This window comes from Amblyomma americanum, chromosome 5 (assembly GCF_052857255.1).
Source record: "Amblyomma americanum isolate KBUSLIRL-KWMA chromosome 5, ASM5285725v1, whole genome shotgun sequence".
Taxonomy (NCBI): Eukaryota; Metazoa; Arthropoda; class Arachnida; order Ixodida; family Ixodidae; genus Amblyomma; species Amblyomma americanum.
This window is the reverse complement of record NC_135501.1, coordinates 85,746,368-85,818,456: the sequence shown is the minus strand read 5'-3', so window position 1 is coordinate 85,818,456 and position 72,089 is coordinate 85,746,368. Positions and strand designations below refer to the sequence as shown.

The 72,089-nt window shown below is 49.3% G+C and overlaps 1 protein-coding gene across 1 annotated transcript; it reads left to right on the top strand.

Annotated features, from left to right (window-relative positions):
- Window positions 1-31,936: 31,936 nt before the first annotated feature.
- Window positions 31,937-58,289, top strand: LOC144134028 (BTB/POZ domain-containing protein 6-like). Its single transcript, XM_077667036.1, has 4 exons — window positions 31,937-32,016; window positions 36,402-36,710; window positions 57,432-57,670; window positions 58,252-58,289. Exons 1-4 carry the CDS (start codon window positions 31,937-31,939, stop codon window positions 58,287-58,289), a joined length of 666 nt encoding a protein of 221 aa, XP_077523162.1.
- The last annotated feature ends 13,800 nt before the right edge of the window (window positions 58,290-72,089 follow it).

Genomic DNA, 72,089 nt, shown 5'->3' with positions numbered 1-72,089 from the left:
ATTAAAATAAATAAATAAAATATACCGGCCGCGACCGTGCAGGCCAAGACAACAAACAACAACGCGCATCCGCGGCGGAACCTTTATATTTCCCATTCCTGGCAAAATAAAATCAGTTGTAAGTGCAGCTTTTGTCCGTGTCGTATGTGTTTCTCCCCTTTTTTGTGCTCGTAATTTTTTACGCTGCAGTTATGTGGAAACACTTAAACCCGACGCCCGTAAGCCGGGTCGGGGAACGAAAGAAATAAGAGAAAAAAAGAATTATAGGAGTCAGGTGCTGCTCCGAACATAGTTCGGAATAGCAGCACCAACTATAGCAACAATCCTCACAACAGCGCGCATGATCGGGCCTCACCCAGCCATCGTCTTCATAGAGGAATTTTGCGCCAAGTCGTGACCAGGCAGACCGGCCACCACCTGACTAGTTATTGGACAGTCGGTTAAATAGTGTCGTACGTCACCTGAACGCGCCCCGCATGGGCATTCAGGCGACGACGCAATGCCGAAACGATGTAAATAGTGAGGAAACCGGCCATGCCCAGTTACGAGCGTAACTATGGGGCGTCGTGGCGGAAAGCTAGAAGGTATGTCAAGAACATCGGGCACCCAGGAAAAATTTCTGATGCCCTCGTTATTTTCGAGCCACCAGGAGGCCCATCTGGCACAGACGACGCCTCAAAAAGCGGTCCTAACGGCCACCCTGGAACGCAGGACGACCCTCACACGAGGAGACAAGCTTGCGCAGGAGGCGACAATGTCTGCGATTTCGTTTCCGAGCACTCCCGCGTGTCCCGGGACATGGAAGTTTTATCGGTCTGTTCTGGGCAAGCGCTGAGAGATCACATTTTATGTTAACAATGTGGATGTCTCGCATGGAGTATACTGCCAACGCAGTGAGAAGTGAAACCAAATCTGTGTAAAAATAAACCGGGTGCGTCCCCGGTAGGGACCGCGCAAAGCGGACCACCTCCGCGAACGCAAAAAGTTCCGCAGCGTAAGGGCTCGACGCGCCCTCCACCCGAAACCGACCGACCGCTCGAAGCCGACCGCGAGGACCGAACGCGACAAACGCCGCTCCCGCAGAAAAGGAGGTGTATGCACCGTCAGTATAAACGTGGTGCACCGGCAGCAACGCCGTCGCCGCCGCCGCCTCCACGCTCAATCGACAGTGCTTTAAAGCTACAACCTTCGATGGATGCCGCGAGGAGTTGTCGAAGGGCTGCTCTATCTCGACAGCACGGAAGGACCTCGTCCCGAAAGCGGTGTCTTACCGAAGGGGAAAGAGGTCAAACTCCGCGTTGAGTCTGTCGAGGTCTATCGCCAAAGGCGGTGCATGCAGGAGTATCTGCAACGCCTTCGTGATCGTCGTGGAATAGGCCCCCGCCAAACCAGAAGCGGGGACCTCTGCACAGACACGAGGCGAGAGCAGAGACCCGAGTGGGGACACTCAGTCCACCAAACGGGCGACGCGTACGACAGTGTTGGCAACATGGCCTGGCTGTAAAGCAACCTTACACGGGCCGGTGCCGGCCTGCCGCTCATGCGCAGGAAAGTCGCCAGGCGGGGACAGCGTCTCGGCGCGCTCCTTTAGCCTCTCCGCGTGGGGAATGAACGAGATGAGGCGGTCAAAGACTACGCCGAGCTCCTTGACGACAGGCCTGAAGGACAGGCGGGTGCCACCAAGGTGAACTGCGGTCACGGTGTGGCCCATCCCCCTCCTGGGAGGACAGGTGAGCACACCCACCGTCTTATCACGCGAGATGTTAATTCTCGCCTCACTCGCCCACGCGGCGACTCGGCCGAGCGCGTCATCCGCCAACAGCTCAAGCTCCTTTCGGCTGGCTCAAGGCACCAGAACGACCACGTCGTCCGCGTACGCCTGGAGCGACAGGCCCTGCGGCCTGGGCACCGTCAAAAGGCCCCGCACCACTACGTTCCACAGAAGGAGAGAAAGCGGGGATCCCTGCGGGCTGCCCAAGGTGGGACGCGCGACCGCGTCTCCCGCGAAGAAGCGGAAAACCACCTCTCGGTCGGATAGACATGACCGGAGCAACGCGCAGAGGTTCTTCGGGCGCCCCCAGTCGAAGAGAGAACTCAGGACCAGAGGGTGCCACACGCTGTCAAATGCCCCCTGGAAATCTATGGACATGAGCAGCACGTGCAGGCCAGCGTCTCGCATCTGTCGCAATTTTGAGACGAGAGCGTGGAGGGCCTCAACAACCCCCTCGGCTCCTGGTGAAACCAAATTGTGCCTCGTGATGCAGACCACGACGGCTGAGAAATGATATAGACGATCAAAAAGCAGCCTCTTCAAAACCTTCCACACGGCAGAATTGATCACAATTGGCCGGTAGGACGCGGGAACCTGGGGCGGCCGTCCGGGTTTCAACAAAAATATGATTTTTCCCTGGCGCCAGTGGCGAGGGAAGTATCCAAGGCGGAGCGCCGCGTTAATTACGTACATGAAAGAATTTGGCTGCGCCGCCCAAAGTGCACGTAGCATAAGGGGGGGGGGGGGGGGTTATCCAGTCGAGGCCCGAGACCGTTCCCGGTTTGGCTCCGGAGACAGCCAACTCGACCTCGCCAAATGTGAAGGGAACGTCCTCCGGACCACCCAAAAAAGGACGGGCCGCCGCGGCCCGCATGACCACGTGCGCAGGCTCATAAAGTCTTCGACGTCGCCGGGAACGAGTTGTCGCAGCAGGGTGCCGGCGGTCTCAATACTGAATTTGTTAGAGCTCCGTCCGGCCTCAGTACCGGAGGGAGCAAGGGAGGTCCGCGCAAGCGGCCGAACGTCCGTTTAAACGGGTTACCAAAAAGGTTTTGTAGCGTCGCCTCCCGGGCAAGCTCGCGCACAGCCGCCTCCCTCGCAGCGGCGGCGCGGCTCCGAAAGCGCGCGAGCGCCGTGTTGAAGTCGGCTCTATAAAATGCTCTGAGAGAGTGGTAGTGCGCGCGTTGGTAACGCCTGCGCAGCGCGCACACCCACTTGCGCTCCAGGGCCAAGTCGTCCGTCCACCTGGACGACCTTCCCCTCCCCGGGGAGGACACCTGGAGGGCGGAGGAGTGACGACGACGCTAGCGATTGAAAATTTTGTGAAATTTAGAAACAATCATTTCCAGAGCGTTACCCGATTGGAGATTGGCACCGACAACCGCCGGGAAGAATGATGAATTTTGAATGGCCGCAATAACGCAAGCAAGACCGCGGTTTGTAAAATTTTTACGCGGGGCACGTCGCCCGCCCCAAACCGAACCTCGATATGCCGATGCTCCGACAGAGTTTCTGTCTCGGCCACGGACCAGGTGAAACCCGGGAGTGCGACGCTGGAAATTTCAGCATAAGCGGTGGAACAGGTTGGTGAGGAAGCCGGGTCATTCAAGACCAAGAGGTCCGCCTCCGCGGCGAAACGGAGAAGCTCGCTGCCACGGCGGTCGCAAGGCTGCGGCCCCCAGACCTCATGTTTGGCATTGAAATCACCGGCAACCACCGCCGGAGTATCGGCCGCCAACGCGAGGGCAGCCGAAACCTCCGCCAAGACGGGAGCCATGGGTGAATGGGGCGGTGCGTAAGCGCTCACAAGTAAGAAAGAGACACCGCGGTGCGCGCACCGAACGGCGACGACTGTCGAGGAGACATAAGCCGGGAAGACGTCCACTCGGAGCCGCCGAACGATAATCACACACCGCGGGCCCGACGGCGCCGCAAACACCGCCCACTCTTGCGGTAGAGATGGTATTGTGTTTTCTCGGACGTACGGATCAGAAAGAAGGGCAAAGTCAAAATCTCCGCCCTCCATTCTGTCCACTAAAACACCCGTCGCGCGCCTGCAGTAGTCCAAATTTATTTGAATGATAGAAAAAGGAAAATTAAAAGCCATGAAAAAAATGCGCTGATGAGAAGTGAATAAAAGAAAAATGAAATAGGACGAGAAAAATACTGCACGCGCGCAGACGATAGTAGGAGGACGGAGCGCTCACCGCCAAGCTGGATAAACGTCACCAAAAAAAAAAGAAAAGAAAGAACAGGGGGCAAAAAAAGTAAATCAAAAGATATGCAAAGCATAGAAAAACGTGCGGGCGGGCAGACTGCGCGCGGAAAATAAAAAAATGAGTCGAAGGCACGAAACATAAAAGAGAAGAATGAAAAATAGTTACAGGAGACAGTAAGCTTCTATAAAGGTAATCCTTACTGAAAGAAAATAAAAGGTCAAGACAGAAAAGAAGTGCGCCTTCGCTGAGAAAAATGAAAAGAAAACGAAGAGCGAAGAAAGCGGCACTGCTCCTGCACCAGGCCAAAACACGGCGCCAAACGCTGCGGACAAAGGAATAAAAGACGCCCAGCCGCGCACCCGCTCGTCGCTGCTGGCCTCGCCTTAGGATGCGCCATAGTCTGTTCTTGCGCGCCGCCTTGCAACCTTCTTGCGCATCACGGGACAGGACGACGCACCCGAAGGATGCGGAGGCCCCTCGCGTCCCGCCCTCCGGCTCTCAGCGCAGGCAACCGTCGCGTCGCCGGCGCGAACCGCGTACGTCTCCGCGAGGTGATTGCCGGTGCACTTGGGGCAGACCGCCCTGTCCGCTTGGGCGGACTGGCGACACGCCCTCCTCGAGTGCCCATAGGTGGCACAAAATGTGCATATGGGCACGTGCGTGTCCTCGGCCACGAAGGCCGAAGACCAACCAATGGCCACCCTCTCCCTGGCAATGAGACGCCGGAAAGCGCCCGGGCGAGGGAAAGAATGTGTTTTAGCGCCGTCGCGCTGCGCGAAAGTGTATGGCGGGTGGTTGTACGGGGGTCAAGATCTAATCCCGTGTTCGTCGCGTTCAGCTGCGGAAATACGTCGTCGTTAGCAATAACAGGACCTACGCCATAAATATTGATGTGCGGACGACGCCGCTCCGCCACCCTGGCGTTCATGACGGCCCGCGTGGTCTTATTAGTTCTTATCGCAGTGCATAAGTTGTCTAATTTTGTCCGGTCCTTCGCAATGACCGTCGCCCCGCAGTGGTCTGTCGAAGGACCACGGACCCTATACCCGAGTCCTCCGGAACAATATTGTTTTTAAGTGTCGAAATAATGTCCCTAGGAGACACATTAGGCGCGGGAACTGACGTTAAAAAGGTGAAATGATCGGGTGGAACTTGCCGGGGCGCAGCAGTCGAATCGGTAGATGTCTCGGCGGGAGCACGCGGCGTCGAGCCCCGGAGCACCTCCGCAAAAGTGGGAGGCCTGGAGCCTCCAGTTGGCACGGGTCCGGTAACGGGGGGGGGGGGGGGGGTCGCCGCCCCGAGCCGCGCCTCCGCGACAGAGGCCCGGGCCCTGGCCTCCGACGACTCCCGGCGCTGCGTGGACCACATGGCCCTGAGCACCTGGCATCAGATGCCAGGGCACGGTACTCCGCGCAGCACATCACGATTTCCCCAAACATTTGGGAAATATTGTTGCGTGCCTGCACAGAGATCTTATTCTCGTCGGAGTTCAGGTAGGCGGTGAGGCGCTACTAAATCTTTGTTATTCTTCCAAAATCCGGCATTGCCGTACAGCCAGGACCAGCCTGGCTCCGGCGTCCGCAGCATCATCGGGAAGACCGGTCAGGTCAGGGCCAGGCCCGGCGCCGTCCGGGCCCAAGACACTAGCAGAGGACCGGAAGTCCTGGTCATATGAGGAAGGCAAGGCAGCCTCCCCGGCAGGGGAGGCCGCCTCGCTTGAAGTCACAGTGACGGCGCGGCCGGCGGGCTGGGGCTCCGGGACAGAGGCCAAGAGGTCGCCCCCGGCCTCCGAGAACGGTGATCGGCCCGGGTCGGACCGGGTCTCAGTGGCACCCGAGTCCGCGGTCGCTCCCGGTGACAAATTATGAAGCGCCATCACCGGACGGTTCGCCCCAGTGGGCGACGCAGAGGAGGATGCGCTCGGGGCGCTCATGGCCGCAGCGAACGTGGACGCAGCGGCAGACCACCACCGCGACACGGCGACGGCGGTCCCAGGCCTCCCGAGGGCCAAGCCTCAGTGCGAGGAGCGCAATCCGGGCGCCGCAAGTAAAAAAGGCGAAAAAATCACTTTGAAACTCCGGGGACAAAGAGTCCGCGGCGCCAGGAGGAGGAGGAGAATCATTTATTCAGAGCATAAAAACTGGGTGGGTTCAGTACGAGAACCCATTGGCCGCCGTCATAGTCCGGTCCCTCTCAACCAACGATTTCTGGTCGAGGGGGCTGTGGCTATGAAGGGTTGCCTCCCAGCGCTCATAAGTCGGATCGGGATTGCTGTCTAAGCCTGCGTTTTCTTGACATTCTCAAACGGCGTGAGAGTGTGCCAACTTCTCCACAGAAGGGCCGGGACGAATCGTAGGTGTCAGTGTACCATTTACTCATTAGGTAAGGATTAGGCAGAGTATTAGTTTATAGTCGCCTCATTATGTGCTCTTCATATTTACTTAGGGTTTTGTGAGGAAGAGGATATTTCCCTCTTGTGATCCTATAGTACTCCGTAATTTCTACGTAGCTTAGTAAGGGTGAGGGGTTGTCAACTGTGTCAGAGAGAGGCTGCGTGCCAGATGCTCGGAAGAGGAGAGCTCGAGCAGCTGTGTTGGCCACCTCATTGCCCGTCGTTGAGAGGTGGCCTGGCGTCCAGAAGATCTCGACGTTGGAAGGATTAGACCTTTCCAAAATTTCCCAACACAGCGCGCCAACGCGGCCTCTGAGGTAATTGCGTACCGCTGCTTGTGAGTCGGACATAACCGTTGCCTCGCTGTTCTCTGATATCGCTAGTGCGATAGCTGCTTCTTCAGCCGATGTGGCATCCACCGCTTGGGTAAGGCTGCTTGCAATGATATCATCCCGGGGTGAAACTGCAGCAATTGCCTCGACTCCGTTGATGGGTCCAGCCGCATCGACGTAGATCGTGTCCTTGTTTCTATCCCAGCGCTTAGAGAGGTGTCTAGCTCTGGCTAGTCTCCGTCCTCTGTTGTATTCCTTATCCATGCGTTTTGGTATGGGGTGAGTCGTGAAGTGTGATCTCATCTGCATGGGCATGTCAATCTTGTGAGCGACTTCCCGGGGTGGACTGATTCTCAGCTTCTGTAATATTTTCCTTCCAGGCTTATATGTTCAGAGCCTTACGATTTGATTTACACGGTGGGCCTCTATTAGTTCGTCGATGGTGTTATGAATCCCCAGCTGCAGTAAGTGCTTTGTGGATGTGCATAAAGGGAGTCCCAGCGCCGTCTTAACTGCCTTTGGAATAATAACATCTAGTTGGTATTTCTCCTGTTTGCTAAGCCGTAAGTACAGGTTGGTGTATGTTAGTTTAGAGAGAATGAAAGCCTCAACTAATCTTAGGGCCTCCTTCTCTCTTAGCCCACTTCTTTTCTTGATTACCCGGCGTAGCAATCTAGAGACTTGCTCGGAATAGGCTTGGAGCTGTCTCATTGTAGTGGTGTTAGTGTTGCCGATGGGTATGATGGCTCCCAGGATCTTGATTTCTTTCTTGATCGGAATGCTCATACCTTGGACCGTAATGGCGACAGATGGAGGGGACGGCAAAAGCCCCGTATTCTGCTTCTTGCCACGGTCGATCAGGAGGAACTCTGATTTCTCGGGAGAGCACGTTAACCCACGCCTCGCCGCATTCTGGCACAGGACATTCGCTGCTTCCTGAAGCCGGCCTTGTATTTCCCCTTCATTACCGCTGCAACACCAGATCGTAATGTCGTCGGCGTGTATAGCGTGCTCAATGCCTTGGATGCGGTCTAGCTTCTCTGGTAGCCCACGCATAGCCAGGATGAAGAGAAGTGGAGACAAGACCGCTCCTTGCGGTGTGCCCTTGGAACCTAGATTGAGCGGAGAGGAGGTCCGATCACCAATACATATTGACGCTTTTCTATTGCAGAGAAAGTCTCTCACGTAATTATAAGTGCGTCACCACAGTTGGTGCTGTTAAGCTCATCCAGTATCCCCTGGTGGTTGACATTGTCAAATGCCCCTTTTAAATCGAGATCAAGGATGGCCTTTACCTGACACCTGCCGGGGTTGTCCAGAATATTCTCTATGATACGGAGGAGAATATCCTGTGTAGACCGCTTTTCTCTAAACCCGTACAGCGTGTCAGGGGGATACCAGTCTTCCTCAGGAGTCGCTTCAGTCGGGCGTTCACGACTCTCTCGAACAGTTTACCCAGACACGTTGTTAGGGAGATCCGTAAATGATCAATATCGCATGGCTCTTTAGGCTTGGGAATAAATCGCGCTAAAGCCACTCTGCAAGAGTCGGAGATCTGGCCCTTGTTCCAGCACTGCGTGTTGAAGTATTTCACTAATTTTCTTAAGGAGATGTCATTCATATTAAAGAGCATCTTGGTGTTTATCTGGTCTGGTCTAGGAGCGGTGTTCTTACGCATGACGTCAAGCTCCGTCCTCAGTTCCTCAACCGTTACGTCTTGGTTCATCTCTTTATTGGGTGCACCGGTGCACGCAGGGAGAGGGTACGATGATCCCAGATCGAGGAATTTCCGTGCAAGTTCTGCAATGAGGGCTTCGTTGTCCCTTTTATAGCTGTGCAAGGCTTTACATAGCGTGTCTGTTTGCTCTTTCCGGTTTGAGTTCGCCTCGATAAGGGATCTGAGGAGTCCCCATGCTTTAGCCATGCCTATTCTACCGTTGAACTCATCGCACAGCTTGAGCCAGTTTTGGCTAGCGAGGTTATGTGCGTAGTCATCCGCTTCTTTGGTGAGTTCTGCAATCTTGGTCTTCAGCTTGCGTTTTAACTTTTGCCTTTTCCACCTCCTTGTCAGAGATTTCCTGGCTTCCCACAGATGTAACAGGTACGGGTCAACTGCCGGAGTTTCCTCCATTGTGTTCGCTGTCGTAGAGTGCCTGGCGACAGTTTTCATCTGCAGCGCTGTCCATGCCTCAATATCTGTGATATCTTTATCCAGAAGACGTGCGATTTCCTCTCTCCACTTGTCCCAGTTCACAATCTTAGCCTTGCCAAATGGTCTACGACATTTAACTCCCTGAACAGTGCAGGAGACGATGAAGTGATCACTACCCAGGGACGCGCCAGTGTTAGACCAGGTGGCCTGCAGGCAGTTTTTCACAAGCGTGAGATCTGGACAGGTGTCTCTGCTGGCCCTATTACCCGTTCTGGTGGGTTGCAGGGGATCCGTTAAGATTGTGAGCCTTTCTCTGTTGGCGATCTCGCGATCTGCGGCGCCAAAAAGGCGGGCACAGCGGCCGCCGGTCACCGGAGGCCCGTGAACAGGCAGAGTCCAGCGGGCAGCTGCAAAAGAGCCCCCGACCGCAAACGCGACCGGAGGACCGCGGAGCACGCCGGAACACCGCAGGCAAGACCCCGAACAGGGACCGCGGGCATAAAGCGCGCTTCAAAAGACCCCGGAGGGCCCCGAGGCAGCGGCGCAGCTCTCCATTCCTTTTGGCTTCTACTAAGTGGGCTGTTATTGAAAATCTCTATGGAAGCGACCACTTTCCTATTATTTGAAGATATACAGAAAATATCAACCCGATGGTAAATCATCCTATGAAGTTTAAACAACAGATTGCTGGTTAGTATATGTTCCAGGCACTATCAGCATTGCCCTGTTCATCAATTGCAGACCTAGGTATAGATTAATCTCAACCCTAACCACACTGCATATAATAGACACGGCACTTGAAATCCATTCCACCGACGTCAGGTAAAATAGAAAGCAAACGAAGACCATGGTGGAATGCGCAGTGCAAAAATCCTCGCCAGGACCAAAATAATGCATGGTCAAATTCCGCCGTTATCCGAAGACTGATAACTTCGTAATCTCTAAACGTTCTAAAGCAAGTGGCAGGCGTACCCGATGTATATTCCACCGGGAACGTTGGCAATCATTTCTCTCCCCTTTAAATTCTTAAACAGATACGCATAAAGTTTACTGTAGACTAAATGCACATAAAAGGCATAGCACACGTACATTCTATTCCTTTTGATAGCACTGCTGGTGATGTATTGGAGCATCAAGCAGACGCACTAGGCAAACGCTCTGAATACACTTTTAGCTCGATGCATTACAAAGATTCCTTGTTGCGATCCACGCTAGCTGAGGAGCGGAAACCAATTGTAAAAAATGCCAACTATGGGAAGATAAAATAGCCCATTTACTTTACAAAAGTTCAAGGTTGCCTTAAGCACTTGTGGCAACTCAGCAGCAGCAGGCCCTGTCGAGGTCACATATGGAATGCTCATGCACCTTCATGAAGAAACCCTTTAAACTGTCCTGTGCCTGTTTAATAAGATATGAACTGCCAGACATCTTTCAAAAGCCTAGGGAGAAGCGATCATAGTCCCGGTATTAAAGCAAGGCCAAGAAGCCACACTTGCGGCCAGCTATCGGTCAATTTTCCTTACCAGCGGTTTATGTAAGCTCTCTGAAAAGTGGTCAATCGTCGCCTTATGCGTATCCTTGAATTCAATGAGATTCTTGACCACCACTAAGCAGGATTCACGGCTAACCGGTCAACCACTGACCAGTTCGTTGCCTTCGAATCTTACGTAAGGGGCTGTTTTGTGCATAAAGAGCACTGTTTATCTGTTTTTTCATCTATAAAATGAATACGATGGTATCATCCCAGACCTGCTCGTCTTTGGTATCTCGGGGAATATGCTGGCCGCCATTCAACGTAATCTGTCTGAACGAACTTTCAAGGTCCATATGTGTAGCCCGTTATTCAAGCAGTTTCTACAAGAGAATGGTGTCCCTCATGGCGGCGTTCTTAGCTGCACGCTTTTCATAGTGAAAATGAATACATTAAAGAGCGTCCTACCTAGATCCATATCCTACTCTGTTTACGCTAACGATCTGCAGATGAGCGACAAGTCATGTAGTTTGTCCATCTGTGAGCGGCAAATTCAGTTAGGAGTAAACAAAGTTTCAAAGTTGGCAGACGAAAATGGATTTAAAGTCAACACAAGAAAAGACACTCACTGTACTCTTCACAAAACAACGTGGTGTTAGGCCTAAGCTCGATATCACACTTAAGGGGCGGAATATTGCTGTCCGAAAGGAGCACAAATTTCTTGGCGTCGCGGTCGACGAAAACCTCACATTCGTTACGCATATTAAGCATTTTAGACCTAAATGTCTGAAATCAATGAATTTTTTAAAGGTCCTGTCACGACAGTCTTGGAGTACAGATCGAGACTGCCTGCTGAGTCTTCTAAATATCGTAGTTCTATCCCGTATAGACTATGGCTCAGTAGTGTACGTGTCAGCTCCAAAAAGCACCTTAAACATTCTCGACGGTGTGTACCATGTGGGTCTGCAGCGGGCTACTGGTGCTTTCCGCACAAGCCCAATTGCCAGTTTGTACGTTGAGGAGGACCGATGGTCGCTTGAACGACGGCGGAAGTACACACGTATAGCATACCTACGAAGCTATTATCTCATGCTGACCAGCCATGCGACACGCTTCTGCGAAACCCAACCAGTGCACTCTTCTTTTCAAACCGACTCTCTGAAACCCCACCTCTACCCTTTAGAGTCGCCACAGTTGTGCAAGACAAGAACATACTGGTCTCCAACATTCTGGTAACTTCTTCTAAAGACATAATTGCTACCCGGGAAGTGTATTCCATATATTGCGGCACATCTTTTCGTGGGGTTGGCAAGAATGGGTCACCATCTGGCATAAAAGAGCATTTCCTGTCCCTACAACCAAAGTATCAGACCACGAGTTTTACACTGATGCCACCAAGACTTTCTTAGTTTCCTGTGCATTTCACAGTTGTCAATTTTCTGAAACAAAAACAATGAATAAACACACATGCATGTTTACTGCAGAATGTCAAGGTATTCTGTTGGTAGTTAGATTCATCCTGGAAAAGAAAGTCCCAAACTCTGTTATTTACTCAGAATCCTTAAGTGTGGTTATGGCTCTCTCTTCTGGGGAAACCGGTAAAAATCCTGTAATGAATTCCCTATTGAAATTCCATATGTCTGCACGGACATTGAAGCTTAAATTTACACTATGCTGGGTACCGGGTCACTGTGGAATAGATGGAAATGAAGCTGATAGGCTTGCAGGATCAGGTGCCAAACTAGGTAAGATGGATATAAACCTACTTTCATACCAGGACCTCGGGATAATATTAGGACTGCAATTCGCAAAGAGTGGCAGCAGGATTGAGATTAACAAACAGACAACAGACTGCGCACAATAACATCATGGATTTGGAGGTGCGCCACAGAAAGAGAAAAGCGATTCAAAGAAGTTTCTCACTGTAGACTGAGTACAGGCCATACATACATCACACACATGTTTAACAGGATACTTAGGCACCACAATGCGCGAGATGCGGAGCCCACATCTCAGTTGTCTACGCATTAATCATATGCCCTGCTAATGGATACACAGACAACCCTTCCCTGAACTTTACACTTTTGATATACCATAGCACCCCTCCTTACTTTTAAGTAATAATTGCCTATTTTCAATAGAGTATTTGATTTTTGACTTATGTAGGTTTTTTTCGAGAAATTTCATATTTAAAGTAACCTCAGCATCTCCTCATTGTTGAGGAGAGTGCTGAGCTTTCCCGTACCTGCCAGAGGCCTCGCTCTTCTTGCTCAAGCAAGGACTGTTGTTAAGGTTACCTGTTGTCGTCTTTTATATATAACGCCTCTTAAAACAGGTTTTAGGCACTGTACATAACTTTAAGTCATTCCATCAGCTATTTATGCACCCTCTCCACATTCTGTAATTCTGACGCAGTGTTAAAAAAATTAAATGACATCCTCAATAAAAACAAACAAATGGCAGTGATCGACAACCTTGTTATTGATGACACAGAATTGATTGGCATAGATTTAGCTAATAAATTCAACGATTTTTTTGTTGAAGTTGGAAACAGTACATACTGCTCTGAAGGAGCCTGAAATATTTCGAGTGTACAATATATCTTATTTTTTAGCCCCGCTTCTGTATCAGAGGTAACAAGGCTCTTTCAGGCCCTTAAAAACAGCAGGGCTCACGATTCAGATGGTTTAGAAATTAAACCAATCAAGCAAGTAACAGATGAACTAGCACCTGTTTTAACACACATTTACAACATTTCACTCTCAAGTAGAGAATTTCCTCTTCAAATGCAGGTTGCTAGGGTAATATTAATGCACAAAAGTGGAGATAAAAACGAACTGACAAATTACCACCCCTTGTCTATACTGCCTATACTCTCAAAAGGATTGGAAAAAGTAATCAATTCACGCATTATCGCTTTCGCAGAAAAGTACAACTTGATAACCGAACATCACTTTGGATTTAGGAAGTTTCGCTCGACAGAAGACGCTCTCTTAGTTCGTAAGAAAACGGAGTTAGAAAACTTTGAAAATAAATTAACGACACTAGGAATATATATCGATTTCAGAAAGGCGTTTGATTCTGTTAATCATCTCATACTAGCTAACAAGCTAGAACGATATGGGTTTCCGGGAATTTCTCATCGCCTCATTAAATCCTATCTTCATGGGCGTCACCAGTTCATAGAATTAAACCACCTTAAGTCGAATGTAAAACCAGTGAGATCCGGAGTTCCGCAAGGGAGTATTCTGGGACCTATCCTGTTTCTTTTTTATATAAATGATATTGTAAGAATCCCCGGAAAATATAAATGCATAATATATGCAGATGATTGCACAGTGCTGGTTTCAGGCAAGAACCTTTCGGAAATAAAAGATCTAGCAGATACTTTCTGTTATAGGCTTCAGGAATGGTGCCGTATAAATAGATTGATTCTGAACGAATCTAAAACAATATGCATTAGGTTCCGCATACCAGGAACCCCCATTATACCACCTGATAATATTCACTTAGGTCCCTACTTCATAAAGTCCGTAAAACATGTAAAAACACTAGGAGTAATCTTTTCTGAAAATATGACTTGAAACGAACACATTAAAAGGATATCATTGAAACTATGCAGGGTCGTAGGTATGTTGAACCGATGTCGCCAAATACTTCCGAGTAACATTAAGAAACTTTTATACAATGCTCTATTTAACTCACAAATATACTATTGCGCCTTAGTGTGGGCAAACACCTGCGGAACTAACATTACCAAACTTTTATTACTTCAGAAGAAAGGAATCCGTGCAGTAGAAAACAAATCTAGGCTTGAACATACACAACCACTTTTCCGAAAACACAAGGTTATGACAGCAAATATTATTTACCCACACAAACTCCTATGTGCTTACAGAAAAGCAGTGCAAGGGAGATCGGAAACAGATTTAAATTTAGCACACCTTAACAAAAATCGAAAAACCTACACTTTTCGGTACCAGCCACCATGGTTTGTTCCCTTTCGCGTACTGGCTACGGCACCGAAAGAATTAGACATTCATTACCATCCATTTTAAATCATTTCGACTTCCAGAGCGTGGATGTCATTTAAATCCCGCGTAGACACATCGCCAACCACTTTGTCGGGTGAACCATGTTGATGTTTTTCATGTCCGTTTTCCACTTCTGTTTGCCTTTCAGTGTTATTTTGATCACTTCTGTGTTGTGCACATGTATAAAAATGAATCCTTTATTTTCATTTCGTTTTGCAAGTGCAGTTGTACTGCAAGAGAGGCCTTTGAAAAAAAAACAAAAAATAACAATGGTGTTTCAGATGTGCACTGTATGCCTCGCCATTGCTCCTGATGTAAAGGTGGCTGGAGCGTCGTCAAGCTGCCGATAGAGCAGCTTTTTCTCCAGCCACCTATTTTCGCTCCTCTGTAATTCAGCGGCGAAAATAAACATGACTATTATTATTATTATTATTATTAATATTATTATTATTATTATTATTATGCACATACTCCCTAAACCCTATACACCTGGTGTTGATTTTATCATCTGCACGTATTTTAGCCTCAGTCAACCAAAAACCTCGTGCATGGCTCTCTTTGGCCTAAGACGGTCTTGCACCCATAAAAGCCTAGCACCATCATCAGTAGTTTATTAGTGTACAAAGCTCTCCCTTGTCTTTTCTTCCTATTGCTTCCCTCTATACTTCTCCTCGCTATCCTTTCCCTTTCACCTTCGTTGGCTGCTACTCGGGTGCTTGCAGATTTCTGCAAATGTACATTTTTGGCGAAGTTAAGATGTCGTGAATGTTTGTTCCGTCGGTACACGACCCGCGGTGGTTCAGTAAAAGCAAACTTTCTTCGTTCACTTAGAGTGAGTATGTTACAGTGTCTTGTAGAATGTGCGAGACATTTGGAACAGCACAGAGTCCCTTAGGATTAGATTTGGGTGGCTAGATTTGTAGGTAGATTTGGAGCTCCTGAAAACCTCTACACACGTTCAGTCTGCGCGCTCTGTGCATTGCATCATCAATTAGTTTTTTTGCGGTATTTTTGTCGCAATAGCGGTATTTTTGTCGCAATTAGAGCTGCAGTAACGGCCTAAAGCGGTGCTCTTGGCTGTATTGAATGGCCCTCTGCTGTGGCTTATGTGGATGCTCTCAATAAGCAAATACTGCTTAGAATGGTTGGGATTCCAATATAGCTTGATAACGTGCCGATTTTGCGAAACCACGACTTTGACGTCAATGAAACTCACTTTGGAGAGTGAGTAGTGGTGCGGAAATTTCATCGACGGGTGAGCACTATTAAAGCGTCTAATAAAATTTTTAGGCGCTGTTTCACCCTGTGGCCAAATTAAGAAAATATCGTCAATGCAGCGTTTATAATAAAGTGATTGTTATCACATTCTCCAATGAAGTCCTCCCTAAGATTATCATCATCATCAGCCTGACTGCTTCCTCTGCCGGGCAAAGGCCTCGCCACTTACACTCCAATAAACCCTCTCCTCTGCCAGCTGCATCTACCCTATGCCTGCGTACTTCTTAATCTCATCTGCCCACCTTTCTGTTGCCCACTGCTACGATTACGTTCCCTTGGAATCCACTCCGTTACCCTTAATGACCGGCGGCTATCTGCCTTTGCATTACGTGCCCTGCACAAGGCCATTTCTTCCTCTTGAGGTGGTGCAGTGCGGGCGTGCTTCGCTTGGGCTCCGCAGATTTTGACTTCCCTGAACCTTGTCGACCCACAAGGCCCTCCGATTTTGGCAGGAGCTTAGAGGAATCACAAGCTGGCCTGCTGGTACACCGAATTTAAGATGGTGGGACCAATTTTTGGTTTTTACTGGCCTTGGAAGATTCCAAGTGGCCCAGCGGGCGCTAGGCTTAACGAGGCTTAGCTCGACTACGAGCGCTCGCGGGCACCGCGGCTCGCCCCGAGGCGACGATGCAGCCGGCTACGGGTCCCCACCCCACGAATTACCCTTGTTCTGAGCTGACAACAAACCGACAAGCCCAGAATTTATGGGAAGCCCAGGAAATGAACGAAGACTACCTCGACACCATCAACTTGGTGAACCTGGCAGACGGGGAAATCGATGATGCCGCCATAGGAGAACAGCAACAAGACGCCCCAAAGCAAGACGAAGCAAATTGGGAATCGGCCCTGTCCGAACGCCAAAAGAAACGTCAACGGAAGAACGAACGGAACACTCCCGAGAATTTTCCACCGAGCGCTCAAAGTGACTTCGGCGGAAAAGCCCGGCCAATGCCCCGCCGGCAGCTGGCGCGACAGCTGCCGCTCCTTCGAACAACGACGGGAAGGGATGGCCACGGCGGCATAAGCCAAGGCTTCCACGACTCGCCAAAGATGATTTAAAGATCAATCTGCGACCGAAAGGACTTGCAGTCAAGTCACTCCAGACTCATCAAGTAGCCCTCACCGTAGCGGTAGCAAGTAACCGCCAATGTAAAGAAGATCTGATCAGGCTTCGCACCGTTTCCAACATCAAAATAGTGAGCACGGTAAGCGAGATGGCCGCCCAACACGTGAGACGCATTTCCAATCTAACTTTTGGGGAAAGCTCATAAGAAGTAAATGCTTCCGCGGCAACCCCGGAAGACACTCACCGCGGTGTGATACAGGTAGTGGACCCCGGGACATCGACGGAAGAATTGAAAGGCAACCTACGAGCGCGCACTCAGGGCGTTAAAATCCACAGCGCTCGAATTCTAGGACAATTCAAGTCGGCCGTCACCACCTTCGACGATCCCATAGTCCCGTAGCAAGTCATCTATTACGGAGGCGAGATATGGCGCTACCCGTATCGCCTCACGCGGCAGGTATGCTACATCTGCTGTCAACAAGGCCATCGGTCAGACGTGTGCCCGAATCCGGAAGCCAAGGTATGCAAGCAATGCGACATGCAACACCCGGCAGGGGATCACCAATGCACACCCCAAAGCTTGATCTGCGGCGGCAGCCACGTCACCGGATCCAAGCAGTGCAAGGACAAACTGAAGACCAGAGAACTGCGCAACAACCACGGCGGCAGCGGAGGTGGCAGCCAGGACAGCTGACGACGCAGCCGGGATGACCGCGGAAAGAATCGCCGGTGGTTCAGCTCAGAAGGGGAGACCTCGCGGAGCCGTTCGAGATCCCGGACGTAACGGAGCCAGTCGAGGAGCCATTCACGGTCCTTTTCGCCCCTGGTACCCCTGGTTGGCCAGCAGCAACAGGATCAAAAGCAAAAGAAACCCGCAAGTAAGACCGGAGTCAAGGTGAGCTGGGGAGCAGGAAATCCTTGGTTTGCTCCGCACGTGGGTGGGGAAGCATAACAGAACCCAAATACAAACAATAACGCGCCCAAGGAGCAGGAGGACGCGAACAAAGTTATCACAGCCCTAAGGCAGGAACTAGGACTCGCCCGCGTCATACAGAGCGAGCTATAATGCCAAGTAGCCGAGCTCACGAAGGCAGTTAGGGAACAGAGACCAAACAGCCCTCCGCAGCTGCAACCCGAGCAAATCCAACCGCCCCCCTCGCCACAAGCAGGCAAAGAGGATTTCAGCAACTTCAAAGCGGAAATGCAGCAGATGATGCAACAGGTGCAACTACAAATTACATAACACGGAGCTCAATCCGGAAGCAAAAATTCACTGCGAATATTAGAGAGAAGGCTTATCACCGTCCCAAGCTGGCGGCCCTCGCCAACACAACAACAACCAACGCGGAAGCTTAAACATGGCCAACAAATCCTTAATTAAGCAAACAAGAAACCCTAGAAATTTGGCAATGGAACTGCAGAGTCTATAGGAGGAAGCAAGGCCTACTTGAAGAATACATTCACACACAGCAAACGCCACCCGACATTATAGCGCTTCAGGAAACGGGCATCACACCAACCCTAAGAGGATACACGTGCTAGGGAACCCAAGAAAAAAGAATTATGGCAATATTATTCAACCAGGCGATCATAGCCATAAGCCACGACAGAGTAAATGAAGCGGAACTAGAGCATGTGATCATAGAAACTATTCCAAATATATAGAGAAAAAAGGGCAGAATTTTCATCGTTAATACCTACAGCCCGCCGAAACAGAGGAAATAAAAAAATCCAAGAGCTTTTTCAAGGTGCCAGAAAACTGGCAAAAGGCAACAGACTAGTCGTCTTAGGCGATTTTAATTCCCAGGATAAAAGCTGGGGATACAAGAATTGCGATGTTAAAGAAAAGACATAAGTGGAAGCGGCAGAAACTTCAGGCTACAATTTACTCACAGACCCAGACTCCGACCAGAAAAGGGAACAGTGTATGTACCGACACCTGCCTGTACCTCACCTTCATGAAGGGTCCGGGACAGGCGCAATGGGAAAACCTGATGGAAAATCTGGGGAGAGACCACTACATAATCGAAACCCAAGTAGCCTCCGACCGACTCATGCGGAACAGTAGGCACGGCTAAAATCACAGACTGGAATGCCTTTAGAGAAGCATGCGACGAACACCTCATCAAAGGAGTGATTCAGTTGATTGAAGAATGGGGAAACATACTCAAGCAAAGGCAAAATGAGCACACCAAATCGATCAAGGGAACAACACAGACACCCGAAGTAGACGCCAGGCTCCTTGGGCTATGGGAAGCCAGTCGGGGTCTAATGAAGAGGTGGAAGGAAGAGAAACACAACGGAGAGCTCAAACTTAAAATAGCAGATGTTACAACGAAAGCAGAGGAGTACGCAGTACAGTTGGCGAAAACGAACTGGCAGCATTTCAGCGACTCCCTCAACGGAACTCTGAACACAGATAGGAAATGGCATATCCTGAAAGCGCTCATCGATCCGACCAAAACCAAAGCACAAAACAACAAAGTAGTATACCGATTAATCCAAAAGTTCGAAGGAACCGATGAATAACTCCTGGACAAAGTGCGCATCAAGTGCATCGGGGACACCCGAGGACCTATGCAGGGGATTATCGGGGGAAAGAAAATCCAAACCTAGGTGGACCCTTCACAAAAGAAAAAGTCTATGGAGCAATTCGAAGCACAACTAGGAATACGGCAGCGGGTGTGAACAAAATCAACAACGCACACATCCGCAACCTCAGTGAATTAACCGATTTCCTCAACAAGCACTAGGCAGCGGAGACCTTTCCCGAGGATTGGAAGCATGTAGAGGTGGTTATGATTCCAAAACCGGGTAAAAAGCTACAAATCTAAAACCTAAGACCCATCTCCCTCACATCTTGCCTCGGCAAGCTGTACGAGAGAGTGGTAACATTAAGGCTACAACAATACATTGAGGTTCACGAACTCTATCCCCACAGAATGTTCGGATTCAGGGCGAAACTGTCGACCCATGACGTACTTCCAAAAATTAAAAAAGGAGTTCGAAGTAACGCGCCTAGGGACGAAGAGCGTAGTAATGGCACTGGATATCAAAGGAGCTTTTTACAACGTAAGCCACGAAGCCATCCTGACAGGCCTGGACGTCCTGAACTGTGGCAGGATTGTCTTCAGCAACGTCAAAGCTTTCCTCTCAGGTAGAACAGCGACGATAAGGCTTGGAGAACTCCGTTCAGAGAAGTTCCACACCCCTACCAAGGGAACACCCCTGGGCTCGGTCATCTCACCAACGCTTTTAACGTTGCAATGATCAGCCTTGGAAAACAACTTAAGTCGAAGGAATACACCATGCCATGTAAGCCGACGACATCACCATGTGGACAAATACGGGCTCACAAAAAGAAAAGAAAAGGAAAATTACAGGAGGCCGCGACATCTGTAGAAATTTACATAAAAGCGAGAGAGCATGCTCCACCGAAAAATCAGAAGTGCTCAGTCTGGAGAAGGACACAAAACAGCAGAGTCCAGAAGAGCGACGAGCTTAAGCTCAATGTCTACCTAGAGGGAAAACCCATACCAGAGAAATCACTCATAAGAATCTCTGGAATGTGGATACAATCAAACCAAGGGTGTACACATGCCCTTGCTCTACTCAAAGCTTCCACCCTGCAAGTTGCCCGCATGATCACGCGCGTCCCCCATAAACGCTCCGGCATGCTAGAAGAAGGCAGGCTAAAGCTGGTCAGGAGCCTGGCGATCAGTCGTGTCGCCTACAGTCTCCCATACTACAACCCGATCAAAAGCGAAATCCTACAGATTGATGCGATTATTCGCAAAGCACACAATCAGCACTCCATTTACCACAACGCACATTCAGAGAGAAGCTTTTAGCACCACGACTTCATAACAACTTTGAAGAACACAGAGAGGCACAACACGTCACCCGGTTGCAGAGACTACAACAGACTCCGTCTGGCAGGGAGGTTCTGCAGAAGGTGGAATGAAGCTAACAAATATAAGAAATACAGCGAACCGCGACTGTCCCAGACGGCATACGGGGCACAATTAGAGCGACCCCCATCCCTAAAAACATGGACCCCAACCTCCTTGAAGAACGCAGAAAGGCGGTAGCCAAATACATCCAAAACTCACTAGCCCCCTGCGCAACAACGTTGCATGTGGACGCAGCCACATACTCCCGAAGTACGGGACCAAACAACCCCAACGCGGTAGCGGCTGTGATAAACTCGGATATACGGGAAATCATCAGCGTGTCGCTACGGGACTGCACGGTAGTCGAGGCTGAAGAGTGGCCGTAGCTCTAGAGGCAGCGGAGGGCTACCGGACTAAGCAATCCTTAACATTACTAGCCGACTCTCAAACGGCATGCCGAAACTTTATGTTAGGCAGAATAGGTCACAGAGTGCTTCGCATACTCTGCTCTGGGGACTGACCGAAACAAAGCACAGAAGAAGAACCAACAAAACATTCGATAGTATGGACGCAGGGACACGCGGGAGTGGAAGGCAACCAAGCGATCGACAGGGTAGCTCGAGGGTACACTTTTTACCGAGCTCCCCCCTACAAGCGACCTCTAGAAAGCCGAACCTCTTCCTAGAGATTACTGCGCAATCTTAAACCACTACAAGGGCTGATGGAAACGGTACCCCCACCACATAAATCTCTCTCCAGGGAAGACGCCATCGCCTGGAGACTGCGACAGACGAGCTCATACCTGAATCTCAATACACTCAAGAAAAATACAACCCACACTATATACAGACAAATACCCATGGCGCCATGTAACACCCACGCTCTATCACATAACGTGGACCTGGCAGAAAATAGAGGTCGCAGCGGAAATACCAAACCCGAGTCCGGAGCAGTGGGAAGGAATGCTCTCCAGCGACCGGCAGGATGCCCAACTTGGGCTTATTCGGCGAGCACAGCTAGCTGCGGCATCCAGCGGAGCCCTGGACTAGGGGCAGACGACCATTGCTAAGAAGATGGAAGACACCATCTGACTCCGCTTAATTCCTCACCTACTCTCTAGAGCTCAATAAACGGTTTCCTTCCTTCCTTCCTTTTGATTTCGACTCCGGTGTCTTTAATCCGCGTTTGTTCTGTCACCCACTCTGTCCGCTTCCGGTCTTTTCACGTTACACCTATTATTTTTCTTTCCGTGGCCCGCCGCGTTGTCCATAACTTAAGCTGAACCCTTAAACTGCGCTTCCACGTTTCTGCCCCGAAGGTGAGTGCCGGTAAGATAAAACTGTTGTATCCTTTTCTTCTCTTGAGAGAAATTGGTAAACTGCCATTCATTATATGATAAAACCTGCTATATACGCCCCACCCAGCTCTTATGCTTCTAGCATTTTCCCTCTCGTGATCCGAATCAGCTGTCACTACCTGCCCTAAGTAGACGAAATCCTCTACCACTTCCACTCATCGCTGCCAATTTTGAATTGCTATTCAATTGCTAGACTGTTGATGACATTTTGGTTTTCTGCATGTTAATTTTTTGACCCACCCTTCTGCTTTGGCTGTATAACTCATTAATCATCAATTGCAGTTCACCTTCTGAGTGACTCAGGAAGAGAATGCCATCAGCGAATTGCAGAATATTTAGGTATTCTCCATTAACTCTTATTCCCAACTGTTCCCAATTCGGGCATCGGAATACCTCATGCAAACAGGTGGCGAATAGCATTGCGACATCGTCTCTTTGCCTGATGCCTTCTCTTATTGGATTTTTATTTCTGATATAATGGAGTACTATGGTAGTTGCTGTATATATATTCCAGTATTTTTTGACATAAACTTCTTCTACACCCTCATTATGCAATGACTGTATGACTGCTGAGGTTTTCACTTTTTCGAATACTATCTCGTAATTCATGAAGGCTATATATAGAGGTTGGTGTTTGGCGGTAACATAGCCATGCCAATATTTGCCTAATTAGGCACTATTCTTCTTCCCAAGATGTGCCGCTAGTTTGGATGAAATGGGCATCGTCGAATTCGAAATTGTTGCGTGATGTTTTTTCCCCGCGTGGAACAAGGAGAACGCAAGCAAACAACCAGCCACGCCGAATCCAGAGACGACTCTGTTTATTTCAGTTTGCGTGCTCCGCAACAGCTCCGCTAGCCAAGATAGAGGGCGGGGTCGCCATTTTGTAGGTAACCATGTGAGAAACACAATGGCCAATCACATTTCTCCCCGCCCGCACAGGGTGGCACCATTCACAATCAGCAAGTAGCGATTCTTGGGACACCCAGCAAACTCAAAGTGAATTGGAATTCGCGATCACGGCTTCTCTGGAAACAGCCATGACATCATTGCTGCCGGCCGCGCAGACCTCTGATGCTCCTGACAGACACAGCATCGGCGCACCGTTATAGTTATGTCTTCTGTCTTCATCCAAGGTCGATCGCCACATATGGCTTCGAGCCACTGCTTTCAGTTTGGAAATACCAGGGCGGCCTTCATGAAGTAGGTGTGGAACTTAGGGTTGCAAGGTACTGGGGATAATCACTCGTGAGCCCAGCAGGACGCAGTTTTCTTGTATGCTTATTTGCTTAGTGCGATTGGCATATGGTTCCAGCCTAGGGTCACGCAGCTCTGTTAAAGTCCACAGTGCCTCCATAACTTTTGCTAGCACATTGTCTTTGGAGGTAGGTTCAGCCACTACAGACGGCACAAAGACCTTGGGGTAAGCAGCTTCAAGCATGAATACTTCCGCGGCTACTCGATGGAGTGCGCAGAGACAGGAAGCGGCAGCCGGCTCTAACAGTCAGCTTTTGCGATGCTAGGTCCGGGTCTGTACATAAGCTTGTAGCTATAGGCGCCCAGCATCAATGCCCAACGCAGCAGTCGCGGAGAGCACGTTTCCGGCATAGGTTTGTCAGCAGCGAGCAGGCCCAGCAAAGTTTTGTGGTCGGTCACTGCCTCGAACTCTCGTCCCACGCGTACTGGCGAAACTTGGCCTCGCCAAACACTACCGCCAGTTCTTTGCCCAAATACCTATAGTTCCGCTCATCTAGCGCGAGTCTTTTTGAGGCGAAAGCGATCGGACGTGTACTCTAGGTGAGCCAGCACCGCGCCCACTCCATACGGTGCTGCATCGCAAATCAGCGCCAAGGGCTTCACCGGGTTATAGTGTGCCAAAACAGCAGAAGACAGCAGCAACTTCTTGCTCTACCAAAATGCACGTTCTTGGTCAGCACGCGGCATGTCTTCCGTGGATTAGGATGGAAACCAGCCGACGGGACAACGTGGCCCAGGTATTCCATCTGCGGATCCATGAAGCTACAATTGTCGAGCTTCAGCTTCAGCCCGGCTTCCTTCAAGCGATGCAGTATTCGGGTGAAGATCTCTAAGTGAACCTTATCAGAGCGCCCGGCCACTAAGACGGCTTCAAAGTACAAGGCCACGCGCCGCAATCCTTGCAATAAATCGTCCGTGTCCCTCAGAAAAATTGACGGTGCTGACGTAACGCCAAAAGAGATGCGAGTGTATTGGTGCAACCCTCTTGGCGTGTTGATAGTCAGCAGCTTCAATGTTGCTTCGTCCAGATTCACTTGCATGTGGATGTCTGAATTCGAGCTTGGTGAAATAATCACTTCCACTCAGTCTGGCCAAGAGATCCTCTACACGCGGTATCGGGTACTTTTCGGGCACAGTCACAGAGTTTACTGCGACCTCAAAGTCACGACAGATTCGAATCTACCCGTTGCGCTTGAGAATAGGCCCTACGGGTTCAGCCCACTCTGATTTTTTACTAGTTGTAGACAGAGGTGGGCAATCCCCTTCACATTTACTTTTCCTGTCTCACCCTCACTTTTGAATCCGTGGCCTTTCCTCACCCTCGCCCTCATTTTGTAATGTTATACGGCCCTCCCTCGTCCTCACCCTCACTTCTAAAACTTGCAGGCCCTCCCTCGCCCTCAACCTCACATCCTCCGCCCTCCCTCGCCCTCACCTTCACTAACCGTAATTTCAAAATTCGAGTTGTATTTTCTAGTCTGCAGTTTCTGGCAATATCACTGAGTAATAAACATACAAGACAAGCCCTCAAGGCTCTGTTGAACGAGAGGCTATAGATGCTTATACTGTTATGTGTGTGCGGGTACGTTTGTGTGAGCTGCTTGAGCTAATACGTGAGACACAACTTAAACAGTTACAAGTTGGGCCCTAAAATATCTCTCTCGATTTACTTCTGGCACGCACTGCATGCATACATGTACCCTGCACATATAACAATTCATTGTTACCTATATTTATTTTGCTTATAGTGCAATCCCCACTGCCGATTTCCGCAGGGTGAGATGCAGATATGTAACACAATGAAAAATTGAACAACGTAGCTTCACAATTTTTGAAAATAATGATACACAACCAATTAAAAAAAGTACTTGAAAGAAATGTCAACATAGATCATTTCGAAACGTGGTCTTTGGTTAAGAGATTCTCTTCAATTACTGTTCATGAAAAGAATAATTAAAACGGTTATTACGCGTGGTAAATCGCATTACTGTGCGGCTATGTAATTGCTTAGGGGCGCAACCAGATGAAAAAAAACTTATTCTCGCGGGCCACTAATAAATTGAAACACGAATTTGGGCCGTGACACACGGTTTCTTTGCGTTAATGAAGGCAAGCAGAAGCGCCTCCAACTCAGTTGTCTTGTTTATGACACTTCTGCAACTAACATTTAGTATTTTCTGGGTCTGAATTGTCTCCAAATTAGTCCGGAGTCAGTTTGATTTCCTTTTAAGCCTAAAGCGAGCAGCTCTTGTTTCATCCCAGCCATACAGTACGCTGTTACCGCTTAGCTCATCATAGATTAGCTTTAAACGTTGGCGCCCTCTTTCCCATCTTCAGAGCATTTCCACCGCTGTTTCTGTATTTTACAAACTCGTTTAAATCCTCAGGTAATGATTTTGAGCTTTTTTATGTTTGGATTTTGAGCTGATTTCGCTGTTTTTGACTAATTGGCATGACCGTAATATTGAAATTTTTTCATAGAAGTCGAGGAGTTTCATAACTACTGGTAACGCCTTATATATTTCTTTTTTACCCAAACTGTGGCATCATTCGACACCACTTACTGTTAAACCTCGTTCCAGAAAAAACACCATCAATCAATTCGTTTCCCACTTCCTCGCTAGTCTCCTCGCTAAGCTCTTTTATTCCGTAAATGATCAGGTTATTTCTCCTGCCTCAGTTTTTTAAATCGCCCATCTGGTTCCTAGCTGCACTAAGCTGCTCCTGAAGTTTCGATATTGCTGATTTCATGCCTTTTACCTTCGTGGCTAAGAAAATTAGGCCCGACAACATTTTCTCAGTGCCATCAATTCGCTGAGTTAAACCGGACAGTTTATTCTCTCTTATGTTTTGAGATGCCTGCAGGCCTCCTATTGTTGAATTGATCTTGCTCTCGCCTTCTAGCAATTCCGACAAAGTTTGTTTTTTAGTCGGGCCAGGATTAGTTTTAACACCGGCACAAGACAAAATATCTTTTGGCAATGGGATAACGCAAGGAAGGAAACGCTGAACAAAAAGTGGGCAGGGCAGCAGTACTAGACAGCGAGCGTAAGTACTCCTGTCGCAATGTGCAGGTTTGGGCTTAGTAACCTGGATGGCAAAGCAAAAGGATTGCTTAGCACGCTGCCTCGTTTGCGCTGCTGCCAGCCCTCTATGCTAAAATGGACGGCTAAAATCAGTCAGGGCGTTGTGTATGTGTACAAAAACTAATGTAGGCCAAGAGAAGTTAGAAAACACTTTACCACGTTTACCACGATAAATAAAACAAGTGATACGCAAAGAATAGACGAGGAAATTATGTAGGTGGCTTAATTACCATTACCCGATGACATTGCGATTGCACTGGGTCTTCTCAATTTCACTGCTTCTAACTTAATCTATTTTGTGCGGTTTGCTCCATGCTCGTCTAATTACGCTTCCACGCGTACGGATGAAAGAATGATGAAAACCTCGCTTTCAAACTACAGCGTGAGACTGGCACTTTCAACAACTCTCGTGAACGCGGCTACGTGACGAAGACGATGACATTGCAAGCACAGCACGAGAGCTTGGCAGTTAGTACAGGCAGGATGTTAGGACTTCTCTCAACTGATTGTTCAAATTAGGCAAATGTATGGACCGATTGACCTAAAACTGGAGTGGCAATCCTTCTTGGTGATGCGCTCTGCCTATACCTCGCGTCTACTGCTCTGTTGCAGTCTTTTTGTGATTTTTTCGTGGCGTATCCTAAAAGCTTTGTAAATAATTTAGTTGTAAATAGAATATATTTCAATCCTATAAATGTAAATCTTAAATAAAATTTGTGGCGACGACCTAGTAGTCTGAAGTAGCAGCCAACAAAACTGATTTTTTTAGTGCCGCCACGAGTTCGGATTCCGCTCCCGCAGTTTTAAATTTTTTATATTTCTTTAGTGTCTTCCTCCGGTGCGGTGCCGGCTTTCCGCTGCAGTGAGGCCCTTATGCGGTCTCTTAAAATAGAACATTATTGAGGCCACTTGAAAATTAAAAGGCTCGCTAAAATGCATCATTTGGGCTGAATAATAGTAATCACTAATGAACGATTCACCTGCTTGGCAATTTAGTGCTCTATTGCTTCCAATCCGCCGAAAAGTGGTTGTCTGTCTGTCCGAATCCTGCTTCTACCACCTGGGCCACCTTGGTCACGTGATGTTTGGACGTCATCACAAGGTGCGCATCGGATTGTGAGCAAACTGCCCTCCGTGACAGTTCAATTTAATGATTAGTCGCGAGAGATTCGCAAGGAAGAAAATGTGACATAAGCCCCACCACTGGCAGCACCTGCCGTCGCAGGGCAGTGGAGCGTAGCTTAACGGCTGCACCTCTGCGCCTGGAGCGGAACCAAGACTCGCAGGTATCTGTGAATGGAAAGAATGGCCAATTGTACCATAGTAAGAGTCTAATATGATGCAATAACACGCAAACTTACATCATACGACATATCAACCAAAGTAAGCAAGTTGAGGCCAAGCAACAGCATAATAAGCCAAGATGAACCATGCGAAAAAGGACTAATAGTGCTAGCGCACGATAATTCATGGTTACCCTCAAGCGAAACCGCCCGTGATTTTTTTTTGCTTGCCCGCCAACGCCTCACTCAAACGGCGAGTGTCAATTACGTACCATGTTTGTGCGAAATTTGGTTCATAAAATCAGGCACGCGATTACGCTGTCACAGGTCTTAGCAGGGACAGCAATAAACCAAGAGATGCTGATGTTATTTGGAGAGCAGTACAACTTTTTCTTTTTTAGCACATCGTACAATGTAAGGCGGAGTGAGCGGCGATTCTGACCAAGGTGGTTAAGGTGCTGCTTTATTTTTATGGTACGACTACAGTGGTCGTCCTTGCCCAACACACTGCGGCACCGTTTTATTATACCGCAGTTCCAGAGAAAATATAATATATAGAAAGTTTATAATTCAGAATAGAAACCATGCCATTCCTTCTTTTTAAGTCATGAGCCGAGAGAGTGGACCAACTCCACAAACCAGTTACAAACGTTTTCTTTTTCCATTTTTTCCAAGTTATTTTCAGTCTGAATAGACGACGTGTAAAATTGCAGGAACGCTAACTTATCGGAAGGTTTATTCAAAACAAAATCTCTTGTTCACAGACCGCGTCTTCAAGTTCTGCTCTGCTGACTGAAGGGGTTAACGCGAGGGCAGATGTGTCAGTCGCCCTCCACTGTATCCTTCTTCGAGAAGGTTAGCGGGCTGCCCCATAATCTGCGTGAACCTGTAGCCCCAAAGGTCTCCACCAGCTTTCTAGTTAGAGTGAAAAGTACGTTGTCCAAAAGGCTACAAGGATGGCTACTTGAAAGGTTACTTGACGAGTACCTGTCTCGACCCGCTCCATGGGTGAGCACTCCTGCTCTATTGCGTAGTTTCAACATCCTGCCGTTCAACAGATAAAGGCACATCTCCCGCTCACTATTTTGAACAGTAATGCGAGACTGCCGTCTGCGAACAAGGGTTTTCGGTCGGAAATTTGTAAAGGGCGCTCGATTATTTTATTTTTAAATAACTCCTAACACGCTTAAACAAAAATAAAGGGAAAAAGGCAGTGCATGTGGCAACTGCCTTCACCCCGTTTCAAAGGGGCACCCCTACCTTTCATCCATCTATCCATTTATTATCACTTCCACCTGTCCTCCACAGCCTCCACATCCGCCTGCCACACTGCCTCAGTTCTTTCCTCCACCCTTCATCACCCTTTGGCATACATACATACACATGGCTGTAGCAAAGATGTCAAACGCACCATATCTAGGTAAAGTTAGGGGTCACTCCGCCCACATAATCGTCAGGGCCTTGCCTTACTCAAGGCTCGAAGACCGGCATTTTCTTTCCGATTAGCTACAACTCTTCCCGGAAGCTGTACGTATAACGCATGTCCTTTCTTGAATCAACTAAAGCAATGAATTTATCGGAAACTCCACGTGCAAGGAATGTTTGCGCGCGTTCTTGCGTTTTGTGTTGTGTGCTGTGCGTGTGTGTGGGCTTGGAGTTTTGTGCTATGCCCGAGGTATGGCTACCGGACACCATTCTGGACTGTGACTAATCAAGCGCCAAGCGAGTAGGTGCCATTATTGTATTCGTTTTCTTTTTTTAAGGAGGGAGAGAGACGAGGGGTTAACAGGGGGGCATTGTAGCAGCCTTTTTCCAACCCCCATACATACTCATCATCATCACCATTTATTTTTTCTTAAAGGCTTCAATGAGGCATTACATAAGGAGAGGAGGGGGAATAAGTTGTAATAACATGTCAGAAAGGTAGAACACAAATACAAATGCAAGAACAAACAAGCACAGTAAACACACCGAAATTAACAAGGCAATAAATAGGTAAATAAAGAGGTGTTTACATGAACTGAGGAGAGAAATAAGCAATCAATAAGTTTTTAAATCTTACTGAATTGGTTTCATTGACAATACCGTCAGGGAGTACGTTGCACTCAGATATAAGAGTTGGCAAAAAGGAATTATTGAAAGCGTTTGTGCCACCATGAATACGCTGAACACTATTGCAATTAAACAAACGTCGGGAGGATCACAAGGGGGCACAATAAGGCTCTCACGTAATTAAGGAAATTATAATAAAGTTTGTGAAATAGACAACGTGTTGTTATCTTACGCCGTGATGACAGGGGTGTTAGGCCAGTGGAAGATTTGATATTCGTAGCGCTCAGCCGAGAATCATATTTGGATGTTATGAAACGAGCAGCAATAATCATGTAGCACTCTGAAGAAGACTAGTCGCCAGTCGATACGTTCTGGGCAGCGCAGGCTGCTTACCGTTTCAGACGGCAGTACAGTTAATCGTTAGAGGCTGCTGAGGAAGAGACCCCTGGATCACAACTGAAGTCCCACCGATGGCAGCACCTACCATAGAAGGGCAATGTCGCATCATTTGTTCGCTGCCTCACTGCGCCAGGAATGCTAGGAAGACACCCAGGGATCTAAGAATGTTTACAATGACCAATTTCGCATATATGTAGAATAACCCATGATTGCTCTCCGAACAACTGCCATCCGTGAACACTGGATCTGAACTTCGGAACAGAAGGTAAAACCAACTGCTAGCTCGCATAATTCGCATTTAGCATAACTACGGAAATCGATGATCATTTGTATTCTTTTTCTTATCAGCGTTTCTATTTCAAGGATCCCGGGGACATAGCTGCACGGAAAAACCGGCCTGCATCCCGGCATTTCGTAAGCACGACTATTTTTGTGTTGCTCAGCGCCCTTTGAAAAAAAAACCAACTGGTGCCGTCGCTTGCAGAACAACCCACATTATGCCTAAAACGTCCTTGTGAGTCCGCTTCATTGCGCCTTATGCATAACTCTGTGGAATTCTGTGGTGTGATTGTGAATGCCACAAACTTCTGCACAAGGTAGTTTAGAATTTTAAGGATTTGCATGGCTGAAGCGCAATTGTCAAAAAGGCAATCTCGCAAATCTTCTATGCGACTTAATGGCGTGAAGACGTTGAATTTTCCTGGGAATGGCACGTTCACTTTATTTTTGGCACATAAGAAATAAATGCAGGCCCTTTAGAGACTCTTCACTTCTTTTCCCCGCACTCTGAGCTAGCAAGTCGGAATAAATTTTTACTACTTTTATTAGGACCCTATTATACATCATAGAAGTTCAGATTTTGGTTTAGCCTTCACGTGTTTATGATTATGACCTTTTGCTAGCTCTAATGCGTATTGTATATTTTGCATTTATTGTGAATTTTTTTTATTATACAATTTCTGTGATGATGAATGCTCATTGTTCGCTGTTCAATTTGCATTTAGTGCCAGCAATTACGTACGCACTGCTCTGTGTTTCGCGTCACAGCTGTATTGTACAGTTCATTATGTCATCAATTTTAGCGTAATAACCTCTTTTGCGGCTAAAGAAGTTTCTGGCCTCCCTGAGGCCGCATTTTCTTCTTGCAGAGTCCACGTATATAAAAGAGAATAGAAAACAAAAAATGCGATGCGCGTCCAAAAGCAGTAGACATCTTTCTGACGTAACGAGGACGTTGCAACAACTAACGTAAGGATGGTTGTGACGACGGTTGTGACAATGCAAACGTAATGTTGTACGCAGAGTTGAGCACGAAACGCAAAGCTTTGTAGTAGAATAGCGCGCAAATTAAACGACAGTGAAAAATTTGTGCAAAATATGTTTGTATATTTGAACTTACAATTAGGGTTCTTCAGAAAAGGAGGAACGTCGAAAACACTTCATTGCTTCCCCTAATCGAGCAGCATAAACTGAACTCTCGTTCGGATAAAGCGGGGTGACTGTGCTGGAGATTTATTTTCTTGCTCTCAGTTTATGAGCCTTCTATGTCAGGGCAATGCAGAGACTGCACCTCGTAGAACCCCAAGTGCATTATTTAGTAATCTTCTGTCGGGCGACATTGCGCGCGCTTGTGTTTGCACCTTCCTCGCACCATCACTACATTGTTCTAGCTTTACACGAAATTAATATTTATTTCTTCCCGGCCTCCCACTGTGCTCTGCGTGCGTACTTTCCTGGCATCTGGTCGTAGATCAAGCTGGAAGCATCTCTCGAAAGCCGTCGCTTGACTGACGTAGAGTTCAAGATTCGCACGGTTATGTCCCCCAATACTGGCTAGCGCACGTTCCGCGCCCACAAGCTCCTCTTCGCCTTGTGGAGCGAGATTTTCGACGCCATGATCTCCGGGGACCTTGCTGAGCAGGGCGTCGTTGATGTAACGGACATCGACCCAGACGGCTTTTCTCTCCTGCTCAGGTACCAGAAAACTGTCAGCCTCGTTCGCCACTCTCTCACCGCTCTCTCTCTCTCTCTGCAGCAGCTGAAATAGCGTAGACGAGCATCATGTTTTATGTAAAGGTGGCGCTGCGAGCGGCAGCGAAGCGAGTTGCAGGCACAAAGCAGGACGCCTACACGACTGTGTGACTGTGCCACACGACACGGCCTTCGACACCAACGCACCTGTGCGCATATTTGAAGTTTCGCGTCTGTTGTGGTTACAAACGTTTCTTTTTATGCCTTGAGAATATTTTTTTTATCTTCTAAGCCTGTTGGCGAGGCGGAAATGCCAATCGAGGAACTGCTTCGGCTTCCTTCTCCGCTCCAAGTTTCCAGCAAATAAAATCGTGGCTGTGGCGGGCGACTGTTTCGTCGAATGATTAAATGAAACCAGTCGACAGCTTCCGTTCTGGCCATGCGTTCTGGCATTAACTTTGTGAGATACTCGCCCTCCCTTATGTTCTGTGAAAACTGGGAGCACTTAAAGGTATAATAAATGATGATAAATGATGAAACCGAGCAAGCACGAGGCTTAGCGATAAAGTGATCGTCTACAGAGCTCAACTTTCGGGTCGATATAACAAACGTAGCCGACTGCTACTAATACAAAGCCATGAACGATGCGAATCAGCATCGCCAACAGGTTCAAATAACGAACGTTCGCTTCGGAGAACGTAGAAAACTGCTGATGCAGCTGCGTTGAATGAGGCAAGTGAGGTCCGTCTGCTCTTTGGAACTTTTTCTATCGAGTGCGTAGCTAACCTGCGTTAATTCTGCCTGCACACGTTTGTGACGGGAGTCCAGACCTCCGTCCACTGGCAATGTACGGAGATCCGCTAAAAGGCTCGCTTTTTACTCTCTCGATTGTTGGCGCGCGGCACAAGCACATGCGTAGACCGTTTTGCTCTAGCTTCTAGAGAAAATTGTGCTCAACATGCTGAGCTGAATAATTGAGGACAATCTGTTTTTTATTTATCTGAAAATATGCATCCAAGTGTTTCCTCATGTGCAGTAAGCATTCTTCTTGATTAAAATTTCTTTTGGTGCGGTATTTCTGCTGCGTCCGCCAGCCTCTGAAAGAGCTGAAATTATGTAGTCGAAATAATCTGGGCAATAACACTAGTCAACTTTATCCTAGATCCTAGAGGCATTTAATCGTTTTCTGGGACCGATGTTGGAAGAAGACGCTTGTTAGCTCGCAAAAGTGAAAAGAGATTGAAACTACGTGCCGTACTACTTCCAGAGTTTGGAGCTGCTTCGGCAACGTTGGGGCTGGCAACTCCACCGCTGTGTTCGCTGAAGGTGACTCGCATCAGTACTTTTATCTTTATTTTTCCTGCGCGAAGAGGTCTTCGGTACGTAGTGATAATAAGTGGGACCAGAAAACGTACCCGGAATGTCGTGTCTAAACTTTTCATGCTCACAGCATAACAGAGGGCGCACGAGGTGTAGGCGTTCACTCTTGAACCGTTCGACGCGCTACTGAAAAGCAATCAAGCGGATTAGGATTAGGAGGGGACATTCAAGTCCCGCCTGAAGGGTGTGACACGATAATTTTAGTGGTATAACACCCATGTATGCAGAATTGGTCATTCTAGACTTCATAAATTCCTGGGAGTCTTCATAGCCCTGTGGTTAAGCGATGGCCCTGCCATGCAAGGTGCCGCCATCTGTGGGGCTTCGGCGACTCAGGCTCCTCTACCTGGGCAACTTACTGCGACCAATGATTAATTTAACTGCCACCTGCCACGGTGCACAGTTTTGTCACAATCCGTGGGCAGGTTCTGATGACGCCACAAGGTGATGTGTTCTAGGCTGCTTCTCGGGAGACTTTTCGCTCCCAACGTCGTCGACGACGCTGTATTTTAAATGCAGCGTGAGCTTCAACGCTGTGGCATTAGAGGCCGCGAAGGAGCTGATTAGATTTTAATTCTGAAATGCAGTTGCTAGCCTCGAACTAGATCTGTTTGTTAAGGGGCACACTTCTCTCGTCTACGGTTGTCGTCCATCGCTTTCACACATCAGTGACTGCATGAGACTTGTGAAATCGTATGCCGCTTACTCTCCTGTGGCACACCAACCGGTACCACAACTTGCAAGCATGTCGCCAATTATGCTCAAAAACATGAAAACGTGGCATACCCAAGGCGGACGGCACCGCCTTTTGCCTGCAGTACGGAAGTCATTTGTGACGCCAGCGCTGCCGCATCTTCGTGATGTCATGCTCTGAAGGGATGGGGGCTGCCTGTGGACGTCCGTGCTACAGCGTCAGTCGCAGATAGCGAGAACACTTGAGCACGTGGCTGAAGATCGCGGGGAGAGGAGGACCTGGGCCATGATATGGGACGCGCCGCTCGCTGCCACTTTCGTGTCCGTTCTATAAATTTCTCATTCTCCAGCGGGCACGCCGAAAACGTCCAGCGTTACCTATGTGGTACTTAAAAGTGCCAGTTGGCACCCAGCTGGGCGCCTAAGTCACCAAAAGCAGATACCCTCGCAATGGCCAGGTTATTCAGATATGCAAAAGAACTGAGCCGCGTTCTTCTCGCGTGTGAATGGTATCATACCTTCACTAGACTTCTTCACAAAATAATAGTAATTTTTAGAGCGCCATGAATCGTCTGATCAAGGTGATTCCAACTGGTACCCTTAACGCAGCCCTTTTTATTCGGCGAAAGACTAAAGTCTCGCAACGTAAACTGATTCGGAACTGCCACCACCAGTCACCATTAAGTCGTTCTTCGCTGAAGGACAGCTCCAGAACGGTGTTCAGTTTGCCCTTGCAAAATTCTGAACGCTAGATCCTCGTCGCCTTTATCTTCACCCGTAGGCCTCCTCTTGTCTCCTACAATTAAGGGGGCTGGGCGCTTTGCAATATGGTGAAGCTTCTTTCCATTGCGACAGGTGAAGGGCTCTTCAATTCCTATGCGTAAAGGTGTCTCAGTAAAACACAGGGTTGCAACAGCAGTTACTCATGATGCGGTGTGCTTTTCTTCCGTTGTCTTCCACGTAATTGGAAGTCATAATTGGAACAGCCTGAAACTTTAATTAGACTTTGTATCTGAAAGAAGCGTGAACTTCCAGACTGTGCTTTTAACGTTGATAAAGAGACCTAAAAAATTAAGAGAGCTTAATTTCATTATAAGCCTACAGTGCGTTTGTATTATAGGCCTTTAAGCATAATAAAAATAATATTAATTTGTTTTTGGGGAAAGGAAATGGCGCAGTATAAGTCTCATATAATGCTGGACACCTGAACCGCACCGCAAGGGAAGGGATAAAGGAGGGACTGAAAGAAGCAAGGAAGAATTAGAGGTGCCGTAGTGGAGGGCTCCGGAATAATTTTGACCACCCGGGAATCTTTAACGTGCACTGACATCGCACAGCGCACGGGTGCCTTAGCGTTTTGCCTCCATAAAACCCCAGCCGCCGCGGCCGGGTTCGAACCCGGGAACTCCGGGTCAGTAGCCGAGAGCCCTAACCACTGTGCCACCACGGCGGGTATCCTTTGAGCATCGCGTGGCTATTTTTGTAGCTGCGAATTTTCTGTGCGGACCTTGCCTATTTGTCGGAATGCTACCGCTTCTTGTTTTGTCATCTTCTTAGTTGGTTTCCTCTTAGTCATTATTTCATTTTTTTAAATCTTTCAGTCATTCAATGGTGACTTCCAATCGCAGATTTGGAGCACTTCTGGAGCAACGTTTCCTGCCCTTTTCGGAGCAACTGTATTCCAAACGCAAATCTGAGGCACGGATCGAGTCTTCCAATCGTAGACAGGGAGCGGTTGCCGAGCCGAGATTGCTCCGCGGAGCAGTCGGGACTGCTCCGCCGAAATCGGCGGATCCGACCAGACGTTTGCGTGACGTTCTTATTCAGCGGCGATAGCGGCGCCCTACCTGCTCTGGCCTGCATGCTCTGACCAAAGCAAGTCTACTGCAATCGCAATTTCAGGTCGACCGCTCTGCGCCGGATTCAGGGGCTCTACACAGAGCTTGCAGGCCGCTCCGGGCCTGCGATTGGAATTCGCCATTAGTCATTTTGATTTTTTGTTGTGTCATTCTTACATATTATTATTCATTATCCGCTTTACAAATTCCTTTCAAACTTCCATTAGGCAGCCGCCTTCCGTCCTCTTCCCTAACATTGGAGAGGGAAATTACTATCTTCACTCTGCCGCCTGCCATGACTGGGATATGGATATTCTGTGTACACATTCTTGCATACGCCTACAGCGGAGAGTGCCCACATCTCAGCTTTTAACGCGGACGCATTATAAAGTGAACAGGAAAAAATCTGATGGCGCCTGCCACCGCCCCTATTCAGAGTAAACGCTCTTATCATCCATCCATTCATACATGATGCAGGTACCTGTACTCTGGTTGTACTCGCATGAACAGTGTGCTCGATGCACTGCACACAAGAGCGGCGGCCAGAAAGTGGCTCATAATGTATCTGGTGGAAGGGTGCACAGACTACATCCAAGAACATCTGAGTCCCGCAAATCTGTGCTCGTGCCTCGACTACTACGCCGTGACCGGCGAGCTAAACATGGATAAATTTGTTCCAAACATAATGCAATTCTGGCCGGTTTTGACACCCACACAAGTGCTGTGGTTGAAAGACTTCGAGCAGGCAGAGCCGTACGCCATCGACTACATACTGGAGAACGTCAGGTATGTCTTGGTGCCGGTATTGCTAGCCTGCAAAGAATCTTCGTTGCTCCTTGGCGCGTAATGAGTGTGATATGCTCACTCATTTCATAGTATTCCTTAAACCCTTATGAAGGAAAAACGCTTACACGCCCGTGTGCTTGTATGATGTCAGTGCACGTTAAAGATCCCCAGGTAGTCGAAATTATTCCGGAGTGCTCCACTACGGCACCTCTTTCTTCTTTCACTCCCTCCTTTATTCCTTCCTTTACGGCGCGGTTCAGGTGTCCAGCGATATATGAGACAGATATTGCGCCATTTTCTTTCACCGAAAACCAATTATTAATATTATTATTATTATTATCCCTTAAAGGTAGCTTCCCTGAGAAACTCGCGAGAAATTCTTGCCGTATCTTGGACCCAATATTTTGTGCATATACCTTTCTTAGGCGGTGTCTCTTGTGAAATTGTGCTTTTTAGGCGCTCTTTATGTGCATTTAAAAATGTTATAAAGGCCAAAATCAGTAGTAGTTGTAGTAGTAGTAAAGACTTTTATTCGACCATAATTTATAGGCCGAGCATGTCGGCCGCCTGGGCGACCAGAAGCCGCTGTTCTTCTTCCCCTCAGCGCCAAGCCAGTCGAGCCAGGTGGTGATGGATAGAAAGGGTGGGGGAAGGAACCCGACTGCTGAGCAGCCAGGCAATAGAAGAGGCAATGGGCCAGGTCCGCATAGATGCAGGGGCAGTTGGGACAGGAAGGGTCCGATCGATAGCGATAGAGGAAGAGGCGGGACGGGGTGATAACTGCATTCATCTGAATGTGCCGAAGAAGGCGAGACTCCGGCACAGTGAGTGATGGATGAGGAGGAGGGTAAAGGCGTTTGTCGAGGCGGAGCTCAAGGTAGACCTCTTTTATGGTGCGGCGAAGGGTGAACCTCCCACCGTCCTCCGAGGGCTTGGGCCAGGGGATCAACGGTGCCCGGAAAAGTGTATCGCGGGCGAGCTGATGGGCCAGCTCATTGCCGTTAATCCCTGAATGCCCAGGGACCCAGCGGAGGAAAACGATGGAAGGCTGCAGTGCGGAGACCGCTCGTTCGACCTCCTGTTGGAGAGAAGGGGTCAGGGTGCGTTTCTGTATGTGGTGTATAGCGGCTTGTGAGTCTGAATAGACTGTGTACTCTTGGAGAGAGGGAAGGAGGGCAAATGACTGGAGGGCATGCGCAATGGCGAGGACCTCGAGAGACAATGCGTCTGGAGGGTGTAGATACGGCCCGCTGGTGTGAATTTCAGGAGCAGGGAGGTGTGGATGGTACAAGACGTAGCCGCAGGAACCTCGAGGAGCCACGAAGGAGGCATCCGTGTAAGCTACACCCTGGGTATCAAAGAGAGGGGAATGGTGCTCTGCGGCCGCATGACGACGTCCGGCGTGCAGGACGGGGGACATGTTGGTCGGGAGGGGAAGGATACGAAGATTGGGAGCGGGGATGGGAATAGGAGAGGTAAACGGGGAGATTGGAATGGGCGAGATACCCGCTTGAGTCAATAACCACGGACCCTGAAGGGTAAGGGAAAGCCGGGCAAGTTGCGAGTCACGATGGAGACTGAGAAGAGAACGAAGAGGATGGAAGAGGCCTTTGGCAAAGAGCTTAGTGGTAGAGGTAGTGATAGGGAGGTTGAGAGCTGCCTTGTAGAGGCCCACAAGGGCAGTCTCGAGAGCGTTAAGTTGAGTCTGATTGAAGGAAGCGTAGGGTGCAAAGTACAAGACTTTGTTGAGGGCCAGCGCGTGCGCAACGCGGCACGCGTGAGCCTCGTGGAGACCTGAGCGTCGAGTGACCACGCGCCGCAGGAGGTGAGTTACAGAGTGGCAGGTGGTGACAGCGCGGTGGAGGGCTTGCACATTCTTAGCCGCATGCAAAGGGAAGCCAAGAACTTTGCACTGTGTGACGACAGGAATGGGAGAGCCAGAAAGGTCGAGAGAGACGAAGTAGTTGTGTGAGCGCTGGTAGGAGGAATGGTTGAGAAGGAGAAGCTCGGATTTCTCAGGAGCAGGAGAGAGACCAGCGGTGGTGAGAAAGGAGTCGATGAGATCTAGGCCACGTTGCAGGGTGTCCTGCACGTGACCGGGAGAGCCAGATGAACACCAGAGAGTGAAATCATCGGCGTAAAATATATGATGCAGGTCGGGAATTTCAGCTAGCTGGGAGGCGAGAGGGGCCATAGCGAGTTGAAAAGGGTAGGAGAGAGAACAGGACCTTGAGGAGTGCCACGGGTGAGGTCGTGTGGGTTAGACAAGTGGGTATCTACTCGAAAGCGAGCCAGACGTTTAGAGAGGAATGAGCGCATATAGGAGTACATGCGGGAGCCACAATCCAAAGAGGCAAGTTGAGAAAGGATGTGATCGTGGCAAACACCGTCAAAGGCCTTGCGAACATCGACAGTCACAAGTGCGTAAATTTGAGTGGGTGTAGGGGACAGGAACGTTTGCTGGAGAATCAGAAACATGTCCTGTGCACAGACGCGGCGTCGGAAGCCAATGAGAGAATGGGGGAAGAACTCCCGTGCCTCAAGAAAATCAGAGAGGCGAGTCAGAGCCATTCGCTCAAGGGTCTTACCAACGCACGACGTCAGGGAGATTGGGCGGAGGTTAGAGAGAGAGGGAGGTTTGCCCGGCTTTGGAATCATAGAAATAAGGGAGGATGTCCAGGAGCTCGGGAAGCAGCCGCTCTCCCAGGCCTCATTGTAGGTTTGAAGGAGGAATTCTTTGGCGCAGTCAGGAAGGTTACGAAGTGTGGTGTATGTAATGGCATCCTCACCGGGAGCCGAGCGTGTAGAATTAGCAGCCAGAGCAGATTCGAGCTCCCGGAGAGTGAAGCATTGGTCCAGATCGGGGTTAGGTCCACCTGAGTACACCGGGTAGGAGGGTGCCAGAGGGGGCGGGAGGTAGAGAGAGGCGAGTTGATCAAAAACTTCGCAGGGAGTCCCCTGAGTGAGGGCTTTAGCTAGAGTGGGAGCAAGGGCAGGCTTATTGCCAAGGAGGGATTTAAAGAGAGACCATGCGGATCGCGAGTGCAATGCAGAATCAAGGCCATCACAAAGAGCACTCCAACGAGAGTGCTCGAGGGAGACGCAGTGGGCGACGATCTCAGCCCGCAGAGCAGTGATCCGGGAGGAAATTTGGGCATTGTGTGGTTGGGAGCGAAAGGAGCGTTGAAGACGTTTACGGCGACGCCATAACCGGATAAGGTGTGGATCTGGGTCCTGGATTGGGTAACGAGAGCGAACGCGACGGCTACTGGACGTGAGCGCTGCAGAGATGCGCGACGTCCAGTCGTCATAGGATTGAAAGGAGTCGGAGGCGAGATTAGTGCGAAAAGCATGCCAGTCAGTGTGAATAACCGGATGACAGCGAGGGATGTGGGAAAGAGAGGTGGTGATATGGATGAGAAAGTGGTCACTTAGAAGAGTTTCGGCTGTCACCTGCCAGTGAAAGGAAAGTGAACCCCGAGAGAAAGTGAGGTCGGGTGTCGTGGGGCGTTGTGAGGCAATGCCCGCTCGAGTAGGAGAGCCAGAATTATTAAGAAGGGTGAGGTGGCGTTCCTGGGCCAGACAATGCAGGAGGCGGCCGGGTTTGAGGGTTTGTGGGTAGCCCCAGAGTGTGTGAGGGGCATTAAAGTCACCACCAAAGAGGAGATGGGAGGTAGAAGAGAGTGAAGGAATTTGCCCAGAGCAGAGAATAAAGAGGAAGTGACAGGGGGGTTGTAAAAAGACAAAAGGACGAGTGAGATGCGGGAAGAAGGGTGGTAGTAAACCACACAAACTAAATATTAAAAGAGGGTGGAGGGGATGTCAATTTGCTCTGCGAGCACGTCACTGCGTACATAAATAGACGCAAGTGGCGTGGCCGTAGTGGCATGGCAGGCGCGGTAGCCTGGGACATTGCGGGCCGTCCGGGTCTCCTGGAGAAGGAGAAAATGAGGCAGAGAGGGGCGGGTGAGTAGGTACTGGTGGAGGGGGGTCTTATTGTGGCAAAGAGTTCGGCAGTTCCACTGCACAATTTCGAGGTCCTCGCCAAACGCCATTATGAAAGTGGAGAGGAACGCGATGGTACGCGTTCCTTCTTTTTTGCCGGGGGCAGTGACTCATGGACGGATTGGAGCATAGATGTGAAAGATTCCAATTGCTTTGATTGTGCTTGGAGGGTGGTAAGAATCTGGAGAACCGAAGTTTCCAGCTGAACCAAGCGAGTGTGATGTGCTTGTGTGGTGGTTTCGACAAAGTCAGCCAAAGGGGCGACCTGGGTGATGGAGGAGGGAGTGGGGAACGTGGCAAGTTGCTCATTTAGCTTGCTAAGCTGGGAGGTAAGAGAGGAGGTGGTTGTCTGGAGGGTTTGGGTCAAGGCATGCATCTGCTGTTGTAGATCGTGGGAAATGCGCTGCTGCTCTCGCTGCTGGCGTTCCAGCATTGCGAGCCAGAGGTCGAACGAGCGGCTCGCGTCAGTCAAGGATGGAGAGGGTGGTGTAGTGGAAGAGAGGGACGCTGGCACCGAGGATCCTTTAACTATGGCGGCGAAGGAGCCTGGTGGTGACGTGATCGGAGCTGATGGATATTCATGATTATCGGAGGAGGAGGAGGAGGAGGAGGAGGGGGTGGTGGTGGGTTGAGTGGCCCGGCGCAAAGCTAGGCGTCGGAGGTATGCACTCGCGTTGTTTAGCAAGGAGGAAGGGGCAAGTGGGGTCGAGAGAGGGGTGGGTGTTCACCTGGCAATGAACGCACCAGGGCTGGGCACACACATGAGCGGAAGGGTCAGCGGGTAGAGGAGCAGCACAGCGACGGCCGGAGCGCTGTGCTGGGGGCATTGGTGGGCGCGGTGGCCTAGAGTGAGACAACGGGTGCAGGTGGGAGGCTTAGGTTTATGAGGACGGCACCGGAAGGCAACGCGTTTGAAATATACAAATTGGGGGATGACGGTACCAGCGAACGTTATGAGCACTGATTGAGTGGATCCCATCATGCAAGCAGCGAGAATATCTGTTTTGAAAGATTCTAGATCATGCATGAGCTCATCAGGAGTGAAGTGGCCACCGGCGTTATGGATGACGCCGAGGCATGAGATGGGAGGATGGGGGGCATAAGTTTTGATGCTGACAGGCTTACCGTGAAGGTGAAGGTGCGTGATAGAAAGTAGGAGGTGGGCGGTGAGAGGAGAATGAGTTTTTAAAACACAAGGCTTTGGGCTGGCTTGGCCTGAAGGGTGATGTCTGCACTGGTCTTGGAGGAAAGTTGTGCAGCGGAGGTGACTGCGGCGAGCACGTCGTAGAGAGGCAGCTTGGGATTGAGGGTACCGGGAGGGAGTTGTATGCCAACAGTGATGAGGTCGGAGCGGGGTCGGGTGGCGGAAGCAGGCTTACGGCTGGCACCGATGGTGCTCCAGCCGATTTCCGGGGATGGAGTGTCGTCTACCGGGGGCGCCATGAAGTCCATGGCTGCCGACGAATCGTCAGCCTGAGGCGCAATCTGCGACGCTGGTGCCGGGCTGCAGGTCTGGTGTCAGTGGGGTCGGGTGGCGGAAGCAGGCTTACGGCTGGCACCGATGGTGCTCCAGCCGATTTCCGGGGATGGAGTGTCGTCTACCGGGGACGCCATGAAGTCCATGTCTGCCGACGAATCGTCAGCCTGAGGCGCAATCTGCGACGCTGGTGCCGGGCTGCAGGTCTTGGTGTCAGCGGGGTCGGGTGGCGGAAGCAGGCTTACGGCTTGCACCGATGGTGCTCCAGCCGATTTCCGGGGATGGAGTGTCGTCTACCGGGGACGCCATGAAGTCCATGTCTGCCGACGAATCGTCAGCCTGAGGCGTAATCTGCGAAGCTGGTGCCGGGCTGCAGGTCTTGGTGTCAGCGGGTAATGTGGCTGGTGTACGCCGCGGCACCGGCGGCGTCGACGAACGCAGGCGGCTGCGACGCGTCTATGGGCCCAAAGGTGTTGACGTCTCTTAAGCCCCAACTCGATGGACACATCCTACGCGTACCGGCGGAGCGCCTACGCGCACGGGCGTACGCTGGATCCTGTCTGCGCATGCGCAAAGCTCGACGCGCGCGCAGGCGCGAGCAGGGGCAGATATCTGTCCATGTCAGATATCCGCGCCTGAGCGCGCGCGCTTGCGCGCGCTTCGGAAGCGGGATCCGGTTTACAACAATAGGACGGCGGGGCTCTCGGGGACTCTTTTCTTTATGTCCCAGGTTCCTGTAACTTTTCTTCGCGGTTTAAGTTGTCCTTTCAGCGCCCCACAAATTCCTTTCTTCACGCTTGAAATTCCTTCGGTCGGCTCGAGAGGGGGAACGCGCCAGCACAGGGAGCATGGAGGTGGATGCCTTTTTTCGACGCCCGGCGCGGCGTGGCGCTGGACGCGTAGGCGCTCCGCCGTACGCCTAGGATGTGTGCATCGAGTTGGGGCTTTGGAGCGTGGAGTTGGCGAGCAGTGGACGCTGCGGCGACGACGAACGCTGCCGGCTGCGCCGCGGCCGTCGATCCGGAGCTCCCAGCGTCGCTCACAGTGTTGGTTGCGACAGGATTTTGCGCGGTGGCGTGGGCGGTTGGAGTAGGCCCCGCGGTGGCGGCATCAGTGGGTCTGGGCTGCAGGGGCTTCGTGAGACGCTGCATTGCAGAGGTGCAGGCGCGGCGCGTTAGGGTTAGCGAGACGCCGCGCCGCTTCAGACTTTTGGAGGCGCTTGAAGGGCCAGCCCGGCAGCGGACCGTGATGCCGATGGTATCCACGTGCTTCGGAAGCCTTCCGGAAACGATGGAGAGGAAATCCAGGGGCGGGCGAAGCCCTGGATTAGGCCAGGGGCAGTGAAAGCGGAGCTCGATAGGCAGCCAGCTAAACAGGGCAGCGCCACCTAGCGGATCCCCCGCCAAAATCATAATCATAACGGTGATCATCAATAACGCCAATAATCGAAGATGTATCTAGTCACGTCAAAGATAACCAGCACAAGTAAACCTTGCACATCCTTTTACGGACATTTAAAGTGATCCGTGGGGTATATTTTACACCGAAGTGACGTAGTGGCGAATTCCGGTTCGCATCTTCCAATAAGGAACTTCAAAGGTGACAGGAACACGCTTGGTTTTCGGGCATCAGGCATTAAATGTTTTTAGCGCCTGTTCTTGTTAATCACAAACACCTTCCTGAACTCGTGGTAACGTGCATGCCAAAATTAACGGCCATGCCTACTCCCCCCCCCACTCCAGCCCTATCTTGGCGCCATCCAATTGAATATCCTGGCGCCGTTCCTCGCCACCTGACTGAGCATGTATTTTCGTTCACGCGTTTTCCATACAGGCCCTCTAAATCTGCTTAATTGCGCGTTTCCTTTTTTACTTCCATTTGCACGATGCGCATTTCACAGGCTCTTCACATTGAAGTGTTTTCCATAATGTTGAAATTTGCCAACGCGGGCTGTGTCCCACAGTTCCTGTCCTCTTTTCAAACACGGTTGTAGCCAAAACAAAAACGGCGGAAATTTCGTTCATGCGCAAGTAACAGTCTAGCGGCCTGTAAGAAATGCGGTCTGTCGGGCCGCTGAGAGTGCAGGGGGCGGCATAAAATGATTTACAGGACCACTGTGTGAGTGAGACATGCATGTACTGGGCGTAGAGAATTCTAGCTGCTCCATTTAGTGCCTCGAGTCCAAACAGTATACAGAGCGAAGTTTTCTCCCTTTTCATGTACAGCTCAGCGTTCGGCCATGTTGGCTGTGTTCTCATATTTGCGTCCAGTGAATTAAAGCTGATGCTATTGACACAGTGGAGTGCTAATCTGCTTCGCCTTAAAACACGAGTTTCGCCTCATGCGGGACTTGAAGAGGCTGCTTATCTCTCGAATCTTGCGGCTCTGTTATGCGAAAGAACAACAGCCGCTGAGTGTTTCGGCGCCGTTCAGGGCACTGGTTTTCGGTTTGGACGATGTTCTGAAGACATGCCCGAGAATGAGAGCTAAAAGCATGTCATGCTCAAAGAAATTACGCCTGCGGATGGGTGTTTTAATGTGTCAAGAGGGTGCTCTTTCCGTGCCGGCGTTTGTTCGTACTCAGCTATATGAGGAGTTTTAAAGCGAAAGCTTAACTGGCCGAAGGTTGAGCAATTTCGCGTGATTCCTGGAGAGCCGTGGTGCGCATGCTCGAGGAGCAGTGATGACACACGGCGCATTTATCTTTATCGGTCCCTAGTCACAACCAGAGTCCCGCAATATTTTTGAGTAATAAATACAAAACTATTGAGGGACACTGTCACAACTGCGCATGCGCCACTAGTAGAACAGAGCTGCAAGTGTTCCGCCGCTGTGCAGCGCCACGCCTTTCCTCAAAATTCAACTTTCAATTTTCAGTTTTCTTTCTTCTACCGCCACCATTTGGGATGACGTCACACCACGTTCCTCAAACTTCTTCACATGTGGGAAGCGAAATGCGGCATGGAGAAACGCCTCCGGTCACAAAGATGGAACAGGAACCTTAGAAGAAGGATAGCAAAGCACAACAAAGAGATTGAGGATTACGCAGCAAAACTCTGCGAACAAAATTGGTGCAATAGATGTGACGAGATGGAAGGGAACATGAGTCTAGCTAATACGTGGAGTCTATTCAGACACCTGCTTGACCCTGATAATTCGAAAACCCAATCGGGCATAAGACTTACGAAAGCCAGGCACACGTTTGAGGGCTCGGACAGAGAACTCATGGCAAAATTAATTAATATGTACATAGGAGATACAAAAACCTCACTCCTGCCGGAGTACGAAGGACCCCCAAACGAGGCCCTAGCCGTGCCGATCACGGAAGCGGAGGTTCGCGCCGAAATATTAGGCCTAAAAACAAAGTCGGCCCCTGGTCCAGATGGCATTACAAACAAGGTCCTCCGAAACTTGGACGATAATTCCATCCGCATGCTCACCAAATACATGAACATCGTATGGGACAGCGGCCACCTCCCACAACAGTGGAAGACGGCAAACGTGATTTTAATACTGAAGCCGGGCAAACCCCCTAAGCTAGAAAACTTACGGCCAATCTCTCTAACATCCTGTATTGGGAAATTGATGGAACGGGTAGTCCAAACGCGCCTAACGCGTTTCATGGAGCTCAACGATCTGTGGCCGCACGAAATGGTAGGGTTCCGACCCGGCCTGTGCACACAAGATGTAATGCTCCGCTTGAGACACGACATCATAGAAAATAGCACCAAGGACGCGAGGGTAATATTAGGTCTCGACCTGACGAAGGCCTTCGATAACGTAAAACACGCGGCAATCCTCTCTGGCCTCCAAGAGCTGGGGTTCGGAAACAAAATGTACGGCTACATAAAGGACTTCCTGTCGGGTAGAACGATAAAAATAAGGTTTCAGGACATTGAATCCCCCACCGTCAAGCTAGGTAGTAGGGGTACGCCGCAGGGTTCAGTGCTGTCCCCATTCCTCTTTAATGTTGCCATGCGAAATCTCCTGGCAGAATTGAGAAAAGTAGAAAACTTGAAATTCAGCATGTACGCGGACGACGTCAACCTATGGGTCACACAGGGCAGCGACGCGAACATCGAGGAGCGCTTACAAACGGCAGCAGACACCATAGTGTCCTACGCGGCTGAAAGGGGCCTCTCGTGCGCTCCCCAAAAATCGGAGCTCTTTATCTACAATCCGAAGGCGCTCAGGCACAAACGCCAGATAAACATCAACATAACAGTAGAGGGTCAAACAGTGCCAAAAGTCGAGCAGATTAGGATCCTGGGGCTATTTCTAGAAGCGGACGGGTACAATGATACAACGATAAAGAAATTGAGTGCGTACGCCACGCAAGTCATGGGTCTGTTCAGGAGAATCGCACTCAAGGGTGGAGGCCTTAAAGAACGAAGCCTCCTGAAACTAATGCAGGCTTACATCACTAGCCGCATATGCTACGCCACACCATTCCTAAACATCAGATCGGACGAAAAGCAGAAAATAGACGCACTCATCAGACGATGCGTGAAGAGGGCTCTGGGACTCCCCATCTCGACCTCTACTGAACGCCTCCTCGAAATGGGTGTGCACAATAATTGGACGGAGCTAGCGGAGGCTGTGCGCATTGCACAACTGGAAAGATTAAGCAAATCTACCACGGGAAGAACCATCCTTGGCTGGGTGGGGCTGCAGTCAGACAGGGGGACATGCCAACACGCGGACATTCCACGAGGATGCCGCGAACACATAACAGTGCCCCCGCTGCCTAAAAACATGCACCCCACATACAACGGGGAGAGGAGACGGAAGAGGGCCGAGACTCTCGCAAAAAACGCGGACAAAATAGGGTCGAAAGAAGTCGCCTACGTGGACGCGGCTAGCGGAAAGTTGGGGGCGGCGGTGGCTGCGGTCGTTGACGACCGCGGCGTACCCGTCGCCGCCGCTTCCGTTAGAAGTCGAAACATAGACACGGCCGAAGAAGTTGCAATAGCGCTCGCTTGCGTTGGCACGGAAGCCAGTACGACCATTAGCGACAGCAAAACAGCTGTCTGGAACTTTGGAAAAGGGAGGGTCTCGAAGGAGGCAGTCAAAATCTTGGAAAAGGGAAAACTCGATAGACGAGTTCGAATAATTTGGACCCCCGCGCACGAATCCGTCCCCGGCAACGAGGCGGCGCACGAGCTAGCCCGAGCACTCTACTTCCGGGCAGCCGCAGAGCCGCCTGGTTGCGAAGGGATGGACGAGAGGCTGCAGACATACAAAGAGATCATAGAGCACTATAGACTTGGTAGACGGTCCCTGCCACCACCGGACCGAGCGCTAACAAACAGGGAGGCAGTCGCATGGCGGCGCCTGCAAGCTGGGAACTTCCCGAACCCCGTCTGGCTCTACCACACGCAAGTGGAAAAAAGAGCCGACGATAAATGCGCGACATGTGGAGAGAGGGGTACTTTAGACCACATAATCTGGCAATGCCCTGGTTCCCCGGGCGCCAAGGAGAACATAAGAAGTAGAGAAGCCTAGGAACTGATGCTGCGAAGCGAGTCCCTCGCCCACCTGCAGCAAGCCATCCGCCTGGTGGCTGAAGCCGCGAAGAAACACTGTTGCTTCGCCTGTCTTTAGTCGCGGAGACCCCGGCCCCCGTTCTCCAGGCCTGCGTGCCGGGGATGGGGAGTAGGGGGTCTTCTACATCGGTGGAAAATAAAGTTCTTACTCACTCACTCACTCACTCGTAGTTGCGCATGCCTCCGCTGGCTTCGCCAGCTGCGTCGCATGCCTGATAACATGTCGGAGGATAGAAAAGGAGAGCTCGCGTGCGTCGCAACCTCAGTTGTGTCATCTTTAATGCGACAACAAAGCTACACAACCAGACTAACCTCCACTTGCAATCAAGATTACCTAAGGCTAACCACGCTATGCGTCAGCTTTCGCTACGTATATCCTGCCATAGCCGAGATAAGCCACTGCCAATTCTCTCTCTCTCCCTTCCTAGTCACTACTGCGCATGCGGCGCTACTAGCACCGAGCCACGGGGCTTCCGCCGCTGCACAGCGCCGCGCCTTTCCTCAAAGTCCAACTGTCAATTTTCAGTTTGCCCTTTCCTTTTTGCTTCCCTCCTTCAATTTTCAGTTTGCCCTTTCCTTTTTGCTTCCCTCCTTTATTCTTTCCATTACGGCGCGTTTCAGGTGTCCACAGAGATATGTGAGACGGTTATTGTCCCATTTCCTTTCCTCATAATCCAAACGTAAATTATGAGCGTACGACATTTATAGAGTTCATTGGCGTTAACTTTGCAAAGATAAAGACCGTCCATTTTTCACGAAAAGAAAAGCGCACAACAGGCTCCGTGGGTCAGTGGAGACCTCAAAATCGCTTTCTCTTTGTATATCGAGGATTAGCTGGGCTCATCCACTAATTTTTTTTCTCGGGTATCGATACATTTTAGTGCGACACCACTCTTAATGTACCTCCCCCTCTTACGGTATCTCGCGTCAGGGTGAAGTGAAGCCTCCTGCACCTCGATAGCTAACGAGGGCAGTAAACATCTGAGGACACTTGACCATCTGGTGGTGGTCTGCGATAACATCACTTGGGAGCCACAAGGACACTGCTGAAGGCAGCCAAGGGCGATAAGGGGGAAAGCCGCTGCGCCTGTAAGGATTTCACGTCTGGGGGCGCTGCTGCCATCGATAACGTCAATCAAAAAGTGGCGCCGCGCCAATGTCCCTTGCCATTCGTGCTGTAAGAACGCTGCTCGTTTGCGGAATGGTTTCTTCTCTCCCGAGAGCTGCATGCCAGCGCGCTTTGCGAGTCCCTGTTAAGCGCGCTCTCGGCTCGTAGCTCCCGCGCCCTGAGCCAAGCATCTGCATTCCGGCAATTAATAATAATAATAATAATAATTGTTTTTATTGGAAAGGAAATGGCGCAGTATCTGTCTCATATATCGTTGGACACCTGAAACGCGCTTTAAGAGAAGAGATAAAGGTGGAAGTGAAAGAAGAAAGGAAGAGAGAGATGCTGTAGTGGAGGGCTCCGGAATAATTTCAACCACCTGGGGATCTTTAACGTGCACTGACATCGCACAGCACACGGGCGCCTTAGCGTTTTTCCTCCATAAAAACGCAGCCGCCGCGGTCGGGTGCGAACCCGGGAACTCCGAATCAGTAACCGAGCGCCGTAACTACTGAGCCACCACGGCGGGTGCATTCCGGCAAGGAACGATGTCGGCAAGGAACGATGTCAGACACCAACGAGCATCCAGAGACGGTTCGGCATGCTCGCCCCGCCGAGCACTAAAACAACAGCGGTAGGCATTACGGTTTGTCTTTCATCACAAACAACACTGCGGCAAGTGCAGGGGAGCCTGCCAATCAAAGGCGACTGCATTATTGTTGTGGTGGTGGTGGTGGTGGAAATTTTATTAGACACAGGGGAGTTTAGGACGCGCAGGTATTGGGCCCCCGCACGGTCCCACTGCACTCAAACGTTAATGTCCCGGGGGCTCATGACGCTGGCAGCCAGGCCTGTGGCGACAGCTAGCTTGGCCGGGTCCTCGGAGCGCAGTAGGGTCTCCCGAGCCTCCAAGTGGTAAAGTGCTCCAGGCCCCGCGAGGGAGGAGCCGCCGGGCAAATGAAAGGGATATGATTGAGATTGGCTTTCGGTTGGTGGCAGAGGTTACAGGGGGGGGGGGGGGGGGGGGTTGGTGCGCACTTGGTCATAGCGCGAGCGTATATAGGGGGAGGGTAAGGTGCGTGCTTTGAGCCGCTTCCAAAGTGTCTGGTGATAATTGTCGAGGGAGGGATGAGGTGGAGGGTACAGCCGACGCTCGGCTTTGCAGGCCTGCGTCAGTTCACAGAAGGAAAGCATGCGCTCCCGTGACAATCCCATATAGGAGGCCGCCGGAACCCCGATGAGAGAACCTCGGGTTAAAGCATCCGCAGCCTCGCTTTCGTGATTCCCGGAGTGGACAGGCACCCGTGTGTGCTCCGTGTGGCGGGGCTGGTGTGCGGCGAGGAAGTTCAGTAAGCGAAATAAAGGAACGTGAACTCTCGCGCGGGCGAAATTTAGTATGGAAGTTTTAGAGTTGGATCGTATATGCCTGGCCTCTGTTTGTGTGATGGCTAGGGCAATAGCCGCCTCTTCAGCCTCCTCCAAAGTGGCAGTGGGGATATGTGAAGGGTGGCAATCGGTTGTAGGGAGGGGTTCATGATAGCTACAACCGCGTCCTCGCCTGTGCATGCGGCATCCACCCACACGGCATCTGGTTCCATCCCATAGTGTTTGTGGAGCGCTCGTGCGCGAGCTCTGTGGCGGGGCTCGTGGTTGGTGGGGTGCATGTTTTTGGGGAGAGGTTTAATAAGTAGTTCGCACTGAATGTGGTAGGGGACCTGGAGCTGTGTGGGATCCGTGGCTGGTATCCTGATATCGAGGGTGTGTAGGATGTGTCTGTAGGTGGTTGTTCTCGCGAGACTTAAGTATTGTGTCTGTCAATGGGCCTCGATTCGCTCACCTATTGTGTTGTGTAGGCCTAGCTGGGGAGTTTTTCGGTTCAGGTATTTAGGGGTAGGTGTAGTGCTGTCTTAAATGCTGTTGGGGTCATGGCATCTAGTGTGGATATTTCTTTGCCCTGAAGTTTCAGGTAGGAGAGCGTGAAGAGAAAGTGGCTGAGGACAAAGGCATCATTGAGACGACATAGGTCATGCTCCTTCATACCCCGGTGGTGTCCAGAAATTCGGCGGATTAGGTCGGATATCGACACCGCCGTCTGCTTGAGTTTATGGATGGTGAGGCTCAGTACCCGGAGAGTGTGTTCCTCCGGGATGTACCTGTTTTCCATTGTCATGATTATGGGGGCTGTGCGGCAGTTTCGGGTAGTGGGGCGGAGTATGAGGAGCTCCGATTTTTCTGGAGAGCATGAGAGTCCGATACTTCGCGCATGTGTTTGTTTGAGGGTAGATGCCAACTGCAGAGTATTCTCTATGTCTCCATCACTGCCATGGGTGGTCCATAGAGTGATATCATCAGCATAGACTTTATGCCGAAGGTGAGGGTTGGTCTGTAGTTTACGGGCAAGGGGGATGAGTTTGACATTGAAGAGGAAAGGGAATAGGACAGATCCCTGGAGGGCGCCAACCCCACTAAGGGTGTACGGGCGAGATGTGTGAGGACCGAAGGAAATTTTGGCCGTGCGGTTAGTAAGGAATGCTTGAATATAGGTGTGCATACGTTCACTTGTGTTCAAGGGGGAGAGCGCCGCCATGATCGCTTGATGGTCTAGGCGATCAAAGGCCTTGAAGAGATCCAAGGCGAGGACAGCTTTTGTGTGGCCCGGCATGAGGGGTAAAAAATACCCTGTGTGGGCTGGAGCATGGCGTCCTTTGCCGACAGGTGGGAACGGAAGCCCACCATGCTATGCGGGTGGAGGTCTTGCTCTGTCATGTGTTGGGTGAGTGTGGCATGCTCCAAAAGCTTACCCAGACATGATGTTAGTGAGATGGGACGAAGATTTGCAGGTGCAAGGGAATTGTGTGGCTTGGATATGAATAAGATTTTGGCGTGACCCCAGGATTGCGGAAGAGTTCCCTCCTCCCAGGATGTGTTGAAGTACCCCGTGAGCTGGGCAATCGACTGATCGTCCAAATTGCTGAGCATGCTATTGGAGACACAGTGAACTCCTAGAGTGGAGTTAGAGTGGAGAGTCAGGAAGGCCGCTCTGACTTCTGGTTCCGTAATCTCCGCGTCGAGATTGGCATTCGGGGTACCGGCACAGGGGGACAAGGGGTATGAACCTGGAGTTGTGTGTGTGTTCCTAAGTATGTCGAAGAGTGCGTCGGGAGAAAGGTTGGTCCTGTGTATAAGGCGTGTAACCTGGTGTTGTTGTCTGGCTGTTTTGGGTTGCGTGGGGTCAATTAAGTGACGGAGGACTTTTTAAGGGTCCGATTGAGCTTTTGCCCCTTCCAATGCTCTAGGATTCTATGGTGGGCCTCCCATAGGTGGGCCAGGCGAGTGTCGAGGGTGGGTTTATCTGGTATGGTGTCAAGGGTTCGAGTGTGTGCGGATACATCGTTCATGTGTGATCCACCCACTGGTTAATGTCTGTAATAGAAGCGTCAGGAAGGGCCGCCTGTGCGGCGCGGACCGCATCCCTGTTGGTGAGTTTGCGTGTTAGGTGAAGGGTCTTGCTTTGTACGGTACATTAACAGAGAGGATGTAATGTAATCGCTAACTAATGTGTGATGTATTGTGTTCCACGTAATACCCGCGAAGTTGTGGCTCAGTGTCATGTCCGGGCTGGTTTCCGCGCTGACACTGTTGCCAATTGTCGTGGGAATGTTAAAGTTGTGTATTGTGAGGCGGAGCTCTTGTATCAAGGACCAGAGTCGCCTTCCGCGTCCCGTGGTGTTGCGGTAGCCCCACTCAGTATGCTGACAGTTGAAGTCCCCGCCGATAATCAATGGGTGCTTGCCTGCAATACGATAGAGATCGCGCAGTAGCGTTTTCAATGAAGCCATGGGATGAGACAGTGAGTGGTATATATTTGCAATAAAAATAGATGATGTTGAGCGTGCATCTGATATGATTTCTGTGATCACGCAGCGCGTCTCGGAGGTGATCTGATGCGTTTGGTGTGCAATGGAGCGATGTATGAGTGAGGAAGCCCTGGGTGTATTCGTTGCGTCCTAGTGAGCGGTTGTGTACTGGGAAGTGTGGCAGGGGCATGTGTGTCCTGAAGGAGGAGGATTGGGGGCGTGAGAAGTGTGGGGAGGAGGATTTGGAGGGGTGCGCGCTTGCACCGGAAGCGTCGGCAGTTCTATTGCAGAATTGATAAGGAATTAGGTGGTCGCCCTGCCATACTGTAGCTTGGGTGGGGTGAGGGTAAGTGGGTTGGGTAGCGGGTTCTCTTGGGTAGGTTGGCGGGATTGGGAACTTGGGTAGGAGCAGCGAGAGAAGGATCGATGATGTGCTTGAATTTTGCCCCTAGACGCGCGTTCATTTCGGCGAGCTTAGCGTCCATGTGGGCCTCTAGGGATTGAAGGTCAGCCTGGGTGATGGGTGGTTGCTGTCTTGTGTGTTTTGTCTTGGGTGGGGTTGAGGTGGGGGTTTGGGAGTCCAATTGTTCCATGTTTTCAGTTGATGTTTGAGGTAGCAGCGTTGGTTTTTTGGGAGGGACTATTGGTGGAAGCGGTAGATAGGTGGAGGTGGGGGTCTTGATGAGAGAGGTAAGACGACTCACCTCCTCTCGCAGGGCCTGCAGCTCCCTGTCACGGGGGTCCACCTGTGTGGGTGGGGTGGGCGGGTTTGAGGGCTTGCTGGTAGCTTCTGTTGCCCTCTACTGTGTCCGCCGAGGAAAGTTGCGGAGGCTGTTGGTCCTGGCGGCGACGAGACGAAGAGCGAGACATGCTGGAGCGGCGAACGCTGACGCGGTCCGCGTCTCGCTCCGGTGTGCGGGAGATGTGCTGTTGCGGTGAAGCGGGCGGTGAGCGGCGTACCGTCGCTTTGCAACCTTTAGTACCCGTCATGCGGGCGCCTCCACAGAGTATGCAGGCTGAGGTGCATGTCGGGGTGTCCTCTCGGGGGTGCGGGATATCGCATCTTGAACAGTTGTGCGTACGCTAAAGGGTACACACATCCGTGAAGTGCTCTTGTTTTCTACAGTTTGTGCAAGCGTCCAGGCGTCCTCTATATAAATTGCAGCTGTGGAGTCCGCCTTCGTATGAGATGGTTCGGTGCACAAGACTTGCCCGGAAGGTGATGAGGATCGAACGGGTCGGTCCCAAGCGGAGTGCGTCAATGATGGTATCGCCAGGGTTGCCCGTTTTGAGGTCTTCCAGAATCTGTGCTGGGGTTTCTTTCCAGTAGGCGTTAGTGATTACTCCTCTTACTGCACCATCTGGGGGGGAGGGGGAGTGCGGTGAAGGCAGTGACGGTTAGGCTTGGGCTCGAATGGAGATTTAATTGTTTGATGGTGACCAGGCGTAGCGCGTCGGCTTGATCGTGCAGGTGTTGTTTAGTGGGTGGATACGCAAGTTGGTGGCGTCTGGTGCTTTGAGGTCCTTGGCTGCAGTTATCAGGGCCAGGCGAAGCTGGTGCGGTTGAAGGTCGTTCAAGGTCACTTAAGTCCCCCGTTTGAACGAAACACTATCTTGTAAGCATCCTCAGGCAACCGCGGCTGGCGTTGCGACCTTTGCGCCGCGAGACGCGCCGCGAGCAGCTGGGACGCTTGGTGTACGGAATCTGCGGGTAGTGAGCCGGTGGTTGCGTTCGCCTGGTCTTGGATTTTCGGTGCTCCTTTCTGACGGGTGGGTAAGCTCAGGATATGGTTCCAGTCCCTGCGTCATACTCATTTGGGTTAATGGTCTCTGCGATCACTTGGACCTCCATAGTGTCGATGTAGGGGAGGTCGAAGCGGCTTCGGCTTAGCACACAGTGGCGCGAGGCTAGTGCGGCAGCTGATCCTTAAAGGGCGGTTTTCGGCCTGTGGGCCCACTTAGGGGGACTGACGGCCACCACGTTTGAACAGATGGTAGCGCTCACCTTTACGAATGGTGCAGTGAAGAGACGGTCACTGCGTGGGTCGAAATTCGGACGAAATCGCCGCGCTTGTGCAGAGCCGATGCGAAGCGCGTTCGCACTCGCCGCCCCCATAGCAGGCTCCAATACTGCGGCAAGTTCAGATACACCATAAAAAGCAAATACGGAATGATCTGACGAACAATCTTGCCACATTTCGATGTGGCAAGATTTCATGAGCACCAAAAGCAATAACATCATTTGGAAAAGCAGTCATCAAAATAATAACAAAATCGCCACTTACGCGCGTTGCTCGGATCTATTGTCTGGTCGTCGGTATAATATTTTTTTTAAATATTTCGCTGCCAGTTTTGGCGTAACTACCCTCCTGATCATGTTCGACGGATTTTTCCGACAATTGGAGCGAAAAAATCCTAACTAATTACAACTAAATCTCATCGCACATATAGGTGAAAAATAAAAATTGATTTTGGGGAAAGGAAATGACGCAGTAACTGTCTCCAATATCTCGATGGACAGCCGAGCCGCGCCGTAACCAAGGTAGATGTATACTGGTAGCGAAGGCTCCATAGACGCCCATTGGTCCAAAAAATGGCGGCTCATGGGCACTCCAGTGCCCCCTGGATTTTGGGGGGCAAACTACGCAAACGTGACGTAGAATGACGTCACGCATACGTATGCTTTTGGCGCGAATTATAAAGCGGTCTTTCTGTAGAAACCGCGTTTTCGAGCCCGTATCTCTCGAAGGTTGCTGCCTTTCAGCGCGCCCCAACCTTTGCCAGTCAAATGTGCTCGAGTTCCTGCTAGTTATGGCCTTGTTAATGTGCAATTGGGAACGCAATGAAAGTGACTGGTAAAAGAGGGGCAGCATAGAAAGGCAGCAACACTTCCAGACACTGGCGAAGCATGCATGATTCGTAGTGCAAATACTGGTGCTAGTACTTTTGAGAGCTTTTGAGTACAGCAAGGTATGATGCAAGGTATGATGCACAAAGCACTGGCTCAAGTGCACAGTTCGCAATAGAGTGTACGGCAAGTATGGTTTTCATAGTTTCATATTCATTGTTTATTGCAGCAACCAAACAAATACAGTCACAAAGCACACCCTTGGCACACAAACAAAAAATACATGTCACAGGCAGCACAAGCAGTATTGTTTAAGTTGGCTAATCATCTCAATAGTCACAGTGCAGATAGGAAAAAGCCCTGAAGTGCCACGAACGTTGTCAGGAAATTGAAAAGTATAGAAAACAATGCTACGACAGCTTCAATTGAAGCAAACATAACATGACATAAGTAGGCGCATCAACACAGACCATAGAGCACACTGGGATTTTTCTTCACATTTAATTTCTTCAGCTGAAAGAATATAGCAGGTGCGTTTACATCTGCAAGGCAATGTTAAAGCCAGCTTTAGCACCCTCAAACGTGCTCAACGTAGGAGCAAATACAATACATTGAAAAAGACATGAAGCCAAGTACGCACGAACGGGTTACAGCTATGAAACACGAGCGAACAGCCCGGCGAAACCATATCGAAGCTATCGCGCATACCTAGAGCAGACGACACACCTGTGAAAGTCCAGCGGGAATCGGTGTAGCGTGACACCAATGGTACTATCCACGCTGTCGCAGTGTACCGCCTTGGTGTACCACGGAGCATCGTTTCTTCACATGCCGCAAGCTCATCTTGAAATGAAGCGCTAAGCGCTTCAAAAGAAGAGCGCGAAGCGTGCAAAGACGGAAAAAGACTTCGCACTGGCCGCACGCCGAAGGAAACGACAAAACCGAGAAAACTGCCGCAGCGGTGCAGCGGGGTGCGAATCTTACCGAACGGTGACAAAGAAGCGACGTGCAAGGACGACGGAAACTTCGCAAAAGGAGCATTTTGAGACCGGCGAGCTAAATTTAGACGCTTTACCAGGCGCGCCACCGCAGACAGCTGGCGATAAGAAATCGCCACTGTGGCCGGGTTAGCCGGGTATCGAAACAAGGCCTGCAAAGACGCGCTGTAATGCACCGCACACTCATGAATAGGGGGCAGGTCAAGAGTGTTGCAAAAATACAAAATTTGCCAGGTTTTAATAAAATGACTTACCTCTTTCATAAAACAAGGTGCTAATATATTTTTTCTTTTTTATTGGCAGATTACATTCCAATTTTGTAGTTTTATCATTTATTTATATGAGTGTTTTGCCCCCCCCCATCCTCTGGTTGTGCTGCAGTCGCGCTAAACCACTTTTCGGCCCAGCCTTCGCCACCACTATAAATCCGCCTTGCCGTAACTACGAGTAAACGGAGGGAGTGAAAGAAGAAAGGAAGAAAGAGGTGCTGTATTCGTGGTCTCCGGAATGATTTCGACCACCTGCGGATCTTTTACGTGCCCTAACATCGCACAGCACAAGGGCGCCTTTTGGTTTCACCTGTATCGACACACGGCCGCCACAGTCGGGTTCTAAACCCGGGTAATCCGGCTCAGTAGACAAACGCTCTAACCACTGAGCCACTGCGGCAGGTTCAGATGTGTGGCTCTTGTACGCTTTTGTATGCTTGCCGTCGTACGCTGAAAGGCTCTAAATCAATCTACTTGGAAACCGGCAACACTTTTGTAGCGCAGTCTCCTCGTCAGTGCCATGCATTTTTCGAACTTCAATGCTTTCCCCGCCTTCTTTCAGATAAAACAAAGACACGCATGCTTTCTGTGATGTGTTCTATGGGCATATCAGGTACGTCCTGGAGATAGCATTGGCGGAAATCGCCGTGCGCTGGGCCCAGGAGGAGTGCGTCAGGAGCCGCGACACGGGTTCCCCGCTGCAGCTGAAAGTGGCGGTGATTCCTTTCTTTCCCAAGCTGCGCTTATTGAACATGACCGCCGAGGAGTTCATTAGAGGGCAGGTCATGTGGGGCATCATGAACGACGACGAGGCCCTGTGCGTGCTGCCGCTGCCGCTGCCGCCGGGATTCTGTGAGTCGACGCAGTCCCGTTATTAACGGAGCCCAAGTGCTCTGTAAATCCCATGTTGAAGGGACAAGGTTGTCCAAAGTCTTTACGGAATAAACAATTGGAAGTAATTTGAGAACCACTTGAAACAGCAAAACTGTAAACTTACTACAGAGCGAAATGAAAGTAGGATGTGGTTCAATACTGCTGACATTTAAGACGATTTTCCCCTCGAACTAGTGAAAACTTATTTTGTACAAACTGATACAAAAAATTAAACGCATTGACTACCTGTAGCTTCATTTTCTTGGTCGTGATGTTGATATACAGCTATATTTTATCTCTTCGAGACAACAGATTTGAAGTGGAGCAATAAAAGAGGCCTACTGGGCATCTGGACTAACGAGCGCTTTGCTTTGTTATCTACAGTGTAAGCAATTCTCATAAATACATCGGGCACACAAACTGTGCGTGATGACGTGCGGACGCCATCTTCACTCATGTTCATTTAGTTGCATAAACAGAGATGTTATATCTCGTCGATCGTATTTGTAGGGTTGGCAGTAGTTATCTTTTGCATCCTTTGCTGCCTCTCTTGTTTTCAGTGCGAGCAGGTCAAGTCACCGAGGCCACTCACTCTTGACAGTGACTACTTCTATCGGACGCTGGGAAAATTCCCCAAAAATAAAGGGTTGGACTTTTCTTTCTTTATTGATCACATTACCCACAGCGCCTATTGGCGTTACAGTGGTTGGGAGAGAGTTACAACATAATCATATGACATACTTGCAGGAAGAAGACAAAATATATTCGCACATAATACGCAGATAATACAAATTTACAGCAGTGCGGCAAACAATTTCGTTCGGCGTAATTTGAAGAAAGCAAAACGATGAAAGTGCACGGAATTTCAAATCAAATCAAATAAAATGAAAATTTATTTCTGCCTTGAAAAGGTACAGACAGCGGAGGCGTAGAAAAAGTTGTAAGATACAGCTCGACAAAGCCGCAGCCCTTTTTGCTTGGCAGCGGCTTGACAAAGGCTTATAAAACAAAGACACTTGGTTAACGTATTAACAGGTATACAATAATGAAACTACAAAATAAAGTGAAACAACATTATACAATACTGAATCGATATTCGCACTCAACGTTCACGTCGACATTCACGTTCAAAACTTGTTTTTAATCGAAAATGACGGGATAAGGTCAGGAACCAACAAGCCTAAGCATGTACACATTAAACACTAATTACACGAGATGGGAGGTTTATCGGTGTTCGTCCGCTTTAAAACTACGCATCGCCAGACGCGAACACCGGTAAAACGGAGCGCATGATACCATCAACACTAAAGTAACACCAGCTAGAACTGACGGCGTGCTAACGACGTCCGCAATCGTTCATCTGCTGTCTCTAACGGAGTGGTTATCGTCATTCAGAGCCTTCCGAACGGTGTAGAAAAAAAATATCGCACGGCAACTGAGACAGTCGTATGTCGAAATGTTACCGCTGTTAAAAATAACGCGCCAGTGGAGCTGTGTATTCATATCTATTTCGCTTAGTTCCCGAACGAACCAAGTTTTGGTTTCGGTGGAGATGAAATAGGCAGCAGGCGGCCCCAAGAACCAGAAGACGGCGAGCGATTTGTGACTCGTGAGTGCGGACGCTGTGACCGAAGGGGCGTAGGCGCTAGGCCTAGCAGCGCCAGCGGGGCCATCTCGAGTTGCGTCGCAGAATGGAGCACAGCGGGTTGTCTGTAGCCTCTCTTGGAACGGATTTCGTGAGCGGCGACTGTGCGTTTGCCGCTGCTGCTTTTCGATGTGCCACAGAGAAGGGAAATACGTCTACTTAACCGAGTTCACTGGAGTGGATATCGCAAACGATGGCTGAGCTTGTGCCGCTTGCGCTGCTCTTGGTCTGCTAGTGGCGGTTTGGCGCCGTTGTGAGCGGATCCAGACAAGCGCTGGCTTTGCAGCGCCCGTGACCAGCGAGAGATAAGTTTCTACATCGATACGGCTGCCCAGGAGGATGTCCATAAAGCCCTGCCGTTTCACATCCGTCTCGGTGTCAAGTTAAGTGGTTTTTCGTCTTAAATAGCGTCGTAAGATGAAGACGTGAGCAGGCCTGTCAAGAGCGATGGAGCATTGTGCTGCAGAATAGGCCAAAATATTATTCAGGTCCTGTTGCTAGTATACGGGTCGTTTTATATGATTATGCGCCAGCGCTAGCCAGCGCATGAGCGCCAGCGCATAATCGTATAAAATGTTTAATCATTCTTATCCGGATTCGCAAGATGAGTGCCTGTTTTTCTCTGTGAGTAATTAAGTACTAAATTTTAAGCCTTATTCTTCATGCAGATTATAGCCTCTCGTAGTTTCTTTTATTACAGCTGACGTGTACATCACTGCTATGCAGATCACTAGAGTTTAGCTACCTGCTTGCATCTAAATTCAGTGTTTATACTGCATAAAAATTGTCACCTTGCTTGAAAATATTCCTGTGAACCTTCATATGAGCAACAAGCAATCTGTATTTGAGGGAGTGTTCAAGTTTTATATAATATCTTTTTGGGCGTCTGAGTTGCTTTCACTCTACCTTTCCAAACTACCCTCATTGTGCGTCTGTTTTTTGTTACTTTAAGCCCATTTAATTTACACGGTATAAGGGCACCTTAATCATTTTTGGGAACACTTGCGCTTAAAAACGTATTGTTGGAACATGTTTCGTCCCAAAAGCTTGTATGGCTTTCAAATATTTGGTAGAGGCCATTTATTTTCTTTATCGTTTGGATAGTTGTGGCGGCCGACTAAATGTAATCGTCGATCAGATGAGTAAACCATATGTGCAGTCGTGCCTCTTTAATGTGGACACTTTGGTTCCGGAGAAAAATTGTCGCAAAATGATTCATACATATTAAAGAATCATGAATGAAAAAAAAATGATACAAAGCTTGTGGCTAAAGTCTGCTTCTGCACATAGTGGTGGGCAGTGAAGTGGAAGCTAGGCAAAGTGTTCGTAGCTCCAAGTGCATTAGCCTGGTCGCCTTTATCTTTAAAAATAAGTCCTTTATCGACATATTTGAACCTTGAGGTTGTTTTGCTTTATTCATTAAAGAATTGGGTTGAAAATCGTTCTTCTATCTAAAATTTCTCTCTTGGGGAGGGGAGACCACCACCACATGAATTGACCTTTAGGATATTGTAGTTCAATGTGCCTGAGACTGAAATGTGATAGTATTTTTGCTCTCTCGGAAGTGTTGGTAATATCAGTGACATTTCATTTTTAATTTCGCAGGACCACGTACTTACACCACGCCTCCTCACCTATCAAGGTGCAGTTTTCCTTCATTGGCCAGCACCTTGTAGTGAAAACCTCATCACTTCTGTGGGGTCTCTTTTGTTTGCAGCCTGCTGGGTGTGCCTTGTGGAAATAAGGAAGCCACACTGTATGCTGAGCTTTCTTGAGCATGATTTGTAATCTTTGCTCGAAATAAGTCATTCTTCGGTGCTCTTGAGCTCGTCAGTTCTTAAAAACCAGTTCATCTTTCCTTAGCAGTTGCCACTTTTATCCGCCAGTAGGCGTTGTACATATCTAGTTGTTTAGTATTGCTTGGAACACTGCTAGTGGAGCATATTTCTATATCTTACCAATGTTGACATGTTATATGATACAGTTAGCCTGAGTGATGCAAAAGGAAAATAATAAAACAAGAGCCAAATGGTTCAGCTTCTATGCCACGTAATAGGGCCTGTGTAGCATCCATGCATGTCCTAGCATTCGCGGTGGTCAGGGCAAACGTTCCTGTACCTTCAAGAGATCTGGATTGCTAGCAATGCAGAACAAGCCGCAGAAGTGAATTCCTTGGGCTATAAACTTTTGACAAATGCTGTACTTGCATTATGTGGCAGCGCGGAAAGCAAAATGACAAACAGGAACAGCAACATGGCATTGGCCCTAGGAGTCATCAGCCCACCGTTTTTCTCCTAACCTATTCTAGTCAGTCTTTTTCTTTTTGCATCTAGCTTGGACAGATTCCTGGCAACATTGTCAGCACTGCGTAATTTTTTCTGGTTTGTAATAGATTTCCCATTATGCCACTTGATGCAGTTGCTAGCATTTATCCATATCCTGCAGTAAGAAGAAAAAATAATAGTGATTAGAGATTTGATGAACATTTCAGTTTTCGAACAAAAATGCGCTAAGACACAGGTCTTCAGAAATTCAAATATTTATTGATTCACCAAATTATCAGTCATTTAGTCTAATCAGTTGCCATGGGAACTTTCCTGGAATTTTACTGCACTTCGTCATAAAGTGAACGTGATGAATGGTTTTATCCCGATCAAACATAATGCCCCTACCGTTACTGCTTTGTCATTTGTCCATGTCTTTTTCTTTGCTTGTTGTGCCGCCACTCAAGATAATACCAGGATGACTCGTTCCTTGTGTCTGAGCATTATTCATTATTTGTTCGTTAGATTGAGAAGCAAGTGTGCATGTTTGCATGTGTTTTCAGTGTAATTTTTATTCTTGCTTCTGTACTCTTTTTTTGCATAAAAGTTATGCATACTACACATTATAATAGCGACAGCCTCCTTGAAATTGGTGGCTATGTGCGTTTCTGTGCTCAGAAACTTCCTCTAGAGCATAGGCCTCCAGATAATGAGTCTAAAGTTTTGTTGTATGATGTTTTTATGTGAATGTGTATTCAAGTGAATGTATTTTACACTTCTTCTAAGGTTAAGTTTGTCCTATGTGTTTCTAAGAAGAAAAACCAAATTTGGAGATTGGATACCTGTGATAAGTTAGTGTAGAGTTAGTGTGCTGCTTTAAAATGTCTGTTTCGTATTTTTACTTTTGTTTGTAGATCTACACCTTGAAGTTAGCTATAGGGAATGATTCGCTGAGTTTAAGAAAATTGTGTTGTCTTGTACCTAACATTTTTTAGCTAACCTTATCTGAGTACACCAGCTACTCTGAAGTGTAGGGAAAAAGTGCTGAAGTCATCTCTGCAAGATTTTTTACGATGTGCTATTATATCGTTTTGATTTATTTTAGGTGCTCATTTCTAGTTATTCCCTATCTCTAATACCTGTCCAAAAATTGTGGTCGGAAATGTTGTTTATTGTCCCCTGTTTTGGAGAAATGTAAAATGCAATCTACAGATCTTAGTCACATTTTGTTTATTACTTTATGCGGACTCTTGAATTTCTTTTCAATTTAATAAGCTTGACACGTTTTACTTAAGCAGCCTTTTAATTGCTGCTGATGTTCATATTTCATTTACATATGTAGCTCAGTAACTGACATCTGTGATCATGCAGTGTTTGTAACAGTGGTCTGTGTATTTGAGTGTTATCAAACATCCAATGGAATGAGAATACTTCGCATGCACAAGTGAAATTATGTTTTGAAGACGAGCTGGTAGAAAAGTTTTTGTAAAGTGCTTAAAAAAGGTGTGTCGGAGAAAAATGGCTAACATAAACAACTTCCTTGCGCTATGTAGGTAATATCTAAGAACTCTGTGTTGTTCGAAAATAAAAGAACTGAGCACTAAATATATTTCATGTTTTTGTGTGTTCCTTACTGTGAATACTTTTGCTCTTATCTTTCGACTTTGAAGACTCATAGACAGGATGAAAATGATACTCGAAAAATATTTTAAATGCGTGAGCGGAGCACGCCATTCAAAATTTTCTTTAAAAACCACCATTATGGACTTCAAAAATAAGTGACAGTAATCACCGGATTCTAAGCATACTATATTCAAGATTATTATTATTAAAAACTCCTTAGAGCAGAGAGATAGCAAACATTATTCGTCCAATGTGGAGGTGCCCGCAGGTGGCTTCTTTGTGCACTGTTCAGGATATTTAGCTACAGGAATTCGGTTTTCGGACCACAGTGGAGAGACAGTAAACTTTTACGAGAAGAATAAAATTGATGTGTTGCAAGAATGAGGTAAGTATATCTATTACGACGGTCTTGTTTTCACTTTCTTTGCCCGCCATCTCCCAAACTCCACTTTTCTTGCCCATTGCGGACCACACCAGCAAGATTCGTTCGTCTAGCCCCAGAGCCACGGTTCGTGTATTTTTTACAGAAGTGCAGTTAGATCAAAGATGTTTCCTGGCCGCCGCCGCCGACGTGGCTGCGAAATCGTGTGTATGTATGGCGCCACGATCTTGCCACGCAGGCATCCAGGAGGAGGAGGTGAAGACAGCTGCCCGGTGAACGTTTTTGTCCAGCGTTTTTGCCCTGTTCCTTACAGAACTACTGCGTAACGATATGGACGGAATGGTGCTAGTTCGTATATCTCGCCTTTGAGGCTCGATTGGGCTCTGTTCTTGGTTACAAAGCGCATTCGAACCTAATTGCTGTGGAATAACGAAATAGCCCAGTTCCGCCTATATTTATACCAGTTCTAGTAACGTTGTAAGAGTGAAAGTGCCCTATAGAAAAACGAACCGCTGTCATAACTTCCTCCTCTTGGATGCAGGCGTTGCGAAATCTTGGCGTCAGCATATACACGACGCCGCAGCCACTGCTCAGCGTATCGCTACGGTTCAAACCTCCATGCTACCCGCAAGTGCTCCGTATTTTTAGGGTGAAAATCTACAGCAAATCTGCTCCCATTGTGAAAATCTACACCAAATCTTCACCCGCTGCCAACCGCAAGCGCTCCGCAGTTTTCGGTGTTGAAATCTACTCGAAATCTAACGGTAAATTTCGAACCACGATTAGGGAGGACGCTAGAGGACAAGACGAAAACACCTACCTGGGTTGATTTGTGTTTAGTGTGTATCCTTATGAAGCTCAGTATCCTTGACAAGCTCGCCACAACTAGCTGGCTATTGGGTAAGAACTACACTCTGCAGGAGTAGAAAATTGTCACAGTACAGAAGCCAGAGGGGTGGTGAGACGATGCTGGGATTAAGTAGCACAGCGCTGGACACGTGTACGGAACGGCCACTGAGCTCCACATCCTCGTCAGATGTCTCCTAGCGTAACGCTGCTCTTTCACGGTCGACGCCCCCTTTAGGGCAGTTCATTACGTGTGAGGACATCGACGCAAAAGCATGCATCAGAAAAGTGTGATGTTGCGGCTGTCGCGGGAATTCGGGGGCCGTTTCATCGGTTAAATTCGTCAACACGAAGACCGCGTGATGCCCCGATCTCTCGTTCAACCCAGTGCAACAACCCAATGATAACATGACAGCTGAGTATTTAGAAATACAATTGCACTTGCATTTTTGTATAGTGGTTCCATCATGTAAACATCATGTGAAACACCGCAGCGGTGGCCTAGAACAGGCAATAAAGACAAAAAAAAGCTGGCCTGAGGCTTAGATAAAGTGTTAACCCTGGATATCTCGGAGCGAAAAGCTTCGTGGTGATACTCGCGGTAGAGCTTAAGGTTTCATATATAGGGTTACAATTTGGGTATACCTTTCTAGCTTTTCTAAAACGTGTTGTCCTAGGCATACAAAGCTTGTACAATCGTCTAATATCCCGCAAATGCCATTGTCTTTCACAAACGTCACACACGTGGCCGCACTGGTTGTCCACAGTCTGTCGTAAAGACCTTGGTCGCGCTAGCACTTTCACCGAGTTTCAACATGTAGTCTGTGTTGTAGTTGTTGTTGTTGTTGACCTCACACAATGGCATATATCCACCAGGGGGATTGGCCATAACCATGCGGTGACTCTTTAAATGACCAGTTGCATGTGGCAAGCATGGGATGACCTACCAAAATTTGGATCGCACAGTTTCCGTAGCCGAGGTGGTTGAAGGAGGTTAGGGGGGTCATACAAACTAAAATTTAGGCAAAGAAGGGGTAGGGATTACTGTAAGTGGTTGTAAAAACCGAAATACAGAAGCTGATAATGGGATGGGCAGGACGAAAGTTCATGATGGTAGACGTTTTGATTCTAGGAGATAATTTTGAACGGCAGAGCAAACATTCCCATTGGTATGGCCGAGCATTGTAGCGCCAAGAGATAGAACAACCGCAGAAGACAGGCGCAAACTGAGATTCTGTATTGGAACTTCTAATAGTCGCCTCCTAATCGATGAGTAGCGATGGCAAAAAAGAAGCAAGTGCTCTATTGTTTCCGGCTCCGCACAATACGGACACAATGGGGAGATCGCCAGACCAGGCCTGTATAGGTAAAAATTTAGTTGCGGCACCCGGCAACGAAGCCTCGTGAAGGAAACTTCCAGATTGCGCGATCGCCAGACTGAGCTTCTCCATGGGAACAGTAGGTGCTGGAAGTCATCCAAGGAAGTAAGCACTGATGCGCCCAATTCGTTCATTACAGTGTACCGTCGAAAGCGTGCCGCCGTGATGTAAGCAGTTGTTGGAAGCGGGTCAACAATCGGTCCACTCAGGGTTGCCTTCGCTAAACCATCAGCTGATTCATTTAATAGAAGACCCCTGTGCCCAGGAACCCAAAGAAATCGAATTGATGTGATGTGTGGAGGGATCAGGAATTTTAGTATCCGAAAGAGCTGCGATTCAGTGGACGCCGAGAGGGAAGTGCATAAAGATAACGAGTCCGTAATTAATATTACTGCTGATAAAGAAATTGGTACCTTGCTCAGAGCGAGAACCACTGCTAGAAACTCAGCCAGATAGATAGGAGTGAAATCTTGGAGACGGAGAGAAAAAGACCAGTCAAGGGACTGGGAGTAAATACCTACACCTGCCTTTTCTGCACACACCGAGCCATCAGTCGCAATTGCAACATGTGAGCTGAAGGTCGACAAATAATCCTGCAACATACCATTTAACCATGAGAAAGGCAGTAATTTTGCATTACATGGATAAATGTCATCGTAGATGATAGACACATTTGCAGGGATGGACCGCACCGGAACAATTTCATGTATTCGCACGTTGAGTCGGCCCAGCAAAGATTCAACGAAACAGATTTGGGGAGTTTGAAGGCGAGACCATCCGACACCCAAGAACTTCGCTCGCTGCCCTAGGAAAATCAGCACAGATGCATGCTGCTCCGAGTCGCAAAACTTTAAAAACGTTTGTACTGTCAAAAGGCGAAACCTTGCAGTAAGAGACGGCACCCGCGCTTCCAGATACAAGACATTGTTTGCCACGTATTTAGGAAGGCCCAAACACAGGCACAGAGCTTCTCGCTCTAAGAGCAGAAGTGGGCGCAGTTTATATGCAGCTGCTCCAGAAAACAAAACGCAACCGAATTCCAAGATTGGCCGGATATCTATTTTGTAAATCAGCAGAAGAGCATGTCTGCGCATACAGCAGCGAGGGCTACTCATCCTTCGCAGAAGGCCTACCGCCAGAATCCCTTTCGCAGCAACCTGATCTATATGTGACCGCCAAGACAGAGAGGAGTCATAAGTTACCCCGAGATATTTTAGGGAACATACCTGAGGAATGACATGATGACGATAAGACAATGAAATGTGTACCTGTTGAGTAACCGGAAAAGGTAACAAACCGCACTGGTTTACATTAATACTTAAGTGTAATTCAGATAACCATCGGTCAAGGGAATTTAAATATAACTGTAAAACCATATACACAGAATGTAAATCACTCGCAGCAGCAAAGAAAGCTATATCGTCTGCATACACGTACGTAGTCACGTCAAAGGAAGTCGGAATCGAACTGAGTAAGAGGTTGAATAGAACAGGGGAGAGAACTGCACTTTGAGGCACACCTCTAGATTGATGAAATTTCCTTGTAGAAACTCCGCGTTGACAATAAAATTCTCTGTCAGCCAGGAAAGCTTACACCCATTCCACAAAATAACTTGGCAAGCCCAGAGCCCGTAGTCTGTACATCAGACGCCCATGTTCGACACTGTCATATGCCTTCGAGATGTCTAGAGTTACCAGCGCAGCATACTGTCGACGCCGGCGCGCTAGTCGGACACGGCTTTCGAGGTCAGTATGCGCACACCATGTAGAGCACCCAGGCTTGAAACCAATCTGACAGGGGTTAAGTAGTCCCTTTTCAGTAATAATGGGCATGATTCGTCCACACAGCACGCGTTCAACCAATTTCACCAGATTCGATGTCAATGAAATTGGTCGAATGTTGTCTAAGACCAACCCTTCGCCTGGCTTTTTAAGCACCGGGATAATTTTGGAAACACGCCATACATACGGGATCCATGGGGTTATAATAGAGTAATTTACCAGCTCCAATATAGCATTGGGGGATTCGTCGAACAGTATTTTAATCATCGCAGAGGTGAACCGGTCAAGACCAGGAGCTGCAGAAGGTAACCTTTTTATCACCTGGGAGAGCTCAGAAACCGAGACATTAAGCAAATCATCATAGTGATTCCCAAGCAGTTGTGGGCGAGAGAGCGCAGCCGAAAAACGGTGTTCCAAGCCTTTCCTAATTTCTTCTAATGACCTGGCAAGCTCTACTGGAGTCAGCACATTAGAGGGAATGTTAGGCGGTGGCAGCCTGTTCCTTGACCTCAGAAAGCGAAACAAGGCTTGTCTGTTATCAGATTTTGATAGATGGTCATAATTCTCTTCATCATATTTTTCTTTTGCCCTAGCGACTGTGCGCTTGAAGGTAGCTGCAAGAAACTTATAATCGATCCAATTCCGGGGACATTGATTATGGATAAGTTTCTTCCAGGCTGCCTTGCGCCGCCTATAATCCTTTGAACATTCTGCATTCCACCAAGGGCTCTGAGAAGTGCCTATGCTATCGCACACTGTAAACTCTGATTGCCTCCGTACTCGATCTAAGATAGAGCATAAGCGTAATACCCTGCTCTCCTGAGACAAATTCGGCAAAGAGTGTAGTTCTGAACTGAGTGAACTTTTGAACTTGTTGTAACCGACTAGGGTGCAACTGAATCCGCCGATAGCAGTCATCGGACACACAATGTCAAAAGTGAGTGGGAAATGGTCACTGGTTGTTGCAGAGTCAACCGGAGTCCAGGAGGAAACTGCTACCCCTGGGGTTGAAAACGTTAAATCCAATGCTGATCGGGAGTGCCCACGGAGAAAGGTCGGAAAACCCGAGTTATGACAGTTTAGGTTATTCACACAAGCCCAATCCCATAAACGCAAACCGCACTGGTCTGTTCGATAACCCCAAGTCAAGTGATGCGAATTGAAATCCCCAACAAGCAACACATGTGATCTGCTGACAGAGAGTAAGGAATCTAATGGCAGTGTGTCATGAACCCCAGATGGAAAATATACATTTGCGACAGTAATGGGATGGAAACCAGGAACTGAAAGATCCACTTCCTGAATTTCGCAATGAGCATCCACACGCTGAAACACCAATCGTGCCTTGTGACAGAATCTGGATGAAACCAGCAGAAGCCAACCGCCCCCCCCCCACCCCTTGATGGGCGGTCCATTCTAAAAATTCGATAATGTTCCATTTCAAATGAAAACTCTTTCGACAACCAGGTTTCTTAAAGCGCAATGGCATGAGGAGAAAATCGATTTGAAAGAGTTACTAAATCAGTGAAGGCTGATTGAATGGAACGGCAATTACACTGCAGCACTCTCAGAGTCCCTATTCTGCCCAGAGATCTGCAGCAGCAACTGCCTTTTCCAAAATGCTGTGGTAACCAATTTTTCCTGAATTACTCTTTTTTGTTTTGGATTGAGGGGAGCTAGACGGACCAGCAACGACCAAAGGAGACCGGCTACGTTTCTGAGCTCGAGCATCGAGCTCCATCAGCTCAACACACCCATCAATTGCTCCGGTCATGACTTCAGGTACATGAGTTGGAGGCGTGCGCTCTTTCTGCGGCTGCATTGAAACAAGGGAAGGCGTCTCCGCATTGAGTTCAGTAGGTACTGCAGGATCCACTGATGACTTCAACGAAGCATTGGAGGTCATTATTGAAGAGGTCATTTGCGCCACCATGACTTGCGATATGCACTCTGTTACTGAATTCACTAGCCGATCCATAACCTTGGCCATTGCCTTTTCAACCGCTGTAGCAATCGCATCTGACAGGCTTTAATCCACGACCGCAGTCGTCTGCCGTGCTGCCACACTTGAGTACCCGTACGTCCTTTCCTTAACAATAGCCATAGCCTCGCGCCTTGAGCACCGGCGCTTTTCTAACACTTCCATCACCTTAACATCCTCAGCCCTTGCAGGACAATTAGAATATGTGGCGGAGTGACTACCGCTGCACAAGCAACACATCTCATCTTTTGAACACCTTCCTTCACGGTCATGATTACGACCACACACACTGCACCTTGAGCTCGACTTGCAGGCGTTCGGGCTGTGGCCAAACCTCCAGCAGTTGCGGCATTGAAACGGCCTTGAAGAATACGGATCGACCCTGAAAACCAGGGGCCACACCTTCAACTCAGATGGACAGGAGAGACCCGCAAAGGCGGCAATTACCGTTTCAGTTGGAAGTTTTGTTTCCTCGACGACCCGAGTGCACCGATGTACAGAAATCACCCCTGTGGAGGATAGTTTCTCTAGCGTTTCCTTAGGGCTAAGGCGTGGGTCAACCCCTCGCACCAGACCTTTAGAGCACGCCAAGTGCGGCGGTATAAATGCGCTTGCCGACTGGCTTCCAAAAGCTGTGCACGTTAACAAATCCATGATGCAGGCCTGGTCGGCCAACCTGCACACCACGCCTCCTCTGCCGTACTGCCGGACATCGCAGATTTTTAAGAAGTGAGGCGTAATCGCCTGTAGCGCAGTCTGAACCGCATCCGGGTTATTGAGTCGAATGGCGCCACCCTCCGATGGAACCAAGGCCACGGGAATAGTCGCGACGCCACCCCGAAAGAAGGCGTCCAGGGGGAGTTGGTTAGGGGGGGAGGCTGGCCGACCAGGGGGAGTTCCCCTGGCCAGGAGAGGACGTCGACATGCGCCCCTAGCGACCTGCAAGCGCCCTGTAAAAGCGAAAGACAATCAAGCAATCAGAAGCTAGTGATACGAACAGTCACCGCTTATTGAGACCACGCCCGCCTGTGGGAACAGGGACAGCCACGTCCACACCGCTTCTTCTTCTGGCCGTTGTGTGGAGTAGCGCGTCGTCTTCACTCTGTTGGCTGCTAACACTTGTAGCAGATGCGGCTAAGAGCCGCTTTTGAGCGTCTTGTCGTCGTCGTTTAGCGAGACGCTCCTCTCGTTGCTCGGCTGTTTCAGTGGCTCGTTTAGCTCTGGCCTTATCATTCTTTCTTCGAAACCACTCGACGTCTCCCGAAGTACAGTCTTTGCTCACCTGGGCGCTCGCAATTGACGCAGCCAAACGGCGCAATTCAGCTTCCTTTTGCCGCCGTTTAGCAAGGCGTGCCTCTCGTGATTCTGTCGTGCCAGAAGCTTGTCTAGCCTTGCACTTTTCATATCTTCACTGCTTTCAGCCAACCGCCCACGCTACCACTTCTGGATCTTCTTCTCCTCCTTCCATGGCGAAAGTTCAGACGACGGAGGCATCGCGCGGCAGCGACGACGGCTGCGGCAGCAGCGGCCATTGCGCTCCGCGTGACGTCACTAGGTTTCGCGCATGCGCAGATGTGGCAAATCTCTAGTGTGGCTCACGCGAAGCCCGGTGTTGATGAGCCTAGTGAAGCTTTTCTCTTCAAAACCCGCTCCGGTGGCCTAGGGGTTGAGCATCCGCCTCGCTTGCGGGAGGTAGTAGGTTCGATCCGCAGTGCAGCCATGCACCTACCGGTGATACAATGGGTACAAGTTTGTCCTAGCCTGGTGCTCGGCTTAATCAGGGTGACATCGGTCTTTGATCTCACATCGAGCAAACCGAAAATTCCCTTGTGCCATGGTGCTCTTTGGCCACAGATGCCGTGGCGCCAAACATTCACTATCATGATCATCATGCAACATCTGTTATTCCTTAATGGTATCAGTTTTTGTTTTACACGCACAAATGCATATGCGGTCATTTTTGTGTTAGTTTCCCTTCAGTGGTCTGCTCGGACCGAAACAGCGACTCTTTGCCGCATAAGAATATATTATGTCACCCGAATATAAGTAAATTGCCGGAAGAAACTAACTCTCGCCGAATAAATAAACGCAGACAGCATTCCTAATTAACCACGGAAAAGGTCGCCGAATTAAAAAACATGTAGCTGTGGCTCTACCCGGCATGTTGTATGGATCGAAAGGCAAACGATGTCGACGCAGAGACGTTGGCTGCATCCGCTGCTCTTTCCCACTCGAAATACTCTTGTTGCCCGTGCCGCTGCCTTTCCAGACGTGCCTTCAGTTCTTCATCAGTTTGACCAACTACGCGGCCTCGTGACACTCTCTGTCATAGGGATCGCTAGAAGCAGCCCGGTGACCCGTTCGGGCTCCATGTTTGCGGCGTCTGTGCGGTGACGCTGGCCTTATTGACGTGATTAGTCGCGTGACACAACTGGCGAGAGCGAGCTGTAAGTCACGTGGTAAGACGTCACTGCCACACCTGCAGCGAGCATCCAGT

Excerpts from the sequence above, each read along its gene's own strand:
- LOC144134028 (XM_077667036.1), top strand. The coding sequence starts at position 31,937 with ATGATCTCCGGGGACCTTGCTGAGCAGGGCGTCGTTGATGTAACGGAC. Across the intron at positions 32,017-36,401 it reads GGCTTTTCTCTCCTGCTCAG|GTACCTGTACTCTGGTTGTA; the intron begins GTACCAGAAAAC and ends TACATGATGCAG. Across the intron at positions 57,671-58,251 it reads GCCGCTGCCGCCGGGATTCT|TGCGAGCAGGTCAAGTCACC; the intron begins GTGAGTCGACGC and ends TCTTGTTTTCAG.